Source organism: Oenanthe melanoleuca, chromosome Z (genome assembly GCF_029582105.1).
Source record: "Oenanthe melanoleuca isolate GR-GAL-2019-014 chromosome Z, OMel1.0, whole genome shotgun sequence".
Lineage (NCBI taxonomy): Eukaryota > Metazoa > Chordata > Aves > Passeriformes > Muscicapidae > Oenanthe > Oenanthe melanoleuca.
The window spans coordinates 18,653,560-18,724,179 of NC_079362.1; the positions used below are offsets into that span (position 1 = coordinate 18,653,560).

The window sequence follows — 70,620 nt, forward strand, 5'->3', positions numbered from 1 at the left end:
ATCACTCAATTGAAACCATTCCTTTAACACTCGTTCTAGCTGCTCCAGTCTCCTCTAAAAACTCATAATCTTCACTCTGAGGGCCAAACACCTAAGTTTACCAGGGGCTCTTTTGGATGTTCAGTTTTATCTCTCATAGCATAGAGCCCCTGACACCCCTAATCTTCCCCTTTTAAGATCTTCTCCAAAGCATCCTGCTCTCTTTCCATTGCTTCATCCCATTCCCTTTTTCTGCAATACCTTTTTGTATGACCTCTTTCATTGCAATAGTAGTAAACCAGATCCATACCTGATGTTTTCCTCCCCCTGTTTAATTGCTTCTCTTCTGCTACTTTCCCTTTTGGTTCACTTCTTCCAGTCTCCCTTGGCTCACTTTTTCTAGCCCCTGTTGGTTCACTTTTTCCAGTTCCCACACTCTCTCTTGCAACTGCCACCATGATTTTCGCCTTTGCCTTAGCCTTTTCTTCCTCTCTCCTTAGATATACCTTTTGTGCCTCTCTTAACAACCCATTCAAACCCTTTTCTTGCCAATCGTCCAGCTTTTCTAATTTCCTCCTGATATCAACCCAAGCTTTAGATACAATTTGAATTTTTATTAACACTTGTCCTTCTGGACTCTCTGGATCCACACTAGAATACAACTGGAAGTCTCTTTTTAATCTTTCAAGCCATACACGTGGTGACTCGTCCTTTTCCTGTTGATTGTCAAATGCTAATTTGGCATCGTTGGCTCTAGGGACTGTCTCTCATATCCCTCTTGTAATTAAAGTTCTGCAGTCCCTCATATTTCTCCTCCCATCCTCTTCATTTGGATCCCAATTTGGTGGATTTTGTGGTATTTTTTCCTCTCCCCTAGGACCAACTTGATTTTCTCTTTCCCAGATTCTCATTGCTGCAGCCCGGATTAATTGGATTTCCTCTGGAGAAAAGAGTATACCCAAAACTGAATTTAATTCCTCCCATGTATATATACTAGGACCCAAGAACTGGTCTAATTGTTGCGATATTCCTGTTGGATCTTCCAGCGAACTTTTTATCTCTTTTTTAAAACTCCTCACCTCAGAGGCAGTCAATGGAGCATTTACAAAACCTGTCCCCCTCTAGCAGCTCCCATGAGTACTTCCCTCAGAGGTAACATCCGTTCGGATTTTCTCTCATCCTGACATCTTCTAGTCTGATATCCGGTATTACAGCTCTGACCTTGTAGGCCACCATCTAGCGTACCTGACATTTCTTCCTCAGCACAAGGTTGAGCACTTTGGAAGGTTTTGGGGGCAGGGATGAGAATAGGAATACCTTGGGATGCTGGACAGGGGTTGGAAGGACAGGGTGGAGTTACAGAGGTAGGGAGAGAGAGTGTGAAGGTTTCTCTGGGAGCCTGAAGAGCTGGAAGGGGTCCTGGGAGAGTGGAAAGTGACACTTGGGAAACAGGGAGTGAAACGGGGCATAGGGGAAATAAGAGAGGCGTGTCCCGGAGAGGTTTATGGAGGTGGGGATGATACGGCTGAGAGAATAGAGGTTGAAATAGGGTAAACAGTCACAGCTGTATGTTGGGCTGGAGGAGGTAGCACTGACGGAGGAGGATGGACTGCAGGTGGACTCGGAGGGGGAGGCGGTGGGAGGCAATCCAAGGGATCCCACCCCTTCCCAAGTGTTGTCTCCTTCTCCATATCTTGCTCCTTAGACACTTTATACACTTTCTTATCCCTCTCCACATTCTCTAACCAATGAGCTGCATATTTTATTTCCTCTGTGTCTAGTACCTTTCTTAAATTAACATGCTTATTTAAGGCTACGCATAACCGTTTCTCTTTAGACCCATACCCAAGGCCAGTAAACAGGTCCTTCTGAAATACCTCTCTTTGGCCAAATTTCCATACAGTATCCTATCATTTTTATTTTGCCTAAATCCTTTCTATCCCAATCATCTAACATTTCCCACAAGGGGCTATTGGTAGGAATATTCTTCAACGATGTCTTTCCCTTCCCTAACCTTCCTAACTTTCCCCTGCATGCTGCCCCATGATCAGAATGGAAACAAAATTCAAACCCCACAAAATCACAGAACAAATACATTATTATTTTCCTCGGGGAACAATAAAACACAAAATGTAAAGATAACAATATATAAACAAAAGTTTGTCAGTAATAACAAAAATAAAATAGCCTGAGAAACGAAATAAAAACATGTGGCAGTTTAAAGAAATAAAAATAATGTGGGAAACAAAACAAAGACATCAATTTATAAATAAATGAAGCAGACAGTTTTTAAAGAAAATATTGTGGGAGATAAAAATGGAAGATAGCATAAGAATAAAATAAAAATGGTGCTTTAAAGAAATAAAATGGCAGAGATATATAAACTAATCTATGTGAGAAACGAAACAAAGATGGCGGTTCTCAAACAAAATATTGTGAGAAAAAAAATGGCAGATTCCTAAATAAAATACGGGATTAAACAGAAATCTCAGTTTACAAAATAAAATGACAACCTTTAAATAAAATAAACTACAATGGAACCAAATGCTCCCTCTCCATCCAACCGATCCAGAGGGCCCTCTTGCAGCCAGTGGCCTTCCGCCCTTGGCCCCCAGGCTGTAAGTTGTAGCCTCACTCCTCCAGGAACCTTCTCAGAAAAGGATCCAGCCCAGGATCCGTGAGACCAGCCGGAACCTCCCCCTCAATCTAGACACTGAGAGGGCCCTCATAACCGGTGGCCTTCCCACCAGAGTCACCGAGCTGATCTCACTGCCACAGGGACCTTCTCGTGAAAAATGTTCCCAGCCTGGAGCCGTGAAACAGCCGAAACCTCCCCCCAGCCTCAATATTGAGAGGGCGCTCCTACAGCCAGTGGCCTTCCTAGCAGGGTCACCGAGCTGTGAGGTACCAACCTCACTGCCCCAGGGACCTTCTCGAGAGAAAAGGTTCCAGCCCGGAATCCGTGGAGCCAGACTTTGTCCCCACCCCCTTTTAGAGGAGGGAAGCCCAGGCGGGTAAGGGTGATGGAAGGGCAGTACTCCCCCTCTCCCACTTACAGGACCTTGCTCTAACCCCACTCACACTGCCTACCTGTGCGGCGTGAGCCCCCCTCCTCGCTGTCTGGGTTGCCGTGCCTCCGCTGGTATCAGGCATATCCAGCAGTCCCTTCCACAGTCTCGAAGTAGTCCAAGTCCAGGCAACCAAAAAAATCAGCCGGAGGTGTCTTCCCGATCCCGTCCCACTCCGGGACCATCTCAGGACATGGATTATGCTGGATGAGCACTCAAAAACAATTGCAGTAAGGAACAAGGCCCAGACTCTCTGAGAAACTCACTTTGTTTTATTAACAACACCGAAGGCAGGAACCCAGGATAAGCCCAGGCCCCACTCAACAAGCCAGACAGACAAGTAACTGTGCACTGCACACGGTGCTTCTCCAGCTGCAGAAGGAGGCTCTGACTGTGGCTGTTTCTCTCTCTTCCAGCCCTTCAGGACATGACATATGACGTCAGCCCCGCCATCTCGTGCCTGGCACTTCAAGCTCTGTACATCAACATAGCTGTACAGAGCATTCCCTCCTCCTGACTCGAGAGGATGCGAGATCAATTCCGCCGGCTCTGGAAGTCACGGCCTTCCCTGTGTGGTGGTGGCTGACTATCCTGCTGGAGCGCTGCCTGGAACTGATCTGGGAGGCTGCTTCTGCTGGGGCCACCTGAGCCTGCAGGAAACACCTCTCCTGTGCAAGCACTTTCTTTCATTCCACTCTAGGATTAGTAAATTGCTGTTGTCATGCACAGAGCTCCAGGAGCTTTCTCCAGGAGTCCAGATTCTTCAGGCCAATGGGGAAGAGGGGAAGAAGGGTGCTTGTGCTTGACGAGTTGGCGAGGCATGCAGTGTTGAAGGGAAAGTGGCCAAAAGCCCCTTTGCCTTTGGTGATCCTGCTGAAGCCTTAAGGCTTCTGACAGAGCGGGTGGGCCGAGGCCGGAGCTGTGGCAGGGATCCCTAAGAGCCTGGTCCCTGGAGATGGCCAGCACCCCTCTCCCCGCCAGGAACAGCTATCTGTGTCCTGCCCGTGTGCTCCTGGCTGGATTGCTGAGGGCTCTGAGGTGCCTCTTGATCCGGCTCCTCTGGAGCTCCTTGAGCAGCCAGGCAGGCCTGGGGGAGGCCTGGAGGGCACAGGACAGTGGGAGGCCGTGAAGGGATGCGGTGCTGCCAAGGCCTGCCAGGATAAGGCAGTGGGAGGGCGTGAGGGGGGTGTGTGTGGCCGTGGGTGGTGGGAGGCTGTGATGGGACAGGAGGGCTTGTGTGGATGGGTTTGTGGGAAGCCCTGAGGAATTGGGTGTCAGAGGCCATAAGCAGCTCCCAGAGAGCCACCTTCTTCCTGTCACCCGGTTGCTCTGGCGCTTTCCTGACGTATCTCTGGTGCCTGCAGCAGAAGCCCTCGAGGCCTGGCCTCAGCAGGACGGTGGGTACACTCCTGAGCTGCCCAGGCTGGTTTAGCTAGGGACAAGGAGGGACAAGGAGGGACAAGGAGGCCAAGCAGGCCCTGCAGGAGCACAGCCACTGGCTGCTGCTGGGAGGCACAGTGGGCAGAGGCAGGGCTGGCGGTCAGCCCAGCTCCCCAGAGCTGCCCAGCCCACGGTGCTGTGTGGCTGAGACCCCCCTGACACTGAGCTGGGGGCCCACAGAGCTGCTGCCACCATGGCAAGGACGATGTCTCCTGGAACTGGCCTGCGGAGTCGCTGCTGTCAACACGGCTCTGCACACCAGAGAAAAATCACCAGAGTGTGCACAGGAGCAGCAGCACCCAGAAGGCCTGTACCTCCTCAGGAAGGCATCCACACCAGCCAGGATGCCAAAAGAGGGGATGCGTTGGGCACAAGTTTACGTGGCTTGGCAAAGGGTGTCAGGAAAAGTGGTCACCATAGTTTTCTCTTGACTTGCCAGCCTCACAGCAACGCTTTGCAGCTTCATCTGCAGCCTGTCCCCCTGACTGACTTCAGTAGCCATGCTTGAGGGCAGACTCGCCTTCCAGAGCCGGCTGCCCCAAGGCAGCAGCGTTGGTGCCATCGTTAGAGACTTTGATGGGAAGCGAGCCCTGGGCTGCAGCTGCTGACACTATCCTCCATTCAGGCACCTCAAAAAAGGCAGTGTGAGCTTCTAAACTCAAAATGGAGAACTTCCTCAGAGAGAAGGAAGAAGCAGCAGATGCTGAAGAAAAGCAGGACTCGTGTGGCTGAGGTTCAGGGAGGGAGGGAAGGGAGAACTTTGGTGTCTGCTGAACTGATGGCCCAGGTCACAAGCTCAGGCTCTGCTGAGAGATGGTTCTGCTCTGGTCTTGTTGGAGGCCATTCCCTACCAATGCATGACCCTCCCTTGTTCCTGAATTGAGTCTCCTGGAGCTGTGGGAACAAGTGTGTTCCATGTCCATGGAAGAGCAGAAAGTGGCAGGATGTTTGCTTCCAGTGCTTGTCTTGGCTGTTCCTTCATGGTGCTGGCAGCATCATCAGAGACACAGAACAGGTTATCTCACCCCAGAGTAATCCTATCTTCTGCACTTGCCCAGGTTCCTTGCAGGTTCGCCAGGGAAAATCACTGAGTGCCTGTCCATTCCCTTGCCCAGCAGGCACCCAGTTGTGTTTGGATGTGAGCTGCTGGCCACAGCCCGACATGCAGAAACATGGAGCATTGTGCATCAGACGCTGGGCTGAGGATATTTTTCCAGAAAGCAAGAAACACGGTCAAAAGAATAGAAGGAAGCTTGACATGATCTGTGTAAGAATCTTCTCGTGCTGTGAAAGTCAACAGTGCATACGGTTTTTGTGCTGCAGATAATCACTTCCGAGCAAAAATCTTTGCAGGAAGGAGCACCAGCTTCTGCCTTCTGACAGAGACCAAGTGTTGTCACCAATTGCTCCAGGTGCTCCTGCCAACAGCCACTTGCAGAAAGGAGCACAGACACCAATGCACGTGTGCTTTGGCTGTCCTCTGTCAGAGAAGTCCCCCGGGGGCACAGGTCTCCGTGGCAGGAGCAGGCATCAGCACTGGCAGGGCTTGGGGGTGGCAATTCTCATTTGGCAGGGACTCTGCCACACCTCTTGATTTCAGTGCTCTCTGGTCATTCAATATAATTGTCTTTTTTCTCATGTCTCAACACCTCTCTCTCTGAGAAACTTTTGGAGAGCACACGGGAGGCTGTAAATTCTGATGTAACAATTACCACCTTTGTAATCACACACCTTCAATCATGTCCCACCCAGGGTCCCCTCCTGCCTTTACCTGGCCTCTGCCAGCTGCTCAGAAAGGCCTCGTAGCTCCCGCTCTGTGGCTGCCAGTCAGGCTTGCAGGGCAGCGTTCTCTTGTGCCAGCACCGCCTTGTCCCTGCACACAAGGGGGACAGTGTGTGCCCCTGGTGAGAGAAGTCCTGGAAAAGCCTCTCCAGAACCCTGGGGGCTGGCTGCTGCGGGCGGCAAACCTGGAAGCAGGGGGGCACCATTTTTGTAGAGGAACAACAACAATAACACACTCTTGGTCTTAGCTTGCTCCCAGAAGCAGCATTTGGGGTGGCCTTGCTAGGACAATTCCCTCTCCCACTGGTGCTGCTGAGGAATAAGGTGAGCACACCTTGGCTGCCAGAGGAACCTCATCCTTCAGCTGTTCTCTCTGAGGCTGCAATCCCTCTGCTAGTTCTTCTGCCACTTCAGGATATGTCCAGAGCTAATGCCTTGGAAGATCTGAAAGAGGAAGATACATAAAAAGCATCATGTAGTTATAGACTAGAAATAGCCCTATGTTGTCAGGAGAACAGGATGGTCAGAGGCATCATCTGAGGTAATGTTTACATTTCACCTTGATGCTGATTGGATAATTTTTTTATTAGCTTTCACGTGAAGTGCTCCTTTGGGAAGCACATCCTATCATCACAGGATCATAGAATGATTTGTTTGGAAAGGTGTCTTCAAGACCATCTAGCTCCAACCCCACCTTTCACTACACCACGTTGCTCAGAGCCTTATCCAGCTTGGCCTTGAACACTCCCACACCCACAATTTCTCTGGGCAACCTGTTGCAGTGTCTCACCATTCTCACAATAAAGAATTTCTTCTGTAAAACTGCACAAGTTGAACAAGTATATTTACTTGATAAAGTTTACATGCATAAAGTCAGCTTTCATGAAGGTAACACAGAATGATTGTTGGCATACAAACTGCGATATTGCTATACCAAGAACTGAAAAATAAACATTCATTAAATAATTTCCAAGGATGGCTTCCAGTGTGATGGATGGCAATTGAATCTTTGCATTACAATGTTTACACCACAAATAGTGATGTGCAAGTATGTGTTCAAGTGGCATTTTTTTAAACAAATAAATATATTTCCCTATCAAGGAAAGTTTGACAGCTATCATGAGACATCCACTCTTAAGTCAAAATCCTCAGTAGTCATGTCAGTATGAGTGAGCAATGGAAGTAAAAAATAAAAGGCATAACATAAAAGTTCTGTTCCTTTCTTCATCGGGGTCTGATCAAGGTGTGTGTTCACAACCTACTTGGATGTGCCCCACTACTTTAGCTGTACTTCTCATTGAAACTTGGAGACCTAATGAATATTTGGGAAACCCTGAGGAAATCTGAATATTATTTAGGAACCTAGAAATTGGAAAAAACAATTCTGTAATTACAGTATTTGCTGAAACTCACAACCTAGGAAAGGTCTTCGTTTGACTCAGACTGATTTCATTTTTCTAATTTTCCTGCTTTCTGATTCAACAAGCTCCATCATTACACAAAAGTTTATGAAAAATATAGAAAAACATATCACACTTCCCTGTACTCCCTGAATACTAGCAAAACTACCTACCACTGAAAAACATTAATTCTTGTTGCACTCTTGTTGCACTTCTCGATATCTCTCTGTTGCAGATGGTCATATGGTGTCGTCTTATGGGAAATTGTTAGTTTAGGTAAATGTCTGAATTTTCTACTGCACAAATACACAGTCTGCACCAAGGCAGCTCTATTTACTCAGTCTTTTAAAAAATACTGCTTCACAATAGTTTTCAATTTCCTTTCTGTTTTATTCTACCACATTTTATTTAGGTTCAGTAGGCTTGGGAATGCAATTTTCAAATTTTCAATTCAGGTACCATTTTAAGTGAGAAAGATCCATAATGACCATGTTTTCATGGCAGTATAAAATCCAGGCCATACCTAAATAAAAATTCCAGGATATCATATGATATACAGCCTTAATACATCACGTTTTGAGTTTGGTGGGTGGCTTTTCCTCAGCTTTCCTGCATTTTGAATCAAGACTTCTATTTTAATGATATTGCAGGATGGGGGACTAATCACCTCATACTCCAAATATTCATGAAGAAAATCTTTGAATATTAACCTTGAAATCAAATTTAGAGTTCATTTCTGCAGACACCTCTAGCCATCATGACTGTGATACAGCCTTGCACCACCCACAATCATTGTGCTTTGCCCTGGAGCTGTGCCCATGCTCTGCTGGCCAGGAGATGCTGCTGACTGAGGAGTGCATTGCCAACCACACTCTGGATTTGCGAATTGTTCCTGCCTTTCCTTAGTAAATGGGTTTGCACTAGATATGGATGCAGTGTGGAAAATCAAGAGTCTAAGTAAGCAAACAGCTACAGAAAGGGGCAAAACCAGCTGACAGCAAGAGCTCCATGAGTCCACACCAGATCTTCTTATGATGATGCTAATGAAGGAATGACTTGCCCAGTGACATCAAGGCTACTGAAAAAACACTTTGAAGACCATCAGATCCTGGCCCTCAGACTTGTAGAGAAAATTAGGCCAGCCACACACATGAGAAAATTGACGCTTACTTTTATTATTCTCCTCCATATTGTGCACCAAGCAGTAAGGAAGCATTAGCAATAAAAATAGAGGTGCAAAATATCCCCTAATTTTGGATTAATTTAGCTGTCACTATGTCAATCATACCTTTCCAATTCTACTATACTTCGAATTTAAACCTTCTTTTACTAAAGCCTGCTTCTGGTAATGACAATGGGTAAACTTTAGGTGGAACACCATATTGTGGAACATGTGCAGAATTATATGGAGAACTCCCTCAAGGGTACCAAGTGGAAAAGCCTCTCAACTGTGACAATGAATTGTGAGCATTACCTCAGAAAAAACCCAAAAAGAAACAGAATAACACACCTCAGGTATAGAAAGCAGATGATTTCTACAAGAAACTAACAAATTTTTTTTACTGGAAATTATAAAAACTACATTAAAATTTTAAAAGTGCACAAGTCCTTTTGTGCACAGCATACAGTGTTAATTTTCCATGAATACTTTCCCAGGCTCTCTGTTTCAGCCAGTTATCCTGTTCTTTACAGAACATACCAGAGTTTTAGCTCTAAGAGAGCTTTTTCATTATTCCAGAGTAAAAGAAGTTATTTTCAGTAACCAACTATGGAAAATGTAACTTCAGCTATTTAGAAATACATTTCCCTCTGAAAAGTGGAATGTACACAATCTTTAAATTATCAAAAATTTGTAACTTAATCTTATGTAGCTAAACTATCAAATGCTGGGGTTGGATTTTAAAGGTATGACCTAATGAGACAGTGCTGGAAAGAGAAACCATATGAAAGACCATCATTTGCTCAGATACTGGTGTCATTGAACAGGATGTTAGAAGACACAAAGGTAAAATTCTGGTTTTTATAAATATATATATATATATATTCATACTTACAATGATACAATTAGGCTATGCATATTTTCAACATTATTTAGGGTTCTTGAGGTAATGCACCTTTCATCACACCTGCTCTGTTTATTTTCTTTCCAGACCTATGTGAATACTAGCCTACATGAAAAATTTACTTATGCAGGCATTGATTGCTCTGCTGAAGAAGCTGCTTAAGATGGGACAGATCTTCATTTATCAGTGGTTGATTACAGAAAACCAAACTTCAGTCTGCTGGAGCCCAAAATGTGATGTGCTGTGTAGAACTGTGTATAGCTCTAACTATATATAATACAGCAATACTGTTTTACCACAGTTATGTGTGTGTGTATCACACAATAACCTGTGCCTTCACAGGCTGTAGAAGTGTATATACTGCCCAAAGCAGCTATAGACTGAAGTCATGAAATCTGTTGTTTCATATGCAGTGTTTTTCTTTTTTCCTAGTCATGTAGATATAATGTCTACATGCATATTGTAATGCATTAGGTATTGCCATATTAGAGTTTTTGTTTTATATTTTCCAAGAGCTACTCATAGCCAAGTGATAACTTATTGCAGTATTCCATATACATTTCATTGTGTTTGAAACAAAAATACTGGGCAGTTGCAGTGCAAGAACAGCAGTTGCAAACCAGTGTGCTCAACAAGGATAATTAGGACAGACTCCTGTTTGAAAGCAAAGTCAGCTAGTAAAAGTAATCTAGTCAAAATTCTGTTGACACTCTTAAGATATAAGGCATGCTATTGCTCTTTCATTGCCTAGTGAGTGTCAGGTTTTGCCCGTATGCAAAATACACATTTATTTTGAAGTGTTTAATACTATCAGAGACAGCCATACACTAATATTCATGAAGCAGAATAGAGAGTAACATGAACGACATACACCAGACTAACTCAACCAGAAGCACCAAGAGCTCTATTAAAAGGCAAGAAGCCAACAAACAAGGGTGCTGAGATGACTTGTGTGGCCTTGAGATAGGAAGAAATTGCAGTGTAAACCAGGTGCTAGATGTAAACTAGGAGTTTATTGTTGGGGATTAAAATACCCTTACTTATAGAATATTAGAAACTATCTGTGTAGGTTTAATTGTAACTTGCTTTCACCTTAGCATGAGAGGGCCTTGTTCAAACATTAGCATAGGTGAACTTTAAATGAACTCTGTGTCATAATGGCTAAGCAGGGGAGAAAACAAAAAAAAAAAAAGATTTTCTTCAGACAAGGGCTGAGACCCTGGAGGGCCCCAAGACTTCCCCAAGCAGTAAGATAAGAGCAGTTAATGACACACGAACATGGAGAATCCAGTGAGGTGTTAGAAGACCCCAGACCATAAATCACCATAAGACTAAGAGGCTCATGCAGGGCACCTGACAAGTGTGTGAAGGATGGGTGCACAGATTGCAGGGTAACAAAGGTCCAGGGATTTTTTTGGTCAGGGTCCCTCTCTGGTGGCATCCAGCCCAAACTGAAATAAACCGACTCTGCCTTAGAACCCAGGGTCTGATCTCTCCTTTCACTTTCACAAACAGCACATTGATTCACTGGAGCACTGGAGCAAAGGACAGCTCAAAGAAAAAAGTCAGTGAGGTGAATAAAAATGTACCTCCAAGGGTGTTTTCTAGACTTCCAGGCAAAGCTGGCTAACAATATCTGCTGGAATTTCTCCATTTTCTGTACAGAAGTTTTCAGAGGTTCTTGTCTCATACTCTCAAATATTTCAAACAAGCCAACACAAATGCCCATTCTGCTACTTGATGTGAAATTCTCCTTCTGTGGCAAATTTTTTACCTGGACCATTATGTCACACAAGTCCAATATCTCTTATCAATATCTGCATTTAAGTGCCAAAGGCCCACTGTAAATTTACCTGAACAACAATTAGGTCTCTGTATAAATACTAATTCCCTTGTGAGTCAGGCAGGAATGGGGTGGGGCTTCCTGCCTCGTCAACTGGCTGCTCATAAGAGGCCTCTGGGGAGCGCAGGGACCCGACCTGAGCACAGTGACAGGAGCAGGGAAACAGGGGCGTGGCACCTCTCTGGGTTGTGGCACCTGTCTGGGGCGTGGGACATCTCTGGGGCGTGGCACCTCTCTGGGGCACATCTGGGGTGTGGCACATCTCTGGGGTGTGGCACCTCTCTGGGGCGTGGCACCTCTCTGGGGTGTGGCACCTCTCTGGGGCGTGGCACATCTCTGGGGCTCACTTGATGCCGCTCTGCACCACACGGTTCTCTGGGGTTTCTGGCTCAGTTTTGGGGGTTTTGGGTTCAGAATTTGGGGTTTTGGGGTTCAGTTTTTGGGATTTTTGGGGTTCAGAATTTGGGTTTTTTTTGGGGCTCACTTGATGTTGCTCTGCACCACGCGGTTCTGTGGGGTTTTGGGGGTTTTAGGGGCAGTTTTGGGTCAGTTTTTGGGATTCAGGATTTCAGGTTTTTGGGGTTTTAGGGTCAGTTTTTGGGGTTTTTGGCTCACTTGATGTCGCTCTGCACCACGCAGTTCTCTGGGGTTTTTCGGGCAGTTTCTAGGTCAGTTTTGGGGTTTAGTTTTTGGGATTTTGGGTTTCAGAATTTTGGGGTTTTGGGGTATTTTTGGGGCTCATTTGATGCCACTCTGCACCATGCAGTTCTCTGGGGTTTCTGGGTCAGTTTTTGGGGTTTTTGGGGTGCAGTTTTGGGTCAATTTTTGGGGTTTCTGGGGTTCAGAATTTGGGGTTTTTGGAGTTTTGAGGTTCAGATTTCCGGATTTTGGGGCACTTTCTGGGTCAGTTTTTGGGGGTTTTGGGGTTCAGGATTTCAGGATTTTGGGGTTTTTGGGGTTCAGAATTTGGGGTACTTGGGGCTCACTTGATGCTGCTCTGCACCACGCGGTTCTATGGGGTTTCTGGCTCAGTTTTGGGGTTTTTGGGGTTCAGAATTTGGGGTTTTTGGGGTTCAGTCTTTGGGGTTTTTGGGGTTCAGTTTTTGGGGTTTTTGGGTTCAGAATTTGGGGGTTTTGGGGTTCAGTTTTTGGGGATTTTGGGGTTCAGAATTTGGGTTTTTTTTGGGGGATTTTGGGGCTCACTTGATGCCACTCTGCACCACACGGTTCTCTGAGGTTTTGGGGGTTTGTGGGGTGCAGTTCTGGGTCAGTTTTGGGGTTCAGTTTTTGGGGTTTTAGGGTCGGTTTTTGGGGTTTTTTTGGGGCTCACTTGATGCCGCTCTGCACCACACGGTTCTTGCAGCTCCTCCAGCAGGTGCAGGCCTGGTTGTACTCGAAGATCGGGGGGGGCTCGATTTTATTGAACTCCTGCAGCAGCCGCCCGTCCTGGGGGGAAAGGGCACTGAAACACCCTAAACCAGCCTAAAAACAGCCCAAAAACTGCCTAAAACCAGCCCAAAAACAGCCCCAAAAACACCCCAAAAATTACCCCTAAAACAGCCTAAAACCAGCCTAAAACCAGCCCCAAAAACAGCCTAAAAACCGTCTAAAACCAGCCCCAAAACCAGCTTAAAAACACCTGCAAAACAGCACAAAACAGCCCAAAACCATCCTATAAACAGCCTAAAAACAGCCTAAAAACACCTCCAAAACCAGCCCAAAACCAGCCCAAAACCAGCCTAGAAACAGCCTAAAAATACCCAAAATCCACACCAAAAATAGCCTAAAAACAGTCTAAAAACAACCCCAAAATAACCCCAAAATCAGCTTAAAACCACCCCCAAAATAACCCAAAATCACCCCAAAACACCCCCAAAACACACCCCAAAATCACTCCAAAATTACCTTTAAAAATACCTCCAAAATCACCCCAAAACAGCTGGGGTGTTCTATTTTTGGGGTGTTCTGTGTCTATTTTTTGAGGTGTTTTTTGTCTATTTTGGGGGTATTTTATGTCTATTTTTGAGTCCATTTTTGTGCTGTTTTTGTGTCTATTTTTGGGGTGCTCTGTGTCTATTTTTTGGGGTGTTCTGTGTCGATTTTTGGGATGCTTTGTGGTTTTTTTGGGGCATTTTTGGGATGTTCTGTGTCTCTTTTTGGGGTGTGTTTGGATTTGGGGTCCCTCCCCTTTCCCAGGTGTTTTTGGGGTGCTCTGTGTGTATTTTTGGGATGTTTTGTGTCTATTTCTGGGGTATTTTTTGTCTATTTTTTGGGGTGCTGTGTGTCTGTTTTTGGGGTGTTTTTGGATTTGGGGGTCCCTCCCCTTTCCCAGGGTATTTTTTGGGATGTTCTGTGTCTATTTTTGGGGTGTGTTTGGATTTTGAGGTCCCACCCCTTTCCCAGGAGGTTTTTGGGGTGCTCTGTGTCTGTTTTGGGGGTGTGTTTGGATTTTGGGGTCCCTCCCCTTTCCCAGGGTATTTTTTGGGGTGCTCTGTGTCTCTTTTCGGGGTCCCTCCCCTTTCCCAGGTGTTTTTGGGCTGTTTTTGGATTTGGGATCCCTCCCTTTCCCAGGGGTTTTTGGGGTGCTCTGTGTCTATTTTGGGATGTTTTTAGATTTGGGGTCCCTCCCTTTCCCAGGTTATTTTTGGGGTGCTCTGTGTTTCTATTTTGGGGCTGTTTTTGGATTTGGGGTCCCCCCCCTTTCCCAGGTGTTTTTGGGGTGCTCTCTGTGTATTTTTGGGGTGTTTTTGGATTTGGGGTCCCCCCCTTTCCCAGGGGTTTTTGGGGACCCCCCTCACCTTGTCGTACCAGCAGCGGATGCTGAGCTGCCCGCACAGGCAGTTGGAGGAGGAGCAATCGTCCTGGCAGGTGCAGTGCTGGGGGCAGAAATCACCCAAAATCACCCAAAATCCACCCAAAATTCAGGCCAGAATTAATATAAAAATCACCCCCAATTTACCCCAAATTATCCCAAATTTCACCCAGAATTTATCCAGGATTAACACAAAAATCATAAAAAATTCACACAAAATTCACACCAAATTAACACAAAAATTATCCCAAAATCTCCCAAAATTGACACAAAAATTATCCCAGATTTACCCAAAATTATCCCAGAATTCACCCAGAATTTACCAAAAATTATCCCAAAATTAACATGAAATTTACCCAAAATTTATCTAAAAATCATCCCAAAATTCACCTAAAATTAATGCAAAATTTACCCAAAATTAACACAAAATTATCCCAAAATTCACACAAAATTTACCCAAAAATCATCCAAAATTCATCCCAAAATTCACCCAAAATTAATACAAAAATCACCCCCAATTTACCCAAAATTATCCCAAATTTCACCCAGAATTTACTGAGGATTAACACAAAAATCACTGAAATTCAACTAAAATTTACCCAAAAATTATCCCAAAATTCACCCAAAATCACTCAAAATTTACCCAAAATTCATCCCAGAATTAACACAAAAATTATCCCAAATTCGTGCCAAAATTCACACAAAAAATATCCCAAAATTCACCCAGAATTTAATGAGGATTAACACAAAAATCACCTAAAATTCAACTAAAATTTACCCAAAAATTATCCCAAAATTCACACAAAATTTACTCAAAATTCATCCAAAATTCACCCAAAATTAAGATAAAAATCACCCCCAATTTACCCAAAATTATCCCAAATTTCACCCAGAATTTTCCCAGGATTAACACAAAAATCACCCAAAGTTTACCCAAAACTTACACAAAGTTAACCCAAAATTTACCCATGATTAATCAAAAAATCATCCAAAATTCACCCCAAAATCTCCCAAAATTATCCAAAAATTATTCCAAAATTCATACAAAATTTACCCAAAATTATCACAAAATTATCACAAAATTCACCCAGAATTTACTGAGGATTAACACAAAAATCACACAAACTTCACACAAAATTCATACAAAATTTACCCAAATATTAACACAAAATTCACCCAATATTAACACAAAATTAACACAAAAATCATACAAAATTAACCCAAAATTCATTCAAAAATTATCCCAAAAAATCACACAAAATTTACCCAAAATTTATCCCAGAATTAACACAAAAATTATCCCAAAATTCACCTAAAATTAACACAAAATTCTCCCAGTCCATCCCAGTCCCTCCCAGTCCTCCCGTACCTGCAGGTGGGTGATGTTGTGGTCGATGTTCATGGTGGAGATTCCAAATCCCTTCCCAGTCCCTCCCAGTCCTCCCCAATCCCCTCCCATTTCCCCCCAGTGCCTCCCAGTCCCCATTCCCAGTCCCCCCCCAGTCCCTCCCAATCCCATCCCAGTCCCTCCCACTGCCCCCCAGTTCCCCTCCCAGTCCCATCCCAGTCCCCCCCAGTTCCCCGTAGCTGCAGGTGGGTGATGTTGTGGTCGATGTTCATGGTGGAGATCCAAATCCCCTCCCAGTCCCTCCCAGTCCTCCCCAATCCCCTCCCAGTCCCCCCCAGTGCCTCCCAGTCCCTCCAGTCCCCCCAGTCCTCCCGTACCTGCAGGTGGGTGATGTTGTGGTCGATGTTCATGGTGGAGATCCCAAATCCCCTCCCAGTCCCTCCCAGTCCTCCCCAATCCCCTCCCAGTTCCCCCCAGTGCCTCCCAGTCCCTCCCAGTCCCCCCCAGTCCCTCCCAGTCCCTCCCAGTCCCCTCCCAGTCCATCCCAGCCCCCCCAGTGTCCCCAGATCCTCTCCCAGTCCTCCCCAGTTCCCCCTAATCCCCTCCCAGTCCCTCCCACTGCCCCCCAGTTCCCCTCCCAGTCCCATCCCAGTCCCATCCCAGTCCTCCCCAGTCCCCCCCAGTTCCCCGTACCTGCAGGTGGGTGATGTTGTGGTCGATGTTCATGGTGGAGATCCCAAATCCCCTCCCAGTCCCTCCCAGTCCTCCCCAATCCCCTCCCAGTCCCCCCCAGTGCCTCCCAGTCCCTCCAGTCCTCCCAGTTCCCCGTACCTGCAGGTGGGTGATGTTGTGGTCGATGTTCATGGTGGAATCCCAAATCCTCTCCCAGTCCCTCCCAGTCCCCCCCAGTCCCTCCCAGTCCCATACCTGCAGGTGGGTGATGTTGTGGTCGATATTCATGGTGGAGGTCTCGCAGTTCTCGGCGATGTATTTGTAATCCTGCGGACACGGCTCCTCGTCCACGCTGTTCACACACGGGATGGGCATGTTCTCGTGGCCACGGGCCACGTCCCTGCGGCCACCAGGGGGGTCGGGGGGGCACCCCGAAATTCCCACTGAAATCCACCCAGGATAGCCCCAAAATCCAACCAGGATCAGAGGAATCCCAGTGAAAATCCACCCAGGATAACCCAAAATCCAGCCAGGATAACCCAAAATCTGAGAAATCCCCACGGAAATCCGGCCAGAAAGGGAAAAATTCCCATGGAAATTGAAAAATTCCCATGGAAATCCACCCGGGATAACCCAAAATCCACCCAGAACCAGAGAAATCCCGGTGGAAATCCAGGCAGGATAACCCAAAATCCACCCAGAAATGGCAAAATTCCCACTGAAATCCACCCCAGATGACCCAAAATCCACCCGGGATAACCCAAAATCCACCCAGAAATGGCAAAATTCCCACTGAAATCCACGCCAGATAACCCAAAATCCACCCGGGATAACCCAAAATCCACCCAGAAATGGGAAAATCCCAGTGCAATCCCAGCCACGTCCCTGCGGACACCAGAGCCAGAGAAATCCCCAATCCAGCCAGAAATGGGAAAATTTCCACAGAAATCCGCCCAGGATAACCCAAAATCCATCAAGGATAACCCAAAATCCACCCAGGATAACCCAAAAACCACGCAGGATAACCCAAAATCCACCTAGAACAAGAGAAATCCCACTGAAAATCCAGCCAGGACAACCCAAAATCAGAGAAATCCCCACGGAAATCCAGCCAGAAATGGAAAAATTCCCATGGAAATGGAAAAATTCCCATGGAAATCCACCCAGGATAACCCAGAATCCACCCAGGATTACCCAAAATCCTCCTGGGATAACCCAAAATCCACCCAGGACAACCCAAAATCCAACCATGATAACCCAAAATCCATCCAGAATCAGAGAAATCCTGATGGAAATCCACCCAGGACAACCCAAAATCCACCCAGGACAACCCAAAATCCACTCAGGATAACCCAAAATCAGAGAAATCCCCACAAAAATCTGGCCAGAAATGGGAAAAATTCCCATGGAAATCCACCCAGGGTAACCCAAAATCCACCCAGGATAACCCAAAATCCACCCGGGATAACCCAAAATCTGCCCAGAACCAGAGAAATCCCCAGTCCAGCCAGAACATTGCAAAAAAACATCATAAAAAATTTGCAAAAATAATCCCAAAAAAATCCCAAAAATCCCTCACAGAAAAACGCAAAAAATCCCCAAAAAATCATTAAAAATTGAAAAAAAATCCCCAAAAAACCCCCCCAAAAATCCCCAAAAATTCCCTAACATTCCAAAAAACCCCAAGAATGTGTGAGGACCCCAGACCTGCTGACGATGTGCTCGGTGTGCAGCCCCCAGCCTCAATTAGGGACCCCAAATCCCCCGAAATCGCCCCCCAAAAAACAAAAAATTCGTAAAAAATCATTAAAAAACCCCAAAAATCCCCCCAAAAATTCCCAAAACACTCCCAAAAATTCTCAAAAACCCCAAAAATGTGTGAGGACCCCAGACCTGCTGATGATGTGCACGGTGTGCAGCCCCCAGCCTCAATTTGGGACACAAGCCCCCCCAAAAACCACCAAAAAATACCAAAAAATCATAAAAAATCCTAAAAAAAACCCCCAAATCCCCCCAAAAATCCCAAAAAATTCCCCCAAAATTCCCAAAAATTCCCAAAAATCCCCAAGCCCACCTGCTGACGATGCGCTTGGTATGCAGCCCCCAGCCTCAGTTTGGGACTCCAAAACCCCCCAAATCGCCCCGGAAAAAAACACAAAAAATTCATTAAAAAAATCCTAAAAAAACGGAAAAAATCCCCCAAAAAATCCAACAAAATCCTAAAAAACCCCCAAAAATCCCCCCAAAAATTTCCCAAAAATTCCTAAAAAAATTCCCAAAAATCCCCAAGCCCACCTGCTGCTGATGTGCTCGGTGTGCAGCCCCCAGCCTCAATTTGGGACACAACCCCCCCAAAAACCACCCAAGAAATCACAAAAAAAATCGGAAAAAACCCCAAAAATCAGAAAAAAAACCCCAAAAAATCCCCAAAAATACCCCAAAAAATCCCAAAGACTCCCTCAGAATTCCCCAAGCCCACCTGCTGACGATGCCTTCGGTGTGCAGCGCCCTGCCCGCCGCCCCCAGCCTCAGTTTCCTGTTGAGCTGCAGCGCGACCCAAACCTCGGAGCGCTCGGGGGTCAGGTCCAGGGGGGAGTCACCCTCCTTGTTCCGCAGCTCGGGGTCAGCACCACGGGACAGGAACAGGCTGGGGGGGAGAGAGACCCCCACCCAAATTAGAGAGAGACCCCTCCCCAAATTATATACAGAGAGACCCTTCCCCTAATTCAGGTCCAGAGGGGAGTTGCTCCTTGTTCCGCAGCTCGGGGTCGGACACGTGGGACAGGAACAGGCTGGGGGGGAGAGACCCCCACCCAAATTAGAGACCCCCACCCAAATCAGAGACCCCTCCTCAAATGAGAGACCCCCACTCTAATAAGAGACCTCAACTCAAATTAGAGACCCCAACTCAAATTGAAAGAGAAAGTCCTTTTCTAATTCAGGGATCCTCAAAATCCCCCCCAAATCCCATCACGGGATTCCCCAGTTCCATCAGTGGAGCCCCCGGGACAGGAACAGGCTGGGGGGGAGAGACCCCAACTCAAATTAGAGAGAGACCCCTCCTCTAATTGAAAGAGAGACCCCAACTCAAATTGAGAAACCCCTCCCCGAATTCAGGGACTCCCTTCTCAAATTGACAGAGACCCCTCCTCAAATCAGAGACTCCTCCTCTAATTGAGAGAGACGCCTCCTTAAGTTCACAACCCCTCCCCAAATTCGGGGACCCCCAAAGCCCCCAGCCCCAATTCCCTCTCACCTCACACAGTCATGGTAGCTCTCCCTGGCTGCAATGTGCAGGGAGGTGTCCCCATGTCCCCCATGTCCCCTGAAGCCCTCAGACCCCTGTGACCCCTGTGACCCTCCCAGACCCCCCCAGAGCCCCCAGCCCCAATTCCCTCTCACCTCACACAGTCGTGGTAGCTCTCCCTGGCTGCAATGTGCAGCGGGGTGTCCCCATGTCCTGTGTCCCCTGACTCCCCTAAAGCCCCCAGACCCCTGTGACTCCCCAGACCCCTCTGAAGCCCCTCAGAAGCCCCCAGCCCCAATACCTGACACAATCATGGTAGCTCTCTCTGGCTGCAATGTGCAGGGGGGTGTCCCCGTGGAAGTTGTGTGCCCTGTCACCCCTGAAGCCCCCAGACCCCTGTGACCCCTGTGACCCCTCTGAAGCCCCCCAGAGTCCCCAGCCCCAATACCTGACACAGTCGTGGTAGCTCTCCCTGGCTGCAATGTGCAGGGGGGTGTCCCCGTGGAAGTTCACGGCGTGCAGGTCGCACTGCGCGTTCAGCAGAACCTCAGCGATCTCGGCGCTGCCCGTGAACGACGCCCAGTGCAGGCAGATGTTCTCCTCCTGGGGTTTTTGGGGTGAAAAAATGGCATTTTGGGGGTTTTGGGGTTAAAAATGGGGGGTTGGGGGAAAAAATAGGGTTTGGGAATCAAAGAAAAAAACAGATTTAGGGGTTTAAAATTGGGTTTTGGGGGTTTAAAATGGGGTTTGGGGGTAAAAATTTGGTTTACAGATTTTAAAAGGGGGTTTGGTGTAAAAAAAATGGGGGTTTGGGGGTAAAAAATGGGGGGTTGGGAGAAAAAAATGGGGTTTGGGGGTAAAATAATGGGGGTTTGGGAGAAAAAATGGGGTTAGGGGGTAAAAAATGGGGTTTGGGAATAATAAAAAAACAGATTTAGGGGTTTAAAAATGGGGTTTGGGGGTTTGAAATGGGGTTTGGGGTAAAAAAATGGGGTTTTGGGGGTAAAAAATGGGGGTTTGGGGGTAAAAAAATGGGGGGTTGGCATGAAAATGAGGGGTTTGGGGTTAAGAAAGGGTTTTTGGGGGGGTCAAAATGGGGTTTGGGGAGTAAAAAGAGAGTTTTTGGGGAAAAAAAGAATTTTTGGAGAGGAAAAATTCCTCTTCTAGAACAAAACCCCCTCGTTTGGGGGTCCCTGAGGCCCCCCTCCAGTATCCCCCAGTCCCTCCCAGGTGTCCCCAAATGTCCCCCAGGTGTCCCCAGATGTCCCCAGGTGTCCCCAAATGTCCCCCAGTCCCTCCCAGCTGTCCCCCATGTGTCCCCCAGATATCCCCCATATGTCCCTCAAGTGTCCCCAAATGTCCTCAGGTGTCCCTAAATGTCTCCAGGTGTGCTCCAGTCCCTCCCAGGTGTCCCCAGATGTCCCCCAAATGTCCCTCATGTGTCCCCAAATGTCCTCCAGGTGTGCCCGGGTGTCCCTCAAATGTCCCCAGGTGTCCCCCAGGTGTCCCTCAAATGTCCACAGGTGTCCCCAGGTGTGTCCCAGGTGTCCCCAGATGTCCCCCAGTCCCTCCCAGCTGTCCCCCATATATCCCCCAGATGTCCCTCAAGTGTCCCCAGATGTCCTCCAGGTGTCCCTCAAATGTCCCCAGATGTCCCACACATGTCCTGGGTGTGTCCCAGATGTCCCCAAATGTCCCCCAAATATCCCTCATATGTCCCCAAATGTCCTCCAGGTCTCCCCAATGTCCCCAAACGTCCCCAGGTGTGCCCGGGTGTCCCTCAAATGTCCCCAGGTGCGTCCCAGGTGTCCCCAAATGTCCCCAGGTGTCCCCCAGGTGTCCCCAAATGTCCTCAGGTGTGTCCCAGGTGTCCCCAGATGTCCCCAGGTGTCCCTCAAATGTCCCCCAGCTGTCCCCAGGTGTCACCAGGTGTGTCCCAGGTGTCTCCAGGTATCCCCAGGTGTGTCCCAGGTGTCCCCAAATGTTCCCCAAATGTCCCCCAGTTGTCCCCAGTTGTCCCCAGGTGTGTCCCAGGTGTCCCCAGGTGTGCCCAGGTGTGTCCCCAGCTCACGTTGTCGGTCAGGGTGACGTCGGCCCCGCGCGTCAGCAGCCGCCGAATGACCTCGATGTGTTTGTGCTCAGCCACAGATGATCGGGGTGCAGCCCTTGTTGTCCTGGGGGTCAGGCAGGGGTCACTCAGGGGTCACTCAGGGGTCATTGACCCCCCAATGACCACCCCTGACCCAGACCCAGATGATTGGGGTCCACCCCTGTTGTCCTGGGGGTCATTCAGGAGTCACTCGGGGTCACTCGGGGTCACTCAGGGGTCACTCGGGGGTCACTGACCACCCCTGACCCATCTTGACCCCCACTGACCATCCCTGACCCCCACTGATCACCCCAAACCCAGGCCCAGATGACTGGGGTCCAGCCCCCATTGTCCTGGGGGTCAGGCAGGGGTCAGTGACCACCCCTGACATCCCCAAACGATCCCTGACCCCCACTGACCATCCCTGACCCCCACTGACCCCCCTAAACCCGGACCCAGATGATCGGGGTCCAGCCCCCGTTGTCCTGGGGGTCACTTGGGGTCACTCAGGGGTCACTGAGCACCCCTGACCCTCTGACCACACCCAGAACACTCAGGGCAGTCCCTGACCACTCCCAGGACACTCTGAGGACGCTAAGGACACCTGTGGGACACTCACTGGACACTCTCAGGACAATCCCTGGACACCCTCAGACACTCAGGACACTCCCAGGACACTCACGACAATACCTGGAAAGCCCCAGGACACTCAGGCCATTGAGTGGACACTCCCAGGACAGTCACTGGACACTCTCAGGACAATCACTGGACACCCCAGACACTCAGGACACTGACTGGACACTCTCAGGACAACGCCTGGACACTGAGTGGACACTCAGAACAGTCACTGGACAGTCCCTGGACACTGAGTGGACACTCAGGACAATCCCTGGACACCCGCAGACACTCGGACAACACCTGGACAGCCCCAGGACACTCAGGACACGAGTGGACACTCCCAGGACAGTCACTGGACACTGAGTGGACACTCACCTGTGCATTGACATCCACCTGCCCCGTGCTCAGCAGCAGCTCCACCATCTCCAGGTTCCCGTTTTTGGCCGCGTGGTGCAGGCAGGTGGAGCTGTCCTCCTCCTGTGACATCATAGAGAGCGGAGGTGACATCACACAGGGCGTGGGGATGTCATAGAGAGGGGTGGTGATGTCATACAGAGAAGTGGTGACATCATACAGATGGTGGTGATGTCATACAGGGACTAGTGATGTCATACAGGGGTGGTGACATCATATAGGGATGTGGTGATGTCATACAGGGATGGTGACATCACAAATAGCACAATGATCTCATACAGGGATTGTGATGTCACAGGGAACACAATAATGTCATGCAGGGTGCTGTGAAGTCATAGAAAACACAGTGATGTCACAGGAGGCACAGTGATGTCATGGCACCGTGGCGTCACAGAGAGCACGATGACATCATACAGCACGCTGTGATGTCACAGGGAACACAGTGATGTCATAGGGGACATGGTGACGCCATAGAGAGCATAATTACATCATTGAGGGGACGGTGAGGTCACAGAAAGCGCAGTAACGTCACACAGGGCACTGTGATGTCACAGAGAACACGGTGACTTCATAGGTAAATTGATGTCACCATAGAAGGCACAGTGACATCATACAGGGCACCGTGACATCACAGAGGGTGTGGTGACATCATAAAGGACACGATGACATCACATATAGCACATTGACGCCATAGAGGGGACAGTGCCGTCACGGAGATCGCAGTGACATCACACACGGCACTGTGATGTCACAGAGAACATGGTGACGTCATAGGAGGCACAGTGACAGCATAGGGGTGGGATGACGTAACACAAGGGACAGTGACATCTCAGAGAGCACAATGACATCACAGAGAGCACTGTGACATCACAGAGCATGTGGTGATGTCATAGAGAGCACTGTGACATCATAGAGCATGTGGTGATGTCATAGAGGACACGGTGATGTCATAGAGAGCACTGTGACATCATAGAGCATGTGGTGATGTCATAGAGGACACGGCGATGTCATAGAGAGCACTGTGACATCCCAGAGCATGTGGTGATGTCATAGAGAACACTGTGACATCATAGAGAGCACTGTGACATAATACAGCATGTGGTGATGTCATAGAGAACACGGTGATGTCACAGAGCTCTGTGCGGTCATAAAGGGCACTGTGACATCACACAAGAGGAAGTGACATCACCCGGGGCAGCGACACCACGGGGGGTGTGGGGGTTACCGTGTTGCGCGATGACGTCACGGTGACGTCACTGGCCTGGTGGTGACGTCACCTTGCTGTAGACACAGCCGCCGCGCCGCAGCAGGTACCGCGCTGCCTCCAGCTGGTCGTGCGCCACGGCCTCCATCAGCGGCGTGCGGCACTGCTTGTCCACGGCGTTGATGTTGGCGCCGGCCTGGGGGGACAGAGCAACCACTGAGTGGCCGCTGACCAGTACTGACCAGTATAGACCAGTACAGACCAGTACTGACCAGCACTGACCACCCATGGTCATCTCTGACCATCACTGATCCCCCAGCCCCAGTGCTGCTTGTCCACCGCACTGATGTTGGGGCCGGCCTGGGGGACACAGAGTGACCGCTGAGTGACCACTGACCAGCACTGACCAGTACAGACCGGTACAGACCGGTACAGACCAGTATAGACCAGTACAGCCCAGTACTGACCAGTACTGACTGCCACTGACCACCCATGGTCATCACTGACCCCCCCACCCCCAGTGCTGCTTGTCCACAGCGTTGATGTTGGGGCCAGCCTGGGGGGACACAGAGTGACCATTGAGTGACCACTGAGTGACCACTGAGTGACCACTGAGTGACCACTGACCATCACTGACCAGCACTGACCAGCATTGACCAGTATCTCAGCTGTCCCCAGCTGTCCCCCAAGTGCGTCCTCAATGTCTCAGGTGTGCCCACCTGCAGCAGCAGGTGACAGATCTCCAGGTGTCCCCAGGTGTGCTCAGGTGTATCTCACACGTCCCCAGGTGTCCCCATGACCCCCAGGTGTATCTCAGGTGTATCTCCAGGTGTCCCCATGCCCCCCAGCTGTCCCCATGTCCCCCCAGGTGTGTCCCACCTGCAGCAGCAGGTGACAGATTTCCAGGTGTCCCCAGTGTCCCCAGGTGTATCTCAGGTGTTCCCATGTCCCCCCAGGTGTGTCCCACCTGCAGCAGCAGGTGACAGATCTCCAGGTGTCCCCAGTGTCCCCAGGTGTATCTCAGGTGTTCCCATGTCCCCCCAGGTGTGTCCCACCTGCAGCAGCAGGTGACAGATCTCCAGGTGTCCCTTCTGCGCTGCCGCGTGCAGAGCCGAGTGCTTGCTCTGAGTGTCGCTCTGGAAATTCGGGTCCAGGTTGTCCACTAGGGGAAACAGGGGGATGAGGAACCCAAAATGGGGTCAGGAACCCCAAAAATAGGGATTGGGAACCCCCCAAAAAATTAGGATCGGGAACCCAAAAAAAATTGGTGTCGGGAACCCCAGAAATGGGATCGGGAACCCCAAAAAATGGAGTCAGGAAATACAATATTGGGGTCAGGAATCCCCAAAAAAATCGGGATCGGAAACCCCCAAATTGGGATCAAGACCCTCGGAAACTGGGATCGGGAACCCCAAAAATGGGGGCCGGGAACCTCAAAAATGAGATCCGGAACCCCAAAAATGGGGTCGAGAGCCCCGGAAATGGGACCTGGAACCAAAAAAAAAAAAATTGGATCAAGAACCCCAAAAATGGGATCCGGAACGCCGAAAAATCGGTATCGAGAGCCCCGAAAATGGGATCCAGAACTCAAAAAATTAGATCCGGAACCCCAAAAATGGGGATCAAGAACCCCCAAAAAATTGGGGTCGGGAACCCCGAAAATTGGGAATTAGAAACTCCAAAAATTAGGATCAAGAACCCCAAAAATTGGAGTCGGGACCCCCCCCCCCCCCCAAAAAAAATGAGATCTGGAACCCAAAAAAATTTGGATCCGGAACCCCAAAAATTGGGATCAGGAATCCCAAAATTGGGATCCAGAACCCCAAAAATTGGGATAGGGAACCCCAAAAATTGGGATCCGGAACCCTGAAAACAGAGTCAGGAATCCCAAAAAAGTGAAATCGGGACTCCCCCCAAAAAAAGGGATCCAGAACCCCAAAAATTTGGATACGGAACCCCAAAAATGGAGTCAGGAACCCTGAAAAATGGAGTAGGGAGCCACAAAATTGGGATCCAGAACCCCAAAAATGGGATCCCGAGCCCCAAAAATTGGGATCCAGAACCCCAAAAATGGGATCAGGAACCCCAAAATATTGGGAAACGTGAACCCCGAAAAATTGGGAACCGTGAACCCCAAAAATTGGGATCAGTACCACCCCCCCTTCCCCCACCCCCCAAAAAAAAAATTGGGACCAGGAACCCAAAATAATTGAGTCAGGAACCCCAGAAAATGGGATCAGGAACCCAAAAATGGGATCTGGAACTCCGAAAATTTGGATCGGGAATCCCAAAAATTGAGCCAGGAACCCTGAAAATGGGGTCGGGAACCCCAAAAATTGAGTCAGGAACCCAAAAAATTTCCCCCCAGGGACCCCAAACTCCACCCCAGGACTCCCCAAACCCCCCCCCAGGGACTCCTTGAGGATTTTGGGGTCCCCCCTATTTTTGGGGTCCCCTTTGGGATTTTGAGGTCCCCAAACTCAGGATGACCCTGCCCAGGATTTGGGATTTTCCCTCAATTCCCCACCAGAATTTTTGGGTTTCCCCCCAGATTTTGGGAATTCCCCCCAAATTTTGGGGTCCCCCTGATTTTTGGAGTCCCCCTTTAGGATTTTGGGGTCCCTCTGGGGCTTCGGGATCCCTTCTGGGGATTCTGGGGTCCCCAAATTCAGGATGACCCCGCCCAGGATTTGAGATTTTCCCTCAATTACCCCCCAGAATTTTTGGGGTTTCCCCCCAGATTTTGGGAATCCCTCCAATTTTTGGGGTCCCCCCTGATTTTTGGGGTCCCTCTCTGGGATTTTGGGGTCTCCTATGGGATTTTGGGGTCCCCCCAACTCACGCAGCATCAGGATGACCCCGCCCACGATTTGGGATTTTCCCTCAATTCTCCCCCAGTATTTTTGGGGTTTCCCCCCAGATTTTGGGATTTCCCCAATTTTGGGATCCCCTTTGGGATTTTGGGATCCCCCTGAGGTTTTTGGGACCTCCCTGAGGTTTTTGGGGTCCCCCAACTCACGCAGCATCAGGATGACCCTGCCCAGCTGCCCCTGCTTGACGCTCAGGTAAAGCTGCCGCGGGTGGAACCGGAGCTTCTTCCTCCTGGGGGGAACTGGGGTCAACTGGGGGAACTGGGAGGGACTGGGGGGAACTGGGATCAATTGAGAGGGACTGGGATAAAGTGGGGGGGGGACTGGGATCAACTGCAGGGGACTGGGATGGACTGGGAGGGGATCAGGATAGACTGGGATCAAACTGGGAGGGACTGGGGGGGAACTGGGATGGGACTGGCATAAACTAGGAGGGGATTGGGATGGACTGGGATAAAACTGGGAGGGACTGGGATGGGATTTGGGGAAACTGGGAGGGACTGGGAGGGACTGGGATCAACTGGGGGGCACTGGGGGGAAACTGGGAGGGAACTGGGATAAACTAGGAGGGGATTGGGATGGACTGGGATGGGATTTGGGGAACTGGGAGGGACTGGGAGCAACTGGGAGGGACTAAGGTGGACTGGGATGGGATGGGATCAAACTCAGAGGGACTGGGATCAAACTGGGATAAACTGGGAGGGACTGGGATGGGATCTGGGGACATTGGAGGAATTTCAGGCTGTCCCAGGTGAGTTCTGGCATGTTTTATCCCCCTCAGGTGTGGGGTTTTTTTGGTTTTTTCCACCCCCAGGTGTGTTTTACCTGCCCAGGTGTGCTTTACCTGCCCAGGTGTATTTCAGGACTCACCTCTCAGCCTCCTGTTCCAGCAGAGCCTTCTCCAGGCTGTTCCAGGTGTATTTTATCCCCCCCCCAGGTGTGATTTTTTTGGTTTTTCCCCACCCATGTGTGTTTTACCTGCCCAGGTGTGTCCCAGGACTCACCTCTCAGTCTCCTGTCCCAGCAGGGCCTTCTCAAGGCTGTCCCAGGTGTGTTTTTATCCCCTCTCAGGTGTATTTTATCCCCCCCAGGTGTGTTTTTTGGGGTATTTCTGTGCTCCCAGGTGTTTTTACCTGCCCAAGTGTGTTTGTTCTCTCACCTCTCAGCCTCCTGCCCCAGCAAAGCCTTTTCCAGGCTGTCCCAGGTGTGGTTTTGGTGAGTTTTATCCACCCCAGGTGTGTTTTTATTCCCCCCAGGTGTGATTTTTTTTTTTTTTTTCTCCTCCCAGGTGTGTTTTCCCTTCCCAGGTGTGTTTTACCTGCCCAGGTGTGTTTCAGGACTCACCTCTCAGACTCCTGTCCCAGCAGGGCCTTCTCCAGGCTGTCCCAGGTGTGTTTTTGGTGAGTTTTATCCCCCCCAGGTGTGATTTTTTTCTGTTTTTTCCCCTCCCAGGTGTGTTTTACCTGCCCAGGTGTGTTTCACCTGTCCAGGTGTGTTTCTCTCACCTCTCAGCCTCCTGTCCCAGCAGGGCCTTCTCCAGGCTGTCCCTGGGGGCAGCCCCCTGGCGCTCAGGGTGCCCCCCGAGGGCAGGGGCAGTACCAGCCCCCCCGAGCTGTCGATGGGCTCAGCCCGGGGGTCGGGGGGAGGGGCACGGCCCTCGCCCTGCCCCCGCATCCGGGCACTGGGCGGGGAGGGGAAAGGGTCAGAGATTCCAAAATAACCCAAAATCCAAAGAAATCCCACCAAAATAACCCAAAATCCAAAAAAATCCCGAAAAAAATCCCACCAAAATAATCCAAAATATCCCAGCCCTCGCCCTGCCCCCGCATCCGGGCAGTGGTGGGGGAGGAGGGAAAGGGTCAGGGATCCAAAATTATCCAAAATCCAAAAAAAATCCCCCCAAAAAATCCCACCAGAATAACCCAAAATCAAAAAAAATCCCCAGAAAACTCCAACCAAAATAACCTAAAAACCCTCAAAAAACCACCCCAAAATATCCCAAAATATCCCAAAATATCCCGGCCCTCGCCCTGCCCCCGCATCCGGGTGCTGGGGGAGGGGGGGGAGGGGAAAGGGTCAGGGATCCCAAAATAACCCAAAAACCTAAAAAATTCCCCAAAAAATCCCACCAAAATAACTCAAAATCCAAAAAAAATCCCCCAAAAAATCCCACCAAAATAATCCAGAATAACCCAAAATATCCCAAAATATCCCAGCCCTTGCTCTGCCCCCGCATCCGGGCACTGGGGGGGTGGGGAAAGGGTCATGGATCCCAAAATAACCCAAATCCCAATCCCATTTTTCCCATTATCCCCATTTTCTCCAATTTTTCCCTTTTTTTCCCATTTTTTCCCCTTTTTCCCCATTTTTCCCATTTCCCCTCAATTTCCCCATTTTTACCCAATTTTCCCCATTTCTTCCCCATTTTCCCCCAAACTTTCCCATTTTTCCGCTTTTCCCCATTTTTTCCCATTTTCCTCCATTTCCCCCCCATTTTTTCATATTTTTCCCCATTTTTTCCATTTCCCCCCAATTTTCCCATTTTTTTCCATTTCCCCACAATTTCCCCATTTTTCCCATTTTCCCCCACTTTTCCCATTTTTCCCATTTTCCCCCATTTTTCCATTTTCCCAATTTCTCCCCATTTTTTTCCTTTTTTCCCCCAAATTTTCCACATTTTCCCCCATTTTTCCCATTTTCCCAATTTCCTCCCATTTTTTCCACTTTTTTCCTTTTTCCCTTTTTCCCGTTTTCCCAATTTCCCATTTTTTTCGAATTTTTTCCCCAATTTTTCCCCATTTCCCCCCATTTTTCCCCCCCATTTTCCCCCATTTTTCCCCATCCCCCCCTTACCTCGGCGTGGGCGCCTCGTGCCGCCCCCCCTGCTCCTGGCCGGGTTTGGTCAGCGGCGCCCCCTCGGAGCGCGGCAGTGTCACCTCCTGGGCCTCGGACGCATCCTCGCCGCAGTGGGGACAGAAAATGAGACCCCCCAGGCGGGACACGCAGGAGCGGTGGAACCAGTGACCGATGCAGACATCGGGGTGGCACTCCAGGAATGTCCCCTACAGGGACAGGAGAGTGTCACTGAGTGTCACCAGGGGCCACCAGGGGTCACTGAGGGTCCCTAAAGGGGGTTTGGGGACAGAAAATGAGACCCCCCAGGCGGGACAGCAGGAAAAGTGGAACTGGTGACCGATGCGCACGTAGGGGTGGCACTCCAGGAATGTCCCCTGGGGGGGTCACTGAGTGTCACCAGGGGTCACTGAGTGTCACTGAGTGTCACCAGGGGTCACCAAAGGGGGTTTGGGGACAGAAAATGAGACCCCCCCTAGGCGGGACACGCATTAGCAGTGGAACCGATGACCGATGTGCACGTCAGGGTGGCACTCCAGGAATGTCCCCTACAGGGGCAAGAGAGTGTCACTGAGTGTCACCAGGTGTCACTGAGAGTCACCAGGGATCACTGAGTGTCACTGAGTGTCACCAGGGGTCACCAGGTGTCACTGAGTGTCACCAGGGGTCACTGAGAGTCATCAGGGGTCACTCAGTGTCACTGAGTGTCACCAGGGGGCACCAGGGGTCACAAAAAACAGGCCTCCAGCTGAAACACCAACAACATGGGACCTGTTTCCTATGGTTAAAGCCCAAAGGGAAGACCTCTGTCCACCATGAAAGGAGAGCAAACATGGAACCCATTTCCTGGGACTGCATTTGGCAGCAAGCTCAGCAGTCTGCTGCATGGTATGAGGTGTGGGCAAGATCCTTCCCCTTGGCTGCCTTGCTTTGGCTGGAGACCACTCAGCCTCCTGGGTAACTTGGCTTACGCCCATCCTGAAACTGTGGCTGCATTGACTGGCCCAGCACCGTTCTCTGGGGCTTCTCAGGCTCTCAAATATGAGCCCTTGAAGCCCTCTGCTGCCTGGCCCAGCAATGTGTGGCCTTCAGCAGAGGCTTGCAGCCATGCCACCTACTCAGGCTGCTCTTCTGCTAAGCCAGCCCATCAAGCCTGCCTGAAAAATTCAGGTGCATATTGAGTCCTACCAGATTTTCCAGCTTCCTGTTTTCTTCCTCCTGAGCACACTGCCAGAGTCTGAGAGCCTTGCTGCACTGCTCTTCTGCCCAGCGGAGCTGTTCAGCCATGTTTTCACATTGCTGCTTGCTGAAAGATCTTACAGCTTGCAGCTCACGCCGAAGGCCCTTCACATCCTCTGCAAACATGACAAATGGCAGCAGTCAGACACTACACAGGCAGAGGGCTCTGCTGAAATTAAACCCTTCCAGTTTCAGGCAAGGAGGGACCTGCCCCCAGCTCCTTCACTCCTCGGAAGCCCTGAGGACAGAGCTGGCTTTGGAGCAGCCGCACCGGGCAGGACGATCACCAGAAAAAAAGCGCACGAGGCTCTCACCCAGGATCACCTCCTTGGCCTGCGTGGCTGAACAAACTTGGCCATCCAGACAGCTCCTGGCCATCTCCAGCTCCAACACGTGCTGCTGAACCTCCAGCAGGCTGCATTGCAGGCTCTCCTTCTCTGACCTACAAGTCATGGAGAAGAAGAGAAATTGTTCCTGGCACACAGAAGAAGCAGTTTTTCTGGAATATGTGCCTAAAGATCTCTACACATGAGTATGGAAAATGGCTTGCATGGAAACTCAGATATAGCAAGACTATTTCTACCACTTCAAGTAGCAAAGCAGGCCCCTCCAGGTGATTAGGCAGTCATAATCTAGCCCAGCACAAAATGCCCAGCTGTGTTTGATCTCAGCAGCCAGAACTCCAATTTCTCTTGCCTGACACACCCCTCATGGGTGGCTGTGCCCACAAAGTCTCTGCCAATGAGCAAAAGCCCAGCCTCTGCTCACAGCCCTGAGCTCATCAGCACTTCCAAATCACTCTGCAGGTGCACAGAACACAGTGTTCTCCTGCCTGACTCATCAATGTTTACTGCCATTCATATTGCACGTAGAGATACTTTGTTTGCCAGTAGCTCTTAGTAAAAGGGACTAAATGAATGCACTGAACCATATATGAAAACTCACTCCTCCCTCCACTAACATGAATAAGAAACCAGAACCAGGTTTTTATCTGAACAAGAACCATCTTGGAAGTGGGACAAGTATCCTCTCATTTAAAACACTGGAACGCCATGAAAAAGAACATTTGCTACTTTTGTGTAAATACTAAGTGCACGAGCTGTGCCCAAACATTTTGGCAATCTTTAAAAAAGGAAAAGGAACCATCCAAAGTGAGCTTGATAGGTTATAGAGGTGGGTGAACAAGTGAGCAAGAATCAGTGCTCAGCAAGAATCCCTAAAGACTGTTGAAAAGTCTCACAACCTTTCCCTTCTGCTGCTGTGGCTTGTAAGGAAATCTAGGTCCTGCACCATGCTTCATAAGAGTAAGCTGAGAAGGGTCTCAAGATTTTCAGCATGACCCTCCAGGGTCAAGTGAATCATCAGTGTCCTATTCACAACATTTCCACGTAAGAGCCACAAAAATAACATTCAGATCACAGAATCCTTTTTCTTTTTCCTCATATCTCGTCACCTCACTATCTGAGAAACTCTCTGAGAGCACACAGGAGGCAGTAAATCCTGACGTAATTACACACCTTCAATCATGTCCCACCCAGGGTCCCCTCCTGCCTTTACCTGGCCTCTGCCAGCTGCTCAGAAAGGCCTCGTAGCTCCTGCTCTGCGGCTGCCAGTCGGGCTTGCAGGGCAGCGTTCTCTTGTGCCAGCACCGCCTTGTCCCTGCACACCTGGGACAGTGTGTGCCCCTGGCGAGAGAAGTCCTGGAGAAGCCTCTCCAGAACCCTGGGGGCTGGCTGCTGCGGGCGGCAAACCCGGAAGCAGAGGGGCACCATTTTTGTAGAGGAAGAACAAAAACAACAACAACATCCTGGTCTTAGCTTGGTGACAGAAGCAGCATTCAGGGTGGTCTTGCTAGGACAATTCCCTCTCCCATTGGTGCTGTCTAGGAATAAGGTGACCATACCTTCGCACTGCCAGAGGAACCTCTTCCTTTATCTCATTCCTTGGAGGCTGCAATTCCTCAGCTCTCTCTGCCTCCACTTCAAATGGCCAATGGAGTGAGGAGTGGCTCTTCCTCTCAAATGCAGCCAACTCCTTCAGTCTACAACAAGGGGACAGACGAGAAAACCATTAATAGCAAAATAGTCTCCTTGTAAAAGCAGGACTACACACAATGTTCAACGTGGGGCAGTCTCCAGCACTTCCAACAGGCCTCTAATTCTACCTCAAGAGAATGCTAGAATTCCATCCCTAGACCTGCATCTCCCTTTGTCATTTGTGCAGGGGACAGAGTCACCAGTGAGAAAGTCAAAACCAGTGAGAAGCCACAAAACTTTTCCAGAAAGCTCAGGTACTCTCAGCTTAACACCTTCCTGCCTGCTCAGTCCCACATTCCTCTCTCATAAAGAGGATACCAGACTTGCAAATGTTCTTCTTTGGCTAAGACAGCCTTGCCCAGATGAGCACTGCCACAATGACTCTTGTTTCCAGTAGTGCAACAAGGAAAGAGCCTGCAAGCTATAGCTTAGGGAAGAGGTGGGTGTGAATATCCAATCCAATAATGAAAGGATCCCAAGATGGTTTAGGCTGCTTAGGACCCCATGAAGCTAAAAGCCCAGTCTTCACCTCCAAGCACTTGGGGTCAGCTATGGAATCTGGACAGGCTGATCAAGCTCTATCCAGCAGAGGCTTTCAAATTTCCAGACGTGGAATCTGCACAAGCTCTTTGAGGATCTTGTTCTACTGTATTATTGCAATTGTAATTCAACGCATCTCCTGAGGCCCAGCCTGAACCTGCCTTGCCTCTACCCTGGTCCACTTCGGAATGTTTCTTGTCAAGGTTTGAGAATTGAGTCCCACGAGGCAGCTTTGCTGTAGGGTGTCTTGTCAGCCAGACCTGCCCACGGGCTGCCTTCCCCTCTGTGCTGAGCAAGTCCAATGATGAGAAAGCCAAATGTGTTCTCTGTTACCCAGGAGGCTGGGCCTCCTAAAACCCAGCAATGCCCAGCCCTGCCCAGACAAAGTGAGAAAGCTCAGCACACACCTGAACTCCCGGGCGCTGCACACTCTACCCGTGCTCTCCTGCCGCTCCGCTTTTCCTGCCTGGGCCGAGGAGTCCTGACTGGCAAGCAGCTCTCCTGTTGGAGCCTGCAAGGAATGGGCAGGGGAAAATACAAACAAGCAGTAAGGAGCAGGGAAGTTGGCTCCTGAGAGCTAGGAGAATCAGAAAGCAGAGACACAGCTCAGCTGAAGGTGAAAGCTATTGTGCAGCTGTGATTATCTCTGCCTTCTGAGCTGACTCGTAGAAGTAGGGCTTCTATCCCCTACTGCTCCGTGCTAATTGTATATCCTGATTTTGCTTGATCTTACAAAGCCACTCCCATCTTTGTACCAACATTCTGCTCCTGGAATTGGGGTTTCTTTAAGATCTGGGTGGTTGGAATAAAGTGGACTTAATGGTTTTGATAGTTATGTTCCAAAGGTTCCTCATCTCTCTGGTAAGTAGACAGGAATTACTTTTGTAATTCCATGTTGATGAGGCTCGCTGTCTTCCTCCAGAGGCCAAAGGGGAGGCAAAGGACAGCAAACGTCCACGGGCTGCCAGTCCAGGACCTGAGCATCCTGCAGCAGTGAGTGGAGCTTTGGCTGGTACAGTGCAGAGCTTTGGTGCAGGGCAGAGCTGCATGTTTCTCATCAGGCAGCACTTGCCCTTTGTGGCTGAAGATGCTGAGGGCTGGAGTCCTGCCATGACCTGGCGCTTCAGCGCAGCCACTGACACGTGGGAAATGGGATCTGAACTTTCACATGCAGGTATCATTTTCCTGGCATTGTGACAGGGACTGTGAACTTCCCTGGGTGTTAGATGAGCAGTAGCATGATGTGGTTTAGTGCTACTGGTGTGAAAGTGAGTGAGCCCCTTTGTGCACAATCAATATCCCCCTCACAAGAGCTTTCACCTTCAGCGGAGTTGTGTCTCTGATTGCTGCTTCTCCCAGTTCTCAGCAGCCAACTTCCCTGCTCCTTACTGCTTGTTTGTACTTTTTCCCTGCCCATTCCTTGCAGGCTCCAACAGGAGAGCTGCTTGCCAGTCGGGACTCCTCGGCCCAGGCAGGAAAAGCGGAGCGGCAGGAGAGCATGGGTAGAGTGTGCAGCGCCTGGGAGTTCAGGTGTGTGCTGAGCTTTCTCACTTTGTCTGGGCAGGGCTGGGCATTGCTGGGTTTTAGGAGGCCCAGCATCAGAGAACACATTTGGCTTTCTCATCATTGGACTTGCTCAGCACAGAGGGGAAGGCAGCCCGTGGGCAGGTCTGGCTGCCAAGCAACCTCCAGCAAAGCTGCCTCATGGGACTCAATTCTCAAACCTTGACAAGAAGCATTCCGAAGTGGACCAGGGTAGAAGCAAGGCAGGTTCAGGCTGGGCCTCAGGAGATGCGTTGAATTACAATTGCAATAATACAGTAGAACAAGATCTTCAGAGAGCTTGTGTAGATTCCACCTCTGGAAATTTGAAAGGCTCTGCTGGATAGAGCTTGATCAGCCTGTCCAGATTCCATAGCTGACCCCAAGTGCTTGGAGGTGAAGACTAGGCTTTAAGCTTCATGGGGTCCTAAGCAGCCTAAACCATCTTGGGATCCTTTCATTATTGGATTGGATATTCACACCCACCTCCTCCCTAAGGTATAGCTTGCAGGCTCTTTCCTTGTTGCACTACTGAAAGCAAGAGTCATTGTGGCAGTGCTCATCTGGGCAAGGCTGTCTTAGCCAAAGGAGAACATTTGCAAGTCTGGTATCCTCTTTATCAGAGAGGAGTGTAGGACTGAGCAGGCAGGAAGGTGTTAAGCTGAGAGTACCTGAGCTTTCTGGAAAAGTTTTGTGGCTTCTGGAAGCCTGCTTGACTTTCTCACTGGTGACTCTGTCCCCTGCACAAATGACAAAGAGAGTTGCTGGTCTAGGGAGGGAATTCCAGCATTCTCTTGAGGTAGAATTAGAGGCCTGTTGGAAGTGCTGGCGACTGCCCCACATTGAACATTGTGTGTAGTCCTGCTTTTACAAGGAGACTATTTTGCTATTAATGGTTTTCTCATCTGTCCCCTTGTTGTAGACGGAAGGAGTTGGCTGCATTTGAGAGGAAGTGCCACTCCTCACTCCATTGGGCATCTCCATGACTTGTAGGTCAGAGAAGGAGAGCCTGCAATGCAGTCTGCTGGAGGCTCATCAGCATGTGTCAGAGCTGGAGATGGCCAGGAGCCGTCTGGATGGCCAAGTTTGTTCAGCCACGCAGGCCAAGGAGGTGATCCTGGGTGAGAGCCACGTGCACTTTGTTTTTGGTGATCATCCTGCCCGGTGCGGCTGCTCCAAAGCCAGCTCTGTCCTCAGGGCTTCCGAGGAGTGAAGGAGCTGGGGGCAGGTCCCTCCTTGCCTGAAACCTGGAAGGGTTTAAGTTCAGCAGAACCCTCTGCCTGTGTAGTGTCTGACTGCTGCCATTTGTCATGTTTGCAGAGGATGTGAAGGGCCTTCGGCGTGAGCTGCAAGCTGTAAGATCTTTCAGCAAGCAGCAATGTGGAAACATGGCTGAACAGCTCCGCTGGGCAGAAGAGCAGTGCAGTAAGGCTCTCAGACTCTGGCAGTGTGCTCAGGAGGAAGAAAAAAGGAAGCTGGAAAAACTGGTAGGACTCAATATGCACCTGAATTTTCAGGCAGGCTTGATGGGCTGGCTTAGCAGAAGAGCAGCCTGAGTAGGTGGCATGGCTGCAAGCCTCTGCTGAAGGCCACACATTGCTGGGCCAGGCAGCAGAGGGCTTCAAGGGCTCATATTTGAGAGCCTGAGAAGCCCCAGAGGATGGTGCTGGGCCAGTCAATGCAGCCACAGTTTCAGGATGGGCATAAGCCAAGTTACCCAGGAGGCTGAGTGGTCTCCAGCCAAAGCAAGGCAGCCAAGGGGAAGGATCTTGCCCACACCTCGTACCATGCAGCAGACTGCTGAGCTTGCTGCCCACTGCAGTTCCAGAGACTGGGTTCCATGTTTGCTCTCCTTTCATGGTGGACAGAGGTCTTCCCTTTGGGCTTTAACCATAGGAAACAGGTCCCATGTTGTTGGTGTTTCAGCTGGAGGCCTGTCTTGTGACTAGGGCATTGGGACACTGGCCTCCTCCTAGGCCTGCATTCCACCTGGAGCTTTTCCTTGATCAAAGGACACAGGGACTTTGAGGACAGAGCCTCTGAGAATAGAAATGCCGAGGAGAGAGGGGCCAGGAAACGGGAAGCCAACAGATTGGGGAAGGAAGGTGGCATCTCCTTTTCTTCCATCTGCTGACCCTCCTCCTAATTTTCTTGTTGGAACAGGAGGGCACAAAGTCACTACTGTGCACTCTTCAGTTGGGGGGTTGTGGGAGGGATGAAACTTCCATTTCCTCCTTTGGGGAGTTTAACTGGGACTTGATCTGGAAGTGTCTTCTTCTTCTTCTTCTCATCAGGAGAGCCAGCTAGAACAACAGCGTTTGGAGGCAGAGGAGCTGCTGGAGCAACGGGACAAGTTCCTGGCAGAGGTACAGAGGGAGCAGGAGAAAAGGCTGCTGGAGATGAAGCAGGAAGTTGCCAGCATGCAACATGAATAAGAAAAGCTCTAAGGCAGAGCCAGTCAAGAGGCAATTGGGCACTGCTTGTCTGGACACTTGCCTGGGTGGGATTGTCTCTTAGCTGGCCCTTTATTAACATGAGAGCGAGAACAAAATGGTTTTAGAAAGCGTGAGCACATCAGTCTTGGCTGCCACTCAAGTGCTCTGTAGGAAGTTTAAAGCCATCTTCTGTTTGTTTCTGTGCAGCTGCAGCACCAGAAGGTCGAGCTGTTATGCAAGCTGCGCCGGCTGCATCAAAAGTTAATACAAAGCCAGCAGTTTGTAGATCTCCTGAGGGAAGAGCTGAAGGAGGAGCAAGAGAATGGGCAGGTGAGTCTGACTAGCCAGGTAGCAGAGGGAAGAGCAGTAACAGGGACATGAGCTGTAGGTCTCAGGAAACAGGAGGCAAGGCCTAGTGCAGACACTGGAAACACAGAGCCTGGCAGTGAGCATCAGGAAGAAGAGTTGGAAGGGTTAGAGCTGTGTAGAGAAGCAGCAGGAAGTGGCTGAATGGACATGCTTTTGAGACTGGGAAAGGAAAATACTTAGCACAACGGCAGGTGCCAGTAAGATTTTGCTTGACAGAATATCAAGGACAAGCTGCAGAAAGCTCAGAGGAAAATGAAGGCCATGGAGAAGAGGCTGAAAGAAGAAATAGAAAGGATGCAAGAGATGCAGCTTCAGTTGAGGCTGGCTCTAGAGAAACAGGTGAATGAAGGGGCAGTAGGCAGTGCAGTCATGTAACAAGTGGTGTCTCTTTTTCTCGCCTTTCTCCAGCAGAGCAGCAAGTGGATGGGGGCAGTGCCTCTGGCTGCCAGGCTCTGTGGTCTCCATCAGAACTGATCAGCTGGACACTTGATGGGCTGCTGAACCTCAGCTGCTGCCCTGGCCAGCAGGGCTAGTGCTTTTGCATGTGGCTAGCAATCCTCTGAATGTATTTCTGCTGGCTGAATGTATTACTGCTCACTTTTGTTTTGAGGGCTTTGTTCAGGACAACGTGGTGACCCACACAGATTATGAACAAGTTGTCTCTGTCCGTGGTGGATGCAATCCTCAGAACAGGGTGAAATTTAAAGTTGTTCTCTCCCTTTCACAGTCTCTAACACGGCTGGCTGTGACAAGCTGGAGTCTCTGGCTGCATAGTGGGGTTTGACTTGACAGCTCAGCTTGCAGCCTAACACAAGTGTTGTTCATAAAGGCTTGCCTTTGAACTGCGCTGTCTGGGGCATCTCTGCCAGCCACCTTTCTGACACAAAGAATTTTCTTTGTCCCAGATGGATGCAGGCCATGCCATCAAAGCTGCCCCTGCAGCAGCATCCTCCAAAGAAGCCTCCTCTCCACAGCCTGAAAACCTGAGCACCAGCAGTTCGCCCAGCTCAGGCCAGGAGTCAGAGCAGCTGCACCAGGAGAGAGAGGAGCAGTGCCTGGAGCTGCTGAGTACGTCCTGTGCATTTCTTGTGTGATGCAGCAGTGTGTTGTGTATATGCCTCAGCATGAGCTCTGCCACAAGTTCCTGCTCACTTTGGTGTCAGACAGACATTTTGGACTCACCACAGAAGATATTGTTGAGCTTCAAGACAGCCAGGGAGCACTTGGGGCACTCCTTTTGCCTTTGAGGGCAGCTGGGAGTGGGTGGGCTTTGCCTGTGCTTCCTTGTGCAGCAAAGGCAAAAGCTTGGATTGTTTCCCGATCAGCAGAAAGCTGCAACACAGCAAATGACCCAGTGGATATGTGTGTGCTAATCTGGCCAAACTGATCAGAATAATTGGCTTCCTAGATGTCCCTTTATCCCCTGATTTGTCACCAGTCATTGGAGACAAAATGCTTCAGGGAATTGAGTGCCTGTGGGGCTGTTTCACACTGGTCTTGGTTTTCTGACTGGTAGTACTTCTACAATTCCTTGTATTGTTCATTTTGATAGGAATGCTACATTTTGGTTAGCTCGACCTCTTTGAAAAGAACATCAGGTGACAGCACAAATAACAGAGGAAGAGGTCTTTTTAGTACTCACCAAATGGTAAGAAATTTTATGATATAACAATCCTCAGGAATTAGACAGGAAGACGTCTTTTCAAAGTGCAGCAGCAGAAGAAAAAGTGGATACATTTTTTAAACACTGGTCAGAGTCCCTAGAAATGCTAATAAATTTTCAGCGGTTTCAGTTTCTTTTCACAAGAAGGCAAAGAGCAAAACTGAGCCAAAATGCTTTTGGCTAGCGAAACATGTGTAAGTTATAAAAGTGGTGATAAACAAAGGCCATTTGAGAAGTCAGTGTGTGCAGAGAGAGTTGGTAGCACTTTGTGGTTGATGTTTAGAGTCCCTTTTAACTGGGGTGACAAGGTGTCCTGGCCCATGAGTGGAGAAGAAAGAGGCTCTTGTACTGTCTATTCCTAACGCTTGCAACGCCATTGTAGGTGGCCATAAAGAAAATCGATCTCCAGCAGCAGGGCTGCGAGGATGCGCTGAAAGAAATCCTGGTCATGAGGGAAACGAAGAACCCCAATATTGTTGCCTACCTAGAAAGGTCAGTAGTTCTGCTCTTTTTCTGATGATGTTCGTTTCTGTACTTGCAAGGCAGAGGTTTAAAAGCTCTTTACGCACTGGCAGAAAATTCATCTTTTTATTAACATCAATCCACTTGTGTACGAGACATGGGAGGAGATTGTGTTCTGTCCACATTCATGGTTCCTGTAAAGAAAGCTTGAGGATTGTTCCCAGAAGCATGGCTCTCTTACTAAGCCAGCAGCCTGTATGTTCACTCGCTGCATGTTCTTTTGCTGGTTCGGGGCGTGATTATTTCTGAGTGTCAGAGGGGGAGTGCAGAGAAAGTATCCGAGAAATTATTCCCCTTGCACTGTTCTCAATATTTCCATTGCCTTGCATGCCAAAAGAGTAGGATAGGAGACACATCATTTGCCAGGTTTGAAATTGCTTTTCCCATTTTGTGTATGACTTTTATGAAAGTTTTTCAACAAGGATGTCCGCAGTGCTGCACACCCACGTGCCCTGGATAAAAGCTGTGAAAACTGCATCTTCTTGTTGCTGGATTTAATTATGGATGGAATTGTGTGTGAGGATGATGAAGCAGCTGCTGGGATGTGTCCACTTCCAGATTTATCCTTGCCATCACAAAACTGCCTTTTCTTCTGCTTGCCACCTAAGCCATCTCCTTCTGTGCGGATGTGCCTTCCTCATTTAGACAGCACAGACTGCAAGCACTGGATAGCCTAGGTGGAGCGGGTCTTCATTTTACTCCATCTTCATTTACCAGTTAGCTGGATACAAAACTCAATTCTAGGCTTTTCTTTGATATGGCAATTTAGCTGTGCGCATTCAGCCCCACTTGTTGTTTTCATCTTCCAGTTACCTTGCACATGGGGGTGTCTGGATGGTGCTGGAGTACATGGACGGAGGCTCCTTAGATGAGGCGGTCAGCGAGAAAAGGATGGTTGTAGGACAAATAGCAGCTGTGTGTCGGGAGGTAAGGGATCCTGCTTGTGCTTTGGATGCCTTGGACAGGCTCGTCCTTTGAAAGCCCTGCTAAGTGAGTAATTCCCTGTTCAGAGCTTTCTGTGCTGCTCTTATGCTTCAGAGAAGAGCGAGCATCTGCACTGGACTGCCTGCCAGTGTCCCTGTCCTTACTATAGTCTGTTCTTTACACTTATCTGCTGTTGTTGAACTCTCTGTCTCTTTTTCCTTTTCATTTTCTGCCTCTAAGTGCAAAGGATGCAATGCAGAAAGGTTCTGGATGTCCGAGTTTTAAACAAACAGCAAAGTCAAAGAGAGACTCATCTCTCACAGTTCTCCACTTCAAAGGATGGCATAGCACCCATCATGGTGCTTGCAGCTGAAAACTGACAAATGAGCTACTTGACAAATGAGTGTCCTCCACTCTCCCACCTGACAGTGATCCCCTTGGTACCCAAAGCAGGGATTTTTCCTCTTCTGCAATTTCATGGTTTGTCCTCAGGATGGGGAGAGCACATCCGCTGTAGCAGCAGCAGTGATCATTCTTACTGGCTTTGCAGGGGACAGGCTCCTGCAACGACTGATGTTTCACCCTCAGAGATGAATATACCTTCCTTTGGAAAGATCCTGCTCTCCTAGGGTTGCAGCAGGAAGCTCTTCCTCTTGCCAGCACTCACTGCTCCTGTGAGATCTGGGAATCTTCAGGAGTAGTTTTCTTTAAAGTGTGGGATGCAATCAGATTAGGGTAACTTTTGTCCTCCTGTTTCTTTTTATCTCTCAGTGTCTGCAAGGCCTGGCTTTCCTTCATGCCAACCGGGTGATCCACAGAGACATCAAAAGCAGCAACATCCTTCTGGGCCGGGATGGCTCCGTCAAGTTGGGTGGGTGCTCTTGGTCAGGCGCCACGCTCCCGGCAGGCGGTGTGGGGCTGATTTTGGGTGGCTGCCAGGTTCCTGGCAGTGGTGCTGGTGAGAGCCCACAGGGCACTCCTGCAAGCTCAGGGCGCAGCTGCAAGGTGCTGCGAGGTCTAGAGAGGAAACAAGGTGTCAAGAGTAGCTTTGGTTTGTGTGTGCTCCTTCCAGGAGGGGGGAGTTACAATGTAAGTGTTCAGGTGGATGAGGAAAAGCCACGGTGGGAATCCTGGGGGGCTGTTAAGTGGACAGTGTGCTTGGCTGCAGCCCTGAGGAAAGGGAGCACAGCTGCTTTTGCAGCTCAATGCACCACTGCATTCTGAGACTTTGAGTGAGCCAATCTTTTCCTTGGTTTCCTACTCGAAGCAGTGTTTGTTTTTCTCCTCAGCTGATTTTGGCCTCTGTGCTGTGCTTGTGCATGGACAAAGTAAACAGAGGTCGATGGTGGGGACCACTTACTGGATGGCCCCCGAGCTCGTGAGAGGAGAGCCATACGGCCCCAAAGTGGACACCTGGTCCCTTGGCATCGTGGGAATAGAGATGGCCAAAGGAAGGGCTCCCTATATTCGGAAAACCAAGGAAAGGGTAAAGTGCAAATATGCTTATATACCCGTGTTCTTCTCGTCCATCACCATTAGACAAAATCCCATTCACACAGCTTGAACTGGTTCCACCACGGCCCATTTGTAAAAATGTCCCTGGGGTCCACATAAACTTCCGAGGCAAGACTTGTTGAAGCTTGGAATAGCTGGGGCTGCACTGGGGCCTTTTCTCTTTTGGGAGGGAAGGCTCATCTCTTACCATCTGCTAGGCAAGAAATTGCCACTGCAGACTGCTGCTTAAAATATGGGGTCTAGGGGAGCTATTCAGCATATGGAAGGATGACATAGAGTCTCGGGTTTCCTTTTCCTTCAGGCTAAATATCTGATAGGCAAGCGAGGGGCACCTGATCTGCACAAGCTCAAGCTCCCCTCTGCCTTGTCTGAATTTCTGGGCTGCTGCCTACAGATGGACGTGGACAGGCGAGGCTCTGCCCAGGAACTTCTGCAGGTACAATGCAAAACAGCTGCAGGCCAAGCAGCTGTTCCCTGTCAGGCTTTGCTCCTCGGCCAAAATTCAGGGCATCAGATGGGTCCCCCCATAGTAACCTGCGCTCTGGGTGCTTTTCAAATGAAAACCAAGTAGGGTCCAAAACTTGTTGAGGTGAGAAGGGACAAGTGAAGGTCTCGATTTAGTCCTAATTCCCCTGTCCCTAGGAAGGACATCTTCAAGTAGCTCAGGTTGCTCAGAGCCCCATCCAGCATGTCCATGAATACTGTCAAGCATGGGGCACCTCCCAGCTCTCTGGGTAACCTGTGCTAGTGTTTCAGCACTCTCCTGGTAAAGAGTTTGTACCTTAGAGCCAATCTGAATCGACTCTCTTTTAACTTAAAACCATTTCCCTTTTTGCTCTTGCAGTTGGCCTGTCTAAAAGATGTGTCCCCATCTCTCTTAGAAGCCCCTTCAAATATTGAAAGGCCACCACAGTGCTTGCCTTTCTGCAGGCTAAGCTAGCCCAATTCTCACAGCCATTCCTCAGAGGGCAGCTTACCTCTTCTGGTTATTTCTGAGGCCCTCTTTTGATCTTGGGTTGTGTATTCAGATTTTCCTGGTAGCAAAGGAATTGAAGTATTGCAGTGCCGGGGATGAAGGCAGGCAGTGGGGCTTGATGAGCACAGTGGAAGCAGTCCCTGCCAAGTGGTTCTGGATTATTCTGTGGGAAGGGGGGCAGGGTTGAGGTGACTGTGAGCATCCAAGGGCACCCAGCTTGTCCCTCCTGCCCCACTCTTAGAGGTTTCTGCCAGCCAGACAGGGACAGCTGAGCAGGATTGGTGCCAGCCCCATGTGCTGCCTGGCCCACTCAGGTAGATGAGAAGTGCTGCAGGTTTGCTGCCAGGTTTTGTTTGCTGCACAGGGAGTTGGTGACCAGGCCACTTCCTTGTCTGGGCCTGCTGTGGAGGAAGATGCCAGTCAGCACAGGAAATGGGGGCATGCCAAGGCAGACAGTGCTCCTCCTGCAAGCCAGAGCTGAGTCCATCTGCTCTGCCGCTTGTGTCTGTGTCTTTCTGGGCTCTAGAGGAATCCAGCTTGACCCTGTTAAAAGTTTATTTTGGAAAATCATGGTTCATTTTTCCTTTGTCTCTTTTACATTAGTTTCATTTCTTTTTTTTTTTTTTTTGCTTTGGGCAGCATCCATTTCTCAAATTAGTGGAGCCTCTCTCCAGCCTCTTCTGACATCCTGATTGCTGTCATCCCTGCAGCAAAGTGATGCAGGAAGCAGAGGAAATGACCAGGAGAACTTCAGCATTACTTTCTCCAATGCCAGCTGCAGCCACATTCAGAATAAAAATCCTAGACACCCCCAAGCCCGCTGTAAGATTCCCTTCATTGTCACCCAGGGAATACTGATCTCGTTCATTTCTGAATTGTCATTCCTATCTTAAAGAATGGAAATTCCCTCCTGTGGGCATTCTGGTGTGATTTGAAATTGGGAAAAGTCTCTTCCCTTTATTATTAACTCCAACCTCCACTGCCTTTGGAATACCACCCAATGGCCACGTTTTGCCCTGCTGTGGACTTCTGCATGAGGAAGAAAGGGCAATTGCCTTTCCACCTATAAGGCAATGAAGAGCAGGGCAGTCAAAACATCCTGTGGATTTACATGCTTTCAGCTGTGCACACAGAGGCTTTTGGTTCCTGCCTGGTGCAGTGAACACATCTCCTCTGGGGCTGCTCCCAGTTCCCAGGTGCCCATGGCTAATAGGTACAAGACTCTGCAAGTGGAACCAAAGCAGCCTGGCATGCCTGCTGGCACTACAGGAGAGTAGAGAGGAAACCACCTGGGATGTGCCTGGCCAATGAGGGAAGGCACCTGCTGGACCTGCTCTTTCTCAACAGAGAAGGACTGGTGGGTGACGCCATTCTTGGGGACCATCTGGTGCTCAGCAATCATGAAACGTCTCTGTGCTTGACTGGTTTTGTCCCTCGTTCCATGCCTTCTCTTGTTCCTGTGCTTGGCAGCTGCTCCCCAGGGCTGTGTAGCTGTGTGGCACAGCTAAAGTGCAGGAGAGCCTCATTTGTCTGCCCTTAGAGGTGGCTGCTCACTGCAGCCTTTTCAATGTGGAAGCTCAGTCTGGAGAATGAGGTCCCCTGTGTTTGGTCTTGGAGGCCAGGGCCTGTCATCTGCTGTCCCAGGTGGCATTGAGGGCTGCCCAATGCTACAGGCTGGTGTGACCCTACTGCAAACAACAGGAGGCAGTGGCAGGTGGTTGATTCCAAAGTCATGTCCTTCAGGGGCAGTGTGCTGTGTGTGTGTGTCCTTTTTCCAGCCCAGCCCCAGACCTACGGATCAGACGCAGGCACTGCTGCTGCTGCTGCTGCTGAAGTCAGTGAGGATTTGATGGGCAGCTTCCATCCCAGCACAACTGGTCACTTGTGAAACTGGATGTTGCTGGTGCCCTGGCTGATTTCTGGGCTGCATGAGTGTGAGGGAGCTGTCCCTTGTTGTTATTCTCCATCAGGGAAAGCTGGAACTTGACCCATGGCCAAAGCTGTGACAGACTGAGCCAAGCGATGCTGATATTGCATCCAGACTCAGCTACTGATGCCTGCTGAGCAGCGTCACAGGCAGCACGGCGAGGGCTTCCAAGGAGAAAGGGCTGGCAACTGCTCTGTGGACTCACTAATGCTGCTTGAGTCCACAGGCCAGGAAACAAAGAGGGAAAAACCCGACCTAGACAAGTTCACAGACTGAGTGAGGACAAGGGGAAGAAGTGGACACTCACAGCCATGCGTCAACTGCACAAGTAGAAGGCGAAAAGAAAATATACCTGCACAGTTCTCCAGACCATAGGAAAACAGGGGGGGAAAAAGAGACCTGCACATGTCTGCGGAACTTACAGTCGCAGGGCAAAAGACAAAAAGGGACGTCTGCATTTGTCCATAGATTTTACAACATCAGGCGACAAAAAGGACTCTGTTAACAGGGCGCAGACTGTCCCAAAGCAGCACAAACGCCCTTGTAGTACATTACCCATAGCTTAAAGGATCCAGGAGTAATACAAAACAGGCACCAAGCACACACACCCTGTACTTTGGCCACCAATGCTTCTGACTAAAACCATTTGCCTGAATTGCAATGCTTGTCATCCCTGCCCATTGGCTAACATCAACCAGAAAACTTCACTGAAGGAAGAATGATTTTTAGTGGGGGAAAAATGTTGAGTAACAAACTACTACCCACATGTGTTTGCCTGACACTGAAACAGCTTTTGTGTTCTCGATATGGCAGGGACACATCCTCTGCATGGGGCAGTGCCCATGTCCTGTGCATGGCAGGGGTGCCCTTGGAGTTGCCCTCACAGTGTGGGTGCAGCCATGGGCACATTTGCCAATTCACTCCACTTCCACCACCTCCCAAGCCAGCCCTTCTCTTGAAAACGTTCTCTGTCCAACACTGAAGGCACTTCTGAGGCCTTTGCAGAAACCCACTCCCCTCGGCTTGTAGGGAACCTGCAAGGTCATATTCCTTCATGGAGGTGGGTTTGAAAAGTCTGTCATGCCCATGGTGGATATGTGCTGCATCATACTGCATTTTTCAGTCATTTGCTGCACTCTAATTTCTGGCCTGGAGGAGCTGAGTAGATTGATCCTGGTTTTCCTTAGCTAAATAAGTCTCCTCTTTTATGGATCGCACATAGCTCACAGAACTGCAAACTCCATGGGGGCTGGGGAGAGTTGCAAGCACCACAAAGGGCAAATGATACAAAGGGCAAATGATACAAAGTGCAGGTTCTGTAGAATTCTCTTCCATCATTTTGCTCTAGACCTCCTCATAATGTGACACAGCAAGGAGCAAGCAGATGCCAGTGCCACAGGTAACGGGCGAAGACTGCAGGTCAAGAGCAGGAGTTTACCCATGGCTACAGGAAGCAGAGGAATTTGCAAGGCAGCTGAGTGCCTGAGATGGTGGAGGCCTGCCAAGCTGCCTGCTTTTTCTCACATACCCAGCAGATCTAGAAAAGATGGCTTTTCTGTACACACATTATTATGAAAACATTGTTTTTCACTTAGTGAGCCAGTTGAATGTCTAATACTTCTGTCAAAAAGTTGTGTCTCATTAATAGTGGGTAATCTTTGTTTTCAACTTTTGAATGGCCGCAGAAAGCTTTAATCAGTTAAAAAATATTGAAATGTGTGAGAGCAGAGGAAACCACTTGAGGTGTTTCCTGCTCAGCACAATCTGCTGTGTCTGTGGTAACAGGACTTGGATGACCTCTCTTTCAGCCTAGAACTCCCTGGGTCTGTGTACACAGGTGTTTGTGTTGACTTACACACGGAGTGGTGGAGAATGAAAGAAACTGGTTTTCCTTCAAGAAAGGAAGTTTGTGGTCTGAGCAATGCATTCAAGATTCATGGTTATTAAGATCTTTTAGTAAGACACTTAAAACTTGAGCTATAAAAACCTCTGTTGTCCTTTGCAAACATCAATTTTAAGTGAGCTTTTGGTCTTCTGACACCATACCTACTCAGGCAATCTTTTTAAATTCTTCCTTGGATTTCTGTCTCTGCTTCTATATCTTTTTTGCTGTTGTTTGGCCTTGCAGTTTTCTCATCATATGGCTATTTAGTCATGCCAGGCTGTTGATGTGTCTGTTTTCTTGAGTGACACAGTACAAGAACAGATTAAAATTCTAGGTTATCTGCTTTAAAAGTCATGCCAGAATAGAGTCAGACATGTAGAAACCTCAAGAGAAAGAACTGTACTTGTAATCAGGATTGATGATGCACGATGTAACATGATCTCTCTGAAGAGAGCTGTTGTGTTAACTAAAATATGAAGAATTCTGTTTGTTATATGCAATTTTAGGCCGTATCCAAAGAATCAGTTGAATTTCATGACATGAGGCTTTGTAACTGAACACATAACCACTTGAAAAGCCATTCTTAAAAGGAATATAAGTTTCTTCATTTAATTAAAAAAGGCAAGCAACTTCAGAAGACCTGTGATGTGCTAACATGCTGTCTGCCATATTTATTGATTATCCTTTAAAAGAATATAGAGCATTTGACAAAGTAATTTTGGTTAAAGTATCTTATTGTGGAAACTTTGCTGTTCCTCAAATGTGCAGTGGAGAGAGGGGGCTGAGGAAAGGAAGGAAACTGAAGAACCCTCTGGAAGATTAGTGAATGCTGCAGCCAGCTTCAGCCTGAATGAAAACTCAGTGGTAAGGAAAAAAAGCTTGTGGCACACACTGTTTAGATTTTTTTAAACATACTGTCAGTGTATTTACTGTACTAAGGATTTGCTGCATTTGCTTGAGCTGTGGAAGAACTCTGCCATTCTCTTGCCCTTTATTATAATGCTGTCTTTTCTAAAATTCAAAGCATGAATAAATGTATTCAAAGCCTTGGAGAAGCCGATTTGAAAATGTAATTTATGTGATATGCATCTATTTAACTGAAGAGTTGTTTTCAGAAAACTGTTATTTAAAAAGTATGGGTAAGGTGAATTGGCATTCCTAATTAAGAAGGCATTTTGTTGGATATTTTGGAATATGATTTCTTGTGAAGGATGTTCTGTCTTGCTAACCAAACTTGTTGGTCAAGTTTCACCAGCTACCATTGTAGAAATGTTTATTTCTATTTCACACAGCCTTTTGGTTAGTACAAACATTTGATGGTAAAAATTGCTTGTTTGAAGGTGGCAAAAAAGTGCTTGTTTGAAGGTGTTGGTTTTTTGTTTGCTTGTTTTTCTGTGGATTTGGCATACTGATGCATTTCTGGATTATTTTCTGCAATCTTTCTCCTCTTACATGACCACTTTGGGCCTTTCTACTGTCTTTACCCAACTACACTTTAAATAACAATTTTGCAATTTTTCTGCATAGCAGCAGGGACAAAGGAAAGTTCTTAGCATATCTAGAAAATCTCTCCCTTAATTTCAACTCTTATCAATATAACTTCTATTTAGTGGTGGCTTGAAAACTTCCCTTTCTCTCTCTGAGCGTGGAAGGTGAATGTGGTCTGTTCCCTGCTGACAGGAGCAGAGACCACATCAGAGAGTCTTCAGACTTGTGGGTGTCCCCTGTTCAGTTGATGGAGATATTCCACGCTTTGTCCTACTTTACTCTGCCCAGGTAGATCTGTAATTATTAAACTGAAGAAAAATAAAATCATAATCTTCTTTTTCTGTCTGGGAGAGTAACAGCTTCTTCCATGCCAGCATTAATATATTAAAAGACATTTGCTGGTCTAGTTAGGCTGAAAAGTAATTACATCAGGCCATCAGGCACAAAAGGAATTCAGAGAGAGAGAAAAACAACTGTCTGCCCTAAGAGACAGTAATGATTGCTATTTCTAACTACAAATTAGAAGCTGAAAATATTCTACTAGAAACCTTGAGTGCTTGTTAGCTGTTGTTGGGGTCAATGTTTTCCTTTTTATTTGTCTTCCTTAGCAAAATATATGTTATACACTACAAGAATTCAGGACAAGATTCGATTCATGATCAGGATTTCTGGTAATGGAAATAGTATTTAAGGGTGTGCTCAAAATTAGTGGTATCTTACTGAAAGTTTGGGAAAAAGAAAGGATTGTCTCACTGTCATTCATAGAGCTGGTTGTTTAAATTGTTTTACTCAAAGGGTTTCAAACCACAGGACAGTCCTGAGCACGTAATAAAAATACTCATTTTTTGTAAGAGTTGTATTAATGGCTCCCTTATGAGATTAGATATTTATTGCCTTGGATAGCTTTGTGTTTTCCCCCAAGCTATTTGTACATAATCCTGTATGTGATCCTGTTTACTCCATTGAGGCAGCTTTGAGTTTGCTTCCCAAAATGAAAAAGCAGAAGAATGTAGCAGAAACTAAGTATAGATAAGATTTAATATTTGCTGTTGGTCTTTGCTACACCCATGCTAAAACTGTGTGAAAATGTCAGTGTGTTCTCCTCCTTTAATTTTCACTTTCTTCTTTCCTGACCTATATGGTATTTTTTTCATATTTACACCATTTTTACACTCCCTGAATATGTTCCTTCCATTCTAGTGTGAGAATATTCTATTGATTTCTGACTGTACTGATATAGTGGCTGACATACTTTGTTCTCATGGCATTTGAGATAGTACAAAACTGTATCTTAATCAAAGTTTCAAAGTGTCTGGTATGTACTTAAAATATGAAGAATTGAATTTCTACTGCATGCTGTTGTTGCTAGAATTTATTTAGAAGTTGAATCGATTTATTATACCTCTGATTAAAGTCACTGTAAATAAATGAGGCATGGCTTGTGGAGTTTGACTGCTGGAGCTGTAGACCTATTTTGGCCAGTGATTTAATCATATGTAATCTATGCAAAACAAAATTTTAATAGAATTTAGAGTGTGTTGTGTTGCCAAGCGCAACAACTGGATAATTTTCTGTGAGCTGTGCAGGTGTTGGGGCACAGTTTGAATGCACCTGAAAGTGTTAACATGGGTGAATGAATGGCATCCCATAAGAACATAGAAATTTTTATCTCTACCAGGTCATGGTTGTGGTCCCCACAGGACTGGAATTCACATGCTTTATTTACATACTATGTCTAATTAGATACATTTTGTGAAACCTGTTATGCTGCTGTAATATTGTGCAATATTATGACTGCTATTATTAGAAATGAACTGAAGAATTTTGTAAAGCTGTGAGAATAAACTTTGAGGGTTTGTTTCCAGCTGCATGCAGCACTGTTACTACACATACGATGCATCTTCCTTGAGTTTAACATTGCCCAGATACAGCAATGAATTTTTCTTTGGGTTCCAGAGGGAGCTGTCCATCCTCTTGAACATACTCCAGAGCATGGCAGACGGCCATGTGATTGCCAGACACCCGGATGTTCCCCTGGAATTGTTACCCTGGAGAGAGTTTTGTGAACTCTTGTGTGAGAATGTTGAATCCCTGATCTTGAACTTCCACGAGGCTAACAAGAGGGTGAGCTGACTCTGCTGAGCTCATTGACATTTGTTCACATGGCAGTCTTGTTAAAAAAGACTGATATACATCTCCCCAAAAGGATTTGGACATTAACAAATGAGTATCAGTAATTATGATTCGTCCACTGCTCAGTTCGATGCTATTGCTGTGGGAATTTAGATCTGACTAGTGTGTCTATCAAGTCAGCATCTCAGCTCCATGTGCAGGACATGCTGAAAGGATTATCTGATATTAGCCACAGGGACCTAATTAAAAGACAATAAATTCATCTTACTGATGAAGAAATTCACAGAATGTAGTCATTCACAGTCATGAAGCAAGTCTTTATTTTGCCATAATCCTGGGGCAAAATACACTTTGTCCAAGTAGATTATGTGTTTATAATTCAGATGTACTATTTGAAAGAATGCCAGTGCTGTTTTTTTTTGTTTAATTGTAACTTCTGGATTATGACATTTTTATTCAGAAACACAATAGAAACAACTATTATAAAACATGTTAGTATTTGTGTGAAGGGGGAGCTGTACTTTTTGAGTGATTTTAATGCAAGTGAGCTCACACGGTCATTCTTCCCAGAAATCCTCATGTTTTTGGAAAGGAAAAAGCCCCTTTTTAAATAAGTTAGCTGGCTCTAGAGACTAAGCTCTGCCACTCTTTAGGGTTTCACTTTTTGTTCTGGTTTATTCCTCTTTTGAAGTAGAGGAGGGAAGGGAAGGAAAGGGCAGGCTGTGAATATTGTTGGCCGTATTTGTGGGGCTTGTGTCTTACTGTTCCTTGCTTTTTTGTTAAGTCTTGTTATTAAGAGTGATTGTGAGGTCTCTAGGGCTCTTCTCATGTGCTTAGCAGCTTTTCTGGGATTTTAGACTGTGTTGTACAAAACCTTTTTTCCTCCAGTTCTGTGTGATCTATCCGGAAGTACCTTGCTGATATTTCTAGTAACAAGGTGCAGGTGTGTCCATTTGGAGATCATCGTTGGCTTAGTTCATTCCTCCATTTAGTTTGCATGGGAGGTGCAGTGTTAAACTACAAGAGTGGATCCCTTCATGGTTTTTGAAAACACATCGTGAACTTCAAAGCTACTCATAAGGAAAACTTAGAGTTCCCTGGAATTGTGTTAAAATTTAATAATAATCTGGAATGTCTTGGCTTTTAAACATCATCAACAAAATCACCAAACAAAAACAAACAAAACCACAAAAAAGAAAAAAAAAAAAAAAAAACACCCACAAAGAAACAAACAAAAAATTGAAGGCTGTTTTGTAATTATTTTTTGCGATCATCACAAAAAGAATATATTTATAATATATTTATATATTATATTTATATAAAGAATATATTTACTAATTTACTAAAATTTAATACAATTGTTTAAATAAAAAAAAGTATTAAGTATCTGGATAAGGTTTCCTACAAAGAAGTTGGCAAACATCTGCAAGATGGTACAAGGATGGCAAAACTGAAACCAAATAGATTATGTTTCAGTTTTGTCGTGAGAACCAAGTAATTAATCTGCCATGAAATGTTTTACTTAGTTTTAATAAAAATATTGAAGAAATTACAGTTTAGATTTTATGCTGGAATAGTCTGTGCTTAACTTAAAGTGAAAAGGTAAATAGTAATTTCTTCTTATCCCACCTAGAATATATTGGCAAGCGCAAGACTGACACTATGAACAACCTTCAGCAGAACCAGGAGGACACTTCTGCAAAAATGTCTGGACAGTTAAAAGCACAGAAAGAATGCTGGCAGAAAGAAAAGCAGTATCATGAAAACCAGTACTCAAATCTCCTTGCAGAAGTTCATGCAAGAGCACAGGTAAGGCACTCTCGACTTCTAATTTTTTTCTTCACACATTTGATGGATTATTTCAGTAGTTTAAGCCGCTTAGCAGTTTAAGATAATTTGGGAACTTTAATATATTTTTAAAGTTTTTTTTTTTTTAAAAACTAACAACAAACCAACCCATCACTGTGCTAATATTAACATCACTTAAAATAATAAATAAATTACTTTGTTGAAGCATTCTGAAGAGAATTGGTCTACAGCCCCAATTCAGAAGACTGATTTGGTCTACAGCTGGTAGTATATTTTTTTTTTCTGAGAATGTTAAAGCTGTAAGATTGAATTTGCTTATTTTAAGAATTACAGAGGACAGCAGCTACTTTTTCAGCATCATCATTTGCAGACATTGTAGACAGTGTCAATAATGTGGTGTCACCTGGGGATAAATTTAGTTACATATGTATTGACCCTAAGGAGAGTGGCAGATTTCAACAGAGTTAAGTGACTCTGTTTTAATGATACTACAATGAGAAGTGGTTTAGAAGTGTAAAGTTCTCACTTCTTGTTAGATTAGCTATTTGCACTCCAAAATGTTCCGTTATTCCACAACCACCATTTGCTGTCTTTACCATCACGTTCCTTCATACCTGTTTCAATCAAAAGTGTTGTGAAAAAAGAAAATAGATGTCCATTATTATTTGTGAGTTACTGCAACTTACTTCATCAGAATAATGCTGCATTTGATGCAGATTTCAGGACTGCATGCTGAAAAATTTAATCTGTCTCGTTTCATGGTCCAGCCTTCCTTACTTTTTTCCTCTCACTTACCCTGGCTTTCTGCTTGGTAGAGGAATGTTCTCTCTGAAATTGGAGGATGTTATTACGGTTGTTAAGTCAACTCAGAAAACTATATTGTGGTGAGACGGGTGGTGTTGAACCTTCTGTGAGCTGTCATGGCATTGGTGGATTGTTGTCAGAAATCAGGAGTCCATTTGCAGGTGATGATGATCATACAAATTTCCCTCATACCATTGGTTTGGTTTCATGCATCTGATTTTAATTCATAATTGTATACTAGAAGAGATACTTTCATCACCATCATTACTAACAACTTTTGTCCCTTTAATGCATCATTTGGCGAAACGAACAATTTTCTTTTAGCTCTTGTCTAGGGAATAAAGACATATTTAATGACATTTTGGCAATTATTATTTATGGATTTAGGTTTTTATGTTTCTTGACAAATATATTTCATTCTAGGAGGACATTTCCTAGTCTGTTAAGCATTGCAGGTAAAATTACAATTACACACATGAACTCAACACTATCTGATACCACTGATACTTGTGTTATGGATTTCAGAACTAGGTGCTACATCATCTTCTCTGTGATAAATATCTTGCATTGTTTTGAAATGATTAACCATCAACTTGTCATGTTTTTTTAAAGGTATTTCTGCTTATTTTAAAATAATTTTTAATATTTATTTCCTACCAAATATCTAATATCTATTTCCTACCAAAACCTTTTGCCCGACCACTTTATGCTTCCCCCTACAAGGATAACTGGTACCAAAAATTTTTTGCAAATTAGAAGATTCATCTACTTTTTTTCTTTAGTAGTAGTTCTGGAAGCATGCTTCATATGGTCTAAATTGTCCAGATTCATTTGTGGTTTATGGGCTTTTTTTATTGGTTAATTTCTGAAAGAGCTGGAGATAACTGAATTACTAAGATACAGTACACTTCTATCCTGCTAGCTGCAATTCTGTTCCTCAGGTTTTGAAAAGGAAGGAGTTGGATGTATTGAAGCACTTGACTGGTTGACTGGCTCTAACCTCTATACTGCAATAATCACTTCCTTCTCTGAACTGCAGGATGTTCTCAGCAGACCAGGTAATTTTAACAGTATATAGTTGTGGCAGAAATATATTAAAAAAATACGGAAGTCAGGGCAGTCATATAATTTCCATTTTTATAATTTGATCTAAACTATTTTGGACCATAGCTCTGAAGAGATATTTCTGAATATTATGATAGATACCTTTGACTAGAGGTTACATCCTGAGCCAGTCAATACAAATTTTAGTGGGGCTATTTCCCTGAAGGGGTACTTCCATTGCATGGTGAAATAGTACCCCTCTCTTCTGCATGCTCTGAATGATCACATCTCTGTACTGTTGGAACAGATGAATTGTCTTTAATGGCCCATAGGATATTTTATCCTTGCAGTATATAGAGCCATGGAAGCAGAAGGCTGCAGAGTGTTTTTGGAGTTTATTTACAGTGAGAATTGATACAGACTGCCTTGGTTCATTGCATGGCTGCCAACCCTGGTTCTTCATATTAACATGTCTCCACATTTTAGAGTCACCACATTTTTGTCACACAAAAAGGAGCATTAGGAGAGGGATGATTTGTATGAATAAAGGGAAATAGCAGGACTAAGACAAGGTGATGCATTTTACAAAAGGCTGAACACTAAATTGGTATAAAATTTTCCATTGAATTACATGAGTTTAGGTTCAGTTTCAGGCACTTTCTTCTTTGATCATTCTGTTTTCAATAAATTGAATTCATATCCTTAAGCAAAGTTTGAACCATGTGTCAGATTCAGTTTTCTATGTTTCAGAATATTTACAAGTTCCATCCTGTATCAGTGAAAAAGAGGAATATTACAAGAAACCAGAACTAACAACCTGCTTGATGTTTCCTTGTTGCCTATGGGTTAAGGCAAGTGCGACCTGGTACAGAGTGAGACCACAACGAACTCACACTATCGTCGGACAAACACACGTGACACCAATGTGGCGAACGGTGAAGTGCGTTTATTTCCCGTGAGCACCCGCTTAAATATCCACGGTGTGCCCACGTCACTTCTTTAGGGGTTGGCAACTTGGAACGTCATGGAGAAGGAGGGGCCCTAACTCCTCGTAACAGCGCGAGATCTTCCAAACGGCTGTTCTGGCTAACCACATCTCCCCCCTCTCCATGAACAATTAAATTTGAACGTAACATTTGAAACTGGGTAAACAACTGGTTAATAACATGCAGATGAACTCGTTAGTAAACGAACTGGCTTAACAACTGTCTAAGTTAACTGTCTTTGCTGTAAAAGCATGATTTCAATGGTACCTAAGCGAGCTTTAACAAACTGTGTAATTCTATTAAGCAAACAAGGTCCAAACAGGAGTGCGAACATTATAACAAGAACGGGTCCCAACAGAGTAGAAATTATAGGGGCAATCCACGGGTGCTGAGTAAAAAGGGAACTGAACCAGTTTTGTTGTTGGAGCTCATAACTACGACGCTCCAGTCTGCTTTTAAGTTCTGCCATGGATTTGCGAATTGGACCTGAGTGATTTACATACGTGCAGCATTCTTCATTTAGAGCAGCACACAGTCCTCCTTGCTGCATTAGCAAGAGTTCCAGGCCTCGCCTGTTTTGGAGGACCATCTCTGACAAGGAGAACAGAGATTCCTCCAGCTTTAGGATGGTTTTGTGAATTTCCAGGAGGTCCTCGTCTATAGCTCGTTGTAGTTGTTGCAGGCCTTGTTTCTGCGTGGCCAGAGACGTAATGCCTGTGGCTGCTCCTGTTCCTCCGAGGGTCAGTAGTACAGCCAGGCTGACTGCGGTGGCTAGTTCTCGTTTCACTCAGAGTGGCTCTGTCTCGAAATGCAGCATTACTTCATCATCTGTGTGGTACAGGATTCTGGGGATGACAATAACTTGAACACACAGGTCATTAGACTCATTAAAATGTTTTATAGATACACAAGGGGTAAGTCCGGTAGTGTGACACGCCCAGATGTTGCCTGTCGCTGGAATGGCCCACTTTTCACGCCGATTTAAACGGATAAATGAGCCACACAGCTCTTTGTTTTGGGTTTTGATGCTTGCATTTCCTATACAAATTCCGTGGCCTGAAATGATTCCCAGGGTGATTCCTCTGCTGGGAGCATCCCACTAGCACTGCTTGGGACTTGCTCTTTGGGAGTACTGGAAGGTTTTGTTTGAGCCAATTCCCTCATAGAAAGGTGGTCGGGAATCATAACAGAGCCAACAGGACTTTGTAAGGTTGGGTCGTGAGGTGTTAAGGGATATAAATGTGGCGTGTAGCATCCGGGTGTAAAGGGTTTGTGAAGGAACTTTAGGTGTGGGCAAGGCTTTTACAGGTAGCGTAGCAGCTGCAAGCGGTTTGTTTGCCATTGGAAAGGTGGGCATAGGTGGCTTGTCTTTTTGGAAGATTTTTCCAATCTGTCAGAGGCATGGATTTCGTGGAGCCCTTTTTGGTTGCGCGCCATGGGGTTCGGTTCACAAATTGAGTAAAAGTTGCCGGCATAAAATTTGTGTTCGAGTTGGAACCCGAGTTGGGATCCGAATCGGAGCTGGGCTTAGCACAGGAAGGGCATTGTTGTCTATATACAGACTGTCTGTGCCACCTGTCCCGGCTAGGCCTCAGGCCTGCCTCGACCTCACTGTCCGATGGAGAGGAAGTGGAATGGTGGGGGACTTCCGGCAGACTGTGCCTTTTTCCTGGACTCCGCCCCCTGGATTTTTGGTGGGTGGTGACCGCACCCGCCACGCTCCGCCCCTTTTCTAGGGTTTTCTTGGCCATAAAAGGGAAGGTTTCAGGGCCCGCTCTCTGATTGGTTTTAGGTGTCTCCTCCCAGCCAGAAACCGCGCACTCCTCCCCCGATGTGAACTGCGCATGTCCGTGGCGGGAATTGGGTAGGGGTCCCGCCCTTCTTCTTCACCCTCGGCGCCATGTTGTGAAGCATAAGGTGGTGGCGTTATTTCTATTTGGTTTTTACTTTTATCACTGGCACCGTCAATAAAGAAAGGGGAACCATCGCGCTGAGGAAGTGGTTTGGGGTTAATGTTAGAACCGGAGGTTGGGGTTGGAGATTGGGACCGCGACAACGAGGAAGTGTTAGTATTTAACAATGGAACAGAGTTAGTGAAATCATCAAAAACACAAGTCTGGGTTGCAGCTCCCACCCCCAGCTTGGGAATCACTCTCAAACACTGTTGAGCCACCTTCCAAGTTTCTTGCTCATCAAGAGCCTTCTGCAGAGCAGTTTTAACTTTGCCCCAGCTCTTGAGGCACTTGCTTGAGCCGGACGCGATAACATCCTCGGCAAGAGCGGAGGTGCACTTCCCCCAACATTCTGAATGCAGAATATCGACAGGGCGATCAATAACATTTAGCATCAACAACCGCCTAATAGCAGTAGTAAAATCAGATACTTTACAGGGAATTCCCCACTGCGCATGAATTTCTGAAATTACCTTCCCGAGACTCTCCATCCCGGTGGTACTGGGAGCGTCCTCCCCACCAAAGTCAGTCCTGCTGCTCCGGTCGTCTCCTCGTCCAGCGTGCTACCCGTCGCCCGCCGCTCAAACCCGTGTGCTGGGGAGCGGTCCGGGTTTCGGCACCACTATGTTGCCTATGGGTTAAGGCAAGTGCGACCTGGTACAGTGTGAGACCACGACGAACTCACACTATCGTCGGACAAACACACGTGACACCAATGCGGCGAACGGTGAAGTGCGTTTATTTCCCGTGAGCACCCGCTTAAATATCCACGGTGTGCCCACGTCACTTCCTTAGGGGCTGGCAACTTGGAACGTCATGGAGAAGGAGGGGCCCTAACTCCTCGTAACAGCGCGAGATCTTCCGAACGGCTGTTCTGGCTAACCACATTTCCTTTTTGTTGTTGTTTCTTAAAGATCCAGACTCCTGGGTTTCTGGACACTCACTTAACAGTCCAGCCAGGAACTCCTTTGCAAAACTGATGGACAACCTGAGCATGTTGATGGAGACAGTTCAAAGGAAACCTTGTGAGTGCAGAGCTTACCTGGAGAAGGACTCCCTGATACAGAGGCTGGCTAGTGGACTCCACAGAGCAAATGCCCAGGCTCTGGAAGCTGGATTGTATGATGGACTGCCCAGCACAGTAAGCAGATTTACAGTCTTCCTTCATGGAAACAGAAGGTTTACAGTAACAGTGAAGCTCCCTTGATAGCACCATTCATTTTGTTCAGGCTGGTCATGAGTCCATCACAATGAAGTACCACTGTGTGGGCACTCACAAGGTGATTGGTTACACATTAGGGTATGGATGGGTCTTTTCGTTGATTGACAAAGAATTATTTGGAGGAGGTTTAGTGTATCCAAGTAAAAGATTTTTTTTCCAAGTTCTGTTAGAACTGTATTAGCTTATAAGAACACATTTGCTTTTAGCTTGATGTGAATGTTAAGGTTGCTTTTTATTACTGTTTTGTATTTTCTTATAATTACCACCCTTTCTTTCAGTAAAGATAACCTTCTTCCCTTTAACCAAAATGAAAGGATAAACTCTTTCTGTCATAACTTTTTATAGTAGACTTGAGGTGAAAATAGTACTTCCTTGTAAACAGAGTTTGCAGTAACCCATAGTAGGTGGCAGGTTCAAACTTTTGTCCTTGTGTATGTCTTTTAGAGATGGAGGAAAAAGTTTCGTCTTCATTTTCTTGGGTCTTAAATATAATCTATTTTATTGCTAAAAGAGCAGATTTTATAGCCCATCAACTTCTGTTTGCTGACAGAGAATTGAGACGAATGTTACATTTGTCTTTACAAATAAATTGTAGATCTGTTGGTAGATAAAGTTAGCACCTAGAGATAAAAGAAACAATGGGAGGGATTACACTGATTGATGAATGAAAAAAGAGATTTGCCTTTAGAAACAAACTGTAGGTTTGCTGGTAAATAAAATTGGGTAACAGAAGATGAAGGAAGCAGCAGGTGATGCACAAAAGGCAAGGAAACACCTTTCAGCCGACTAAATCAAAAGGATATGTTTATTTCAGCGCTGGGCGAACACGCGGGATCTCTCCCAAAGGCGTGCGCGCCCTCAATGATTTTTGGTCCTTCATTCATTCACAATGGTCATGCATATTCAAGAACGCCTATACATATTCATTACCTGTCACTGCCCTTTCCCCAATTAGTATTTAAATTAGCTGCATACTTATTGCGGGTGCGTAGTATCCCCTTGGTTTTGGGTCGGTGTTTTTTTGTTTGAGTCAGAGGGTTGCATGGGATGATGTAAAAGCCGTCTTCCTTGCTCTAAACTTCTTACCCTTGCCCCGTTACCATGACTACCTGACCTTTTTATTCCATCAGTCTGGTCTTTATTGCCTTTAACATCAAATTTCTTGATTGATGGGTTTCTTTTGGCTCATTCTACGCATTTTTCTAATGTATATCTATTTCATTTAAATGTTTCCATATGCGTATTCTGCTAACTGCATATTCTACGACCAGAGTTTATTAACTTTTGATCCCCTGCTGAGGTATATGTTTAAAGATTACATTCCTAACTTCTATCACCTAAGTTTCAAAGTATCTATACCATAACTTATGCTCTAAACATGCAATTTCTCAAGAACTATAACAAAATAATACGAGCACTATGGCTCACATGGGGGGAAACTATAAATTCTATAAGAATTAAAAATTAAAAGGAAGGGTTATACATTAGAGGGGAATGTCAGGTGACAGGCGTTCCGGGAAGTCTGTGCCTCTCAAGTACCTCAGCCAATGGGGAAAGAGAGAGGGAAAAGCGGCCGGGAAATAGGATAAAAGGAGGCTGCGTCCTCCAAAAATTTGAGAGATCCCAGGGGAATGCCCCATGTCCTTTCCCTTTATTCGAATAAAGCAAAAAGGACTCCTCTGTCTCCTTTTTGGACATAAACCTCTGGTGTTGGTGAATTAATTTTCCTTACAGAATCATAGCAATCTTGCAGCAAGAAATATCTGAATTTTCACGGAGGCTTCATAGAGCAGAGGAAGAGTCCGGCTCACTGCACTTGCAGCTTGAAGAATTCAAATCAACATCCAATGAGATGCAAAAAGATGCTGAAAAAGCCCACAGACTGCAAGAGCAATTAAATGAACTTCAGCATGTAAGTATATTTGATTTGGAGACCCTTGCTTGAAAGAGGCTCTCCTTTCTACACGTTTTTTGATTTGTATTCTTTTGGAAAACAAGCATAACATTGATTAACTTTTAATAGAATTTTCCAGAAAACTTGCCCTGTAAATATCACTAAACTAGAAGTCCGATGTGTTTAGAAATGCCACTTTTCCACTGGAGTTTCTTTTTGATTTGTAGAAAGAGATATCCCATATAAATTACAGTTTGGTCTTCAGCAATCCAGGATCTCCCATTTGTTGAAAATATTGTGATTTATGTATCCTAAAAGAAGATTTCACTGCAACAGAGTAAAGTCAGCTGGAATGAGGGTATTCAAAAAGAATATTCATGAGAAGTTTTTGAAATCAATTTGTCACCCACATTGCCAATAGCCTAGAGTGAAGTTTATTTGGGCTGACAAGTAACTGCCCTCTGTCTGCTGGCAGAGCCTCTCTGATGCTGCAGTGGAGCTGAGGAGAAGAGACCAAGCTCCAAATGACCAGAAGAAACTCCTGATGGACATGGAGCAGGATGGGTAGCAGCTGTGGGAAGCTCTCCAGGAGGCAGAACGTGCCCTCCAACAGGCAGCAAAGTCAGCCCTGGGGTCTGTGGGATCTCCCTTAAAATGAACAAACATTTCACTTCCTACTTCCATGGGCAAGGTTTTAGACATGGCCAGTGTTAGGCTAGAGGAGAAAACTACATCTGTCTCTTTTTTTTTTTAAATTCGGGGATAATTTTCTAAAAACAAAAGTGTTAGTTCAAAACACTAGGTCATGCATTTTGTGCAGTTATCCCATAATAGTTCTCCAAATTCTGGGTTCTGAAAAAACTGGCAAACAAAATACCTGTGCTATCTTACTGATCTGACACATCTCTTTGGTAGATCCTTAAAGTTGAGTTTATTTAAGAAATGATTGTTCCCTGTGTTTCCATGCCATCCTTTTATAGACAGATAAAATTTATTTATAGTAAATACAAAAGATCAGCTAGAGGGCAGGTCTTAGCTGCCAAAGAGGCTGAAACCATTTTGGATCTAGCCTTTCCTGTGGGACAAGATAGATCTTCCAGCTGATTTCAGGGACGTTTGTACCATTTGCTCCAGGTACTTGGAGTGGAAAGAAAGGCTCAAGCACTGTTCTTGAAAAGATGGGTAATCAAAAGGAGCCCCCTTGACTTACTACTAACCTATTCTTACAGTCATATGGTCAGATAAAAAAATTAGTCTTGCAGACTTTGTTTTCTAATACTTACGATAGAATGAAGTATGTATTAGGAATATTTTGTTTGATGGGTAGGATCTAAAAAAATTTTAGTTATCTAAAATTCCTAATTTTGCCTGGGGTTATTTGACCTCTGAAAAACAACATCCAAGAAGCTTTAATGGTTTTATGCCCCAGGGAAATAATACAATTCATATAGTCCTCAGTGAAATGTTTAATAGGCTAATTAAAATGGCAAATGTTGTTTGGTATTGTTTGGTCAAAGCAAGTGTCACCTGCAGAAGGATATTTTCTAGAAAGCTTGCCCTTTTCATCCTCCCTCAATCTATTTGGATCATTTTAGTAAAGATCATTCCTTGTGGCCATACATATATCCAGAAAATGTTATTTTCATGTGAAGTGACTTTAAAAGTGACATATTTTTCCTGTATATAGCAGCTGAATATCAACAAAGAAAATTACCCTTCCCTTCATTGTTCTAGCAACTCTTCAACATATAGGGTTTTTTTTCTCCCTTTGGAAGGTATAAGAAAAGCAGATTAAATAAACAGAATCTGCCAGTGTTTTCCAATACAAGAATATAATACCATCCTCCTAGAGACTTTTTATGACCTCTGTATCCAAGCCATGATGGTTGTTCATTGATAGGCCTATAATTACATTTAATTGCTTCCATTTGACAGAAGCATCCTTCATATGGAAATGTACCAAATAGTCGTACATGGACTTTTTTTAGGTTTGCATTGGAGATATGAAAAAGAGAGAAAATCCTAACAGTTTGAGTTATCAACAATTATTTTACAAGACATGATGGCCATAAAGTAGCAGAAGATTAATTTTTACATTGGTTGAGCTTCAATTCTATAAAGTTACTCCATTGTTGTTGTATTATTTTTGTTTTTTTTTTTCTTTTATAATAGAGACAATGAGTTGATCATTAATCATATGAAAGCTGTGAATGCCACCCTGAATGCTGTAAGAATTTGAAGTGTTCCCTCTGATTTGTGTTTCCACGCATGCCAAAGCCTTAGAACTGCTTATTCTTAGGGGAGAAGTTGTTGCAAAGCAACTTCCTTTGCTTAGAGTTGAAGTTCCCCCCTTAACCTCTTCCATTCAAAAAAAAAAAAAAAAAAACCACAGTGAAATAAAATGCTGGTTTGTAGTACACAAACAACTTGTTCTAAATACAGAAGTTTTGACAAAATGCATTTTCCTTCCCTCACTGAGCACTGTTTCTGGTTTCCAAGTGAAGATTAATGAAACACACAAAAAATTGGCAATTGTTGTAGATTTAGTCCTCTTCTGGGAAATGAGGTCACACACTTGGTGGCCATAAAACATTTGTCTTTGTGTCTGCTACTATAACCTCACAAGCATCACAAATAGGAAAAGAAAAGGCAGGAAGGCATAATCTGTGGTCTGAAACTTCAGTGGCATTTTTTAAAGCATATTTTATATTTAATATTAATCTCAAGTATTGTCTCCGACTTGCACAATTGTGCCCTGGTATAGGACTATTTGAAGGTCCAACAAAGCCATATATATTAATTATTTAGGAGAAAGGACTATTTTCAGCTATAGCTTTAGTGGCAGATACTTTTATAATCTAGAGCAACACAGAGCAGAAGAGGTGGTGTCCTACCTCAGAGTGTCAGTTTCCCTTGCTACATCTTTAATTCCTAGCAATATGGGAAACTCAGTTTCTGCATTCACCAGAACTGTTGTTAATTTAATTTTCAGATATCTTTTTCAAGTCTCTTTCCTTTGATGCTGTCCTGGTTTGAAGGACAGGTGTCTGCCAATAAAGGCAGAAGCTTCTCTTTGAAATGGAGAATGTAAACCCCTTCCTCCAAATTATAATAATTTTGAAATTAAGGGGCTCTCTGGCAAAGATATAGGAATTAGGAATAACAGTTCTTTACTAGGAAAATTAAAATAGAAATACAGTATTACAAACAACAATTCCGAAAACACTGACAGAGTCAGAATACAACCTGACACCATGTCAGTCAGTCAGGGTGTTGGCAGCAGTCCCATTAAATGGTGGCTGCATCCTCCTGCAGGGGCAGATGTGGTTCAGCTGGAGCAGTGCTCCTGTAGAAGGTGCAGTTTTCCTTTGAAGGTGCAGGGATGATGTGGAAAGGTCCAGCTTTCCTCTGGAATCCAGTGGAAAGCAGGCAATTTGCTGTCCAAAATCTCAGTTTTTATCTAGGTAGGAAAGGCTTGGCTCCTCCCCCTGGCTGGAGCATCTCCCCGCGGGATGATGTCATTTTATCAGTCATGCAGTGGTACTCAGTGGGCCAGCAGCAGATGATATCTTCCTGGAGGGAGGATGGGTTGTGGAAAGGATAAAAATGATTGCCCCACCTGGTTTTAAAGATGGCCCATGAGCAGATAATATGTGCCACGGAGATAAGGAATCACTGCCCCACCCGGTTTTAACAGGTGGTGATAGAATACACATTTCTGGCCACATCAACCCAACACAGATGTTCATGGAAAGTGACAGAACCTAAACTGTGTGTTTCACCTGCAGCAAACTCTGCTGATAGAAAATTTCCTTTGTGCCACGACCAGTTTCACACTGGCTTCTTTCAAAGTTTGGAAGTGGATGTCATGCATCAAGTGCTGTGTTTTTACAGTACATACATGCCATATCCTTGGCCTTTCTCTTTTCAGACCAGGGCAAGGTTGTTTTTGTTGTTGTTGTTGTTTTTTGGTTTTTGTGGGGTTTTTTTGGTAGCATTTTCTCCTAGCACTGTGCATTAGAGATTTATTTGTAATGAAAATTCAGTCATGTTTTATTCATGGTTGCTAGGTCCAACAACCAATGCAAGTCCACTCAATGGGCTCAAGGAGACCCAGTTCATCCCAACTGGTGTGTCTGAAGGAGAATTACTGTTAATGCTGAGTTTGTTTTTTCCCTTTAGGTCAGGGACCAGGCTGTGGCATCGGGTGCTGCAGCAGCCACGCTGCTCCCGAGCCTGTAGCTGGAGATCCTTTCAGAGGAAGCAATGAGGGGCAGGCCAGAGGCTGCAGCATTCCAGGTCAGAGTCTAAAACCAATCCTGTTTAATTGGTTTTTTTAAATTTAATTTTTTATCTGAGATACAACAGGCAGATAGACTGTTCTGATCATTTGGAGAGCAAAAAGCTTCAAAACTATTGTAGTCAAGAGTTGAAAGACGATTTCCATGTATACTCTTGCACATGGTTTTTCAGAGATGATGGCAACTTTCAATTTTGCAGTTATTTTCAGTGTTACATAACAGATGGGAATGCAAACATGGACAAAAATATCTATACCTGAAAATTAAAACCCCTCTATGCCCCCCCATTTTTTCCCATTAATATACACAAGACTAATTAAAAAAGCTCCAAAAAACAAAACCAAAACCAAGTAAGATCTCCAGAAACAAACAAAACCAAACAAACTAAAAAGACAAGATTTTCATGCTTCTTCTTGGTCAGTATTAGATTTTTTCCAACCCACAGTACTCAAATTAACTGTGGGGTTTTGAGCACTCCTCATTTAAAAGAAACTGCTATTTAGAATGTTGAAATACTGAAGCTATTTTGCTCATGTAGGTTTAAAGACTTGCACATTTCAGAATACCAATTTTGTTAGGACAAAACAACGAGTGGGAAAAAGAGAAATTTATTGAAAATGTGCCATATTTTCAACTCTGAACACAGATTCGGTGCAATGTCTCTTTATTGTTAAGTTTGATGTTTTCTTCAGGAACTATCCCTTAGTCTTTATAGTTGTGCAGAATACATCAGTGCTAAGGCACATTTTTTTTCCCCAATGAGAGAATAAAAGGCAGAGTGAGTACATATTTCATTGTGCTTCTCTGTCTGAATTAGAGACAGAGCAGGTAATAAAGTAAAGTGCAAGGAACTCAGACAAGGTAAGTATTGCATGCAGTGTGTACGTTTCTGTAGTAATTCCTCCCAATTTATTGTAGATTTTGTGTTTTAATGCTGTTGGAGGTTGAGTGTTTTTCCTATCGCTGTGTCAATTTAAAGAATTTTTCCCATTGTCATGCCAATGGAGCTGCCGGTTGCACCGCAGATCTTTGCAGGCTCTGGACAAAAGGGTAGGTGGGATCGGCTTGGAGAGGGGCACTCGTGCTTCCGGAGGGGACTCATGTTTCCGGGGAGCTAGGAGGAGGAGCCACTCGGTCTTGGAGCCACGCGGCCGAACGCAGGAGAGCGAGACCCTCTGCCATCACCTGCCCTGCATCTGCCCTGCTACAGCCTCCAGCCTCTGCGGACACAGCTGACCACCAGAACCCAAACGGTGAGCAAGGAGCTGCCCGCTCCAGCCCGCTCTCCCCTGAGACCGGCGCGGCCGCGGCCGCCCCTTCCCGCCTCCGCTCCAGCCGAGAGAGATCGTGCTCACAGCTAAAGAAAGGACTGGAACCGAGTAATCTGTTCTGTTCTGTTAGTAATTTTAACAACTGCTGTTGTTTCTGCTGGTACAGTTAGATATATTAGTAAAAGAGCTGTTATTCCTACCCCCTTATCTCTGCCTCAGAGTCCTTAATTCAAACGTTTATAATATTTGGTGGGAGTGAAATTCGGGTCTGTGCTTCAAAAGGAAAATTTCTGCCTTTCTTGGAGGACACCTGTCCTTCAAACCAGGACAGATTTTGGCGCCCAACGTGGGGCTTGAGGGCATTTAGAGGAGAGTTAGGACAGGAGTAACAGCTCTCTTGAGGGGCAACATGTTGTCCAGTTTAATCTGGTTTGAGCTTCATGTGGCCACAGATACCTCTCTCCCATTTGTAAGCCCTTTTTTGAATATGGGCCCTCTCACCAAAGTTACTGTAGCTATTATCCGATTAGTTTGGTGGATTGATTATGTCAGGAATTCACGGTTTTTTAATTTTCTCTGGGAAGTGGCCACATGGATCCAGAGCTATCATACTCTAACTGCGTGTTTCTGGGGTTATTTCAATAATGGTACTTACTGTGAAGTAATGAATGCAAGGGAAATTTTCTCCCAACCCATCACCCAGTTTTTTGAGGCAACTCCACCAGTTTTCAAGGATTTCAGATCTGTTTAAATTGCTAGTGTTATTATACAGTGGCTGGCGTTGTTGATAGGCCTGCTCTACTTAGCATTCAGAAACAAGGGAATATTGGCTTGGTTAACAACCCTGATACCTACCCCAGGGACTAGGGATGTAGCCCCAGAGTCTTCCCCTGCCCCAGGGACTAGGGATGTGGCCCCAGAGTCTGCTCCTGCCCCAGGGACTAGGGATGTTGCCCCAGAACACGACCCTGCCCAAGGGACCAGGGATGTTGTCCCAAAGTCTGCCCCTGCCCCAGGGACTAGGGATGTTGCCCCAGAACATAACCCTGCCACAGGGACCAGGGATGTTGCCCCAGAACATGACTCTGCTCCAGGGACTAGGGATGTTGCCCCAGAGTCTGATGCTGCCCCACAGCCCACTGCGGAAATGAACCACCCAGAGTGGGTGGGAGCTCTAGTGAAGGATATTGGCCAAGTGTTTAAGAAGCACAGTCAGATGTTGAAGGAGCATTTTTCTTCAGCTGGTGAGAAACCCTCCCCCTGCCCTAAAGAGGGAAAGTCAGATGGTGCTGCAATGGAACCCATAGATGTTGTATCTGTCCAGGCTCCAGCCGGATCACAGGGGCAGCCACAGCCAGTAGCAGTTGCCCTGTGGAAACTAAAAAATCTAAGATTAAAATGAGGCACCTAAATAATGGGGATCAGCCAGGAGGGTCCTCACAACCAGCAAGGGAGCCAGAGGTTGAGATTGTCACCGAGTCCCTCTCATACGACAGTCTCCGTAACCTGCGTAAAGACATTGCACGGCGAGGCCGTGAGCCTTTTACAACTTGGTTACTCTGGGTCTGGGACCTTACGGGAACAGGTGTGCAACTGGATAGAACTGAGGCCAGGAATTTGGGATCCTTGGCCCAGGATTCAGGTGTGGACCAAATATTTGTAAGGGAGCAAGGCCTCCTTTCCCTCTGGGACCGGCTTTTAATGAGTGTGAGAGAGAAGTTTGTCCACAAAGAGAGAATGCAGGAGTACCACCATAGAATGCGCTGGAAAACTCTTGAGGAAGGGATCCAGCAGCTGAGAGAAGTGGCAGTATTAGAGGTACTCTTTGGGAGGGATGGACAGCATGACAATGACCCTGACAAGGTCAGGTGCACAGGGCAGATGCTGTGGAATCTGGCAACCCTGGGGCCATCTCAATATACCACCTTCATTGCAATGATCAATGCTGATGACCACCAAGAGACAGTGGGTTCTGTTGCCAACAGACTCAGAAATTTTGAGAGTATGATGAATGGCCCAATGCAGGCCAATGTCTCTGCCGTGGCCAGGGACCTTCAAGAGGTCCAAAACAGGATGGAGGAGATGAGGGAGGAGATGAGGGAGGAGATAAGAAAGATCAGTGCAGCACCAGTGCGAGTCATAGGCCCCAAATCTAGAACCAAACGCCCCCCAGCTAGGGAGAGAGGGTACACCCCACAAGCTGACCTGTGGTTTTTCCTGGGAGACCATGGAGAAGACATGGAAAAATAGGATGGGAAACCCACTTCTGTCCTGGCAGCACGGGTGCATCAGCTCAGGGAGGGAAATGCTAACCGAGGGAACCGTGCTAAAATGAAGGTAGCCTCAACCTCCCATGGTAAAGGTGCAGGGTATCACAGAAAGGGAGGATGATCTGTCAGATCCCCTGGAAGAAACCTCCACTATGTATGCCCAGGAAAGAAATAATAACCAGGGCTAGAGGGGTCCTGCCTCTAGCCAGGGAGAGGCATGGGATGACAGGATCTATTGGACAGTGTGGGTGCGATGGCCTGGCACATCAAAGCCACAGGAACATAAAGTACTAGTTGATACTGGTTCACAATGCACCCTGATACCATCAGAACATGTGGGGAAGGTACCTGTTTCTATTGTTGGGGTGACGGGGGGATCACAGGAATACACTTTGCTGGAAGCTGAGATTAGCCTGACAGGGAAGGGATGGCAGAAACATCCTATTGTAACTGGCCCAGGGGCACCACGTATTCTAGGCATAGACTTCCTCAGGAATGGCTACTACAAAGACCCAAAGGGGTTCAGGTGGGCTTTTGGAATAGCTGCTGTAGCAACAGAGAGCATTAAGCAGTTGAACACTTTGCCTGGACTATCAGAAAACCCATCTGCAGTGGGGCTCCTGAAAGTGACAGAGCAACAGGTGCCAATTGCCACCATGACAGTGCACCGCCGGCAGTACCGGTCAAATCGAGATGCTGTGATCCCCATCCACAAAATGATCCGTGAGCTGGAGAGCCAAGGGGTGGTTAGCAAAGCCCACTCACCCTTCAACAGCCCCATCTGGCCTGTGCACAAATCTGACGGAGAATGGAGACTGACTGTGGACTATCGTGCCTTGAATGAAGTGACTCCACTGCTGAGCGCTGCTGTGCCGGACATGCTGGAGCTGCAGTATGAGTTGGAGTCCAAGGCAGCAAGGTGGTATGCCACCATTGACATCGCCAATGCGTTTTTCTCCATTCCTTTGGCAGCAGAGTGCAGGCCTCAGTTTGCTTTCACCTGGAGGGGCGTGCAGTACACTTGAAACTGACTGCCCCAGGGGTGGAAACACAGCCCCACCATCTGCCACGAACTGATCCAGGCTGCACTAGGAAAGGGTGAGGCTCCGGAACATTTTCAGTACATCGATGACATCATTCTGTGGGGGAACACAGCAGTGGAGGTATTTAAGAAGGGAGAGAAGATCATCCAGATTTTGCTGGGAGCTGGTTTTGCCATTAAAAAGAGCAAAGTCAAAGGACCTGCCCGAGAGATCCAGTTCCTGGGAGTGACGTGGCAAGATGGACGGCGCCAGATCCCCACTGAGGTCATCAATAAGATCACTGCAATGTCTCCACCAACAAGCAAGGAAACACAAGCTTTCCTAGGTGCCATAGGCTTTTGGAGAATGCACATCCCTGAGTACAGCCAGATTGTGAGCCCTCTCTACCTGGTCACACGCAAGAAGAACGTTTTCCACTGGGGCCCTGAGCAGCAGCAAGCCTTCGCCCAGATCAAGCAGGAGATCGCTCATGCAGTGGCCCTTGGCCCAGTCAGGACAGGACCAAAGGTAAAAAATGTGCTCTACTCTGCAGCCGGGAACCATGGTCTGTCCTGGAGCCTTTAGCAAAAGGTGCCTGGTGAGACCCGAGGCCGACCCCTGGGATTCTGGAGCAGAAGTTGCAAAGGATCTAAAGCCAATTACACTCCCACAGAGAAGGAAATCCTGGCTGTCTATGAAGGAGTTCAAGCTGCCTCAGAGGTAATTGGCACGGAAGCACAGCTTCTCCTGGCACCCCGACTGCCAGTTCTGGGGTGGATGTTCAAAGGAAAGGTTCCCTCTACCCACCACGCCACCGACGCCACATGGAGCAAGTGGATTGCCCTCATCACGCAGCGCGCCTGTATTGGCAACCCGAATCGCCCTGGGATTTTGGAAATAATTACAAACTGGCCAGAAGGTGAAGATTTTGGTCTTGCTGACGAAGAGGAGCAGAAACAAGTGACCCGGGCTGAAGAAGCCTCACCATACAACCAACTGCCAGCAGATGAAAAATGCTACGCCCTTTTCACTGATGGTTCCTGTCGCATTGTGGGGATAAACCAGAAGTGAAAAGCAGCCGTATGGAGCCCCACACAACAGGTTGCATAAGCTACCGAAGGAGAAGGTGGATCAAGTCAACTTGCTGAG

General features: G+C 46.9%; 2 protein-coding genes and 1 long non-coding RNA gene across 3 annotated transcripts; 2 read left to right on the forward strand and 1 right to left on the reverse strand.

The window, feature by feature from the left end:
- Nucleotides 1–12,901: 12,901 nt before the first annotated feature.
- On the reverse strand, nucleotides 12,902–32,713 carry LOC130265426 (histone-lysine N-methyltransferase EHMT2-like). The gene is made up of 17 exons (XM_056514528.1): nucleotides 32,499–32,713; nucleotides 31,256–31,383; nucleotides 30,891–31,057; nucleotides 29,703–29,911; nucleotides 28,381–28,530; nucleotides 28,194–28,229; nucleotides 26,999–27,081; nucleotides 25,035–25,141; nucleotides 24,053–24,175; nucleotides 22,715–22,838; nucleotides 22,199–22,248; nucleotides 21,726–21,800; nucleotides 20,103–20,257; nucleotides 18,887–19,054; nucleotides 16,663–16,807; nucleotides 14,374–14,451; nucleotides 12,902–13,021 (listed from the first exon to the last, which is right to left on the reverse strand). Exons 1-17 carry the CDS (start codon nucleotides 32,711–32,713, stop codon nucleotides 12,902–12,904), a joined length of 2,133 nt encoding a protein of 710 aa, XP_056370503.1.
- Nucleotides 32,714–34,758: 2,045 nt separating this feature from the next.
- On the forward strand, nucleotides 34,759–38,238 carry LOC130265427 (myosin-6-like). Its single transcript, XM_056514529.1, has 7 exons — nucleotides 34,759–34,785; nucleotides 34,944–35,047; nucleotides 36,053–36,180; nucleotides 36,380–36,546; nucleotides 37,354–37,425; nucleotides 37,702–37,824; nucleotides 38,080–38,238. Exons 1-7 carry the CDS (start codon nucleotides 34,759–34,761, stop codon nucleotides 38,236–38,238), a joined length of 780 nt encoding a protein of 259 aa, XP_056370504.1.
- A 9,632-nt stretch (nucleotides 38,239–47,870) lies between these two features.
- Nucleotides 47,871–52,699, forward strand: LOC130265403 (uncharacterized). Its single transcript, XR_008842609.1, has 3 exons — nucleotides 47,871–48,139; nucleotides 50,720–50,887; nucleotides 52,530–52,699. It is a non-coding gene; the product is annotated as an uncharacterized LOC130265403 (long non-coding RNA).
- Nucleotides 52,700–70,620: the final 17,921 nt, after the last annotated feature.

What these genes read in the sequence shown, in the direction of transcription:
- LOC130265427 (XM_056514529.1), top strand. Translation starts at nt 34,759, where the DNA reads ATGTGGTTTAGTGCTACTGGTGTGAAA. An exon ending in AAAGGAAGCTGGAAAAACTG is followed by an intron (nt 36,547 to 37,353) that starts GTAGGACTCAAT and finishes TCTTCTCATCAG; the next exon opens with GAGAGCCAGCTAGAACAACA. An exon ending in GGGACAAGTTCCTGGCAGAG is followed by an intron (nt 37,426 to 37,701) that starts GTACAGAGGGAG and finishes GTTTCTGTGCAG; the next exon opens with CTGCAGCACCAGAAGGTCGA.
- LOC130265426 (XM_056514528.1), bottom strand. Translation starts at nt 32,713, where the DNA reads ATGGTGCCCCTCTGCTTCCGGGTTTGCCGCCCGCAGCAGCCAGCCCCC. An exon ending in CCAGGGACAGCCTGGAGAAG is followed by an intron (nt 28,230 to 28,380) that starts GCCCTGCTGGGA and finishes CACCTGGGACAG; the next exon opens with CCTGGAGAAGGCCCTGCTGG. An exon ending in CAGGGTCATCCTGATGCTGC is followed by an intron (nt 25,142 to 26,998) that starts GTGAGTTGGGGG and finishes TGTTTCCCCTAG; the next exon opens with TGGACAACCTGGACCCGAAT.